Raw genomic sequence first — 71,509 nt, forward strand, 5'->3', positions numbered from 1 at the left:
TTTTATTTCTCAAGACTTTGTTTGAGTGGATAAATGCTTCGAGCTAATTTTCTTTTGCTACATTGCGTGATTTGCTTGATTATTGTACTTTTCATGTTCAATTTCTGTGTACCTGTTGTACACTTCTGTGTTCATGGATGTCACTCTTTTGTTTATTCAATGAAATTCACTTATAAAAAAAAATGTTCTGCTTCCCTTCCTTTTGATTTAGAAATAGTTGCAACTCTCTGATCTTGTATATCTGCTGTTTTCAGATACATATCATGCTCAAGCACATAAGAAATTGCCCTTAGTTTCAAGTTTAAGAACACAACAGAGGATTTCTCCCGAAGCAGGTAAGTTGGGTGTTTCACCAAATGAAGGCACGGTGGAGAATGTGAACGGAGCAGATGTTTTTGGTACAGGGCTGCAGAATGAAGTGGGCGAGTACAATTGCTTTCTGAACGTTATCATACAGGCAATGAGTTATTTTCCAATTCATGATTTTTATCAATGCAGTTTCATTTCTTTGTTTCATTTATGGTGTTTCCTCTGGCCTGAAATGTTGGTTTTTCCCTTTCCCTTTGGCATGAATTCAGTCCTTATGGCATTTAAGACGATTTCGAGATGAGTTTCTAAGGAAAGCAGAATCAGGGCATGTTCATGTGGGTGATCCTTGTGTTGTCTGTGCATTGTATGAAATCTTTACTGCCCTGAGCATTGCATCTACAGATATGCGAAGAGAAGCGGTGGCCCCTTCTTCACTTAGAATAGCTCTGAGCAAACTGTATCCAGAAAGCAATTTCTTCCAGGAGGTAGTTTAATGGAGTTTTGATTGTAGGCTTTGGCTGTTAGCTAATTTTACTTCAGTTAATCTTCGTCATGCTCATTATCATGAATTTAGACATGGTGATGGTTTTTATTTGTAAAGCATGTCTAATATATCTGCAACTGACTGCTTATTATAAAAAAAAATCTGCAACTGACAGGCTCAGATGAATGATGCTTCTGAAGTACTGGCAGTGATATTTGACTGCCTTCACCGATCATTTACTACTGGTGGTTCGACTGTTTCTGATACTGAATCAGTGGAAAGCAATTGCAAGGGGTCCTGGGATTGTGCAAACAATTCCTGTATAGTGCATTCACTTTTTGGAATGGACATTTTTGAGCGAATGAATTGCTACAGTTGTGGTCTAGAGTCCAGACATTTAAAGTATACTTCCTTCTTTCATAATATTAATGCCAATGCCCTCCGAACCATGAAGGTATCTCATAGGAAGATTTTTTGTACAATTACTTATTTTCCTAATGGAGGAGATATAGTTTGAGGGATCTATTTTTCTTTGTTAAGTACGTTTTCTGATTTCTGTCTCCTTTCAGGTTATGTGTCCAGAAAGTTCCTTTGATGAGCTTTTAAATCTCATAGAGATGAATCATCAGTTAGCTTGTGATCCAGATGCTACTGGGTGTGGGAAACTCAACTACATCCATCACATTCTCTCAACTCCACCACTTGTTTTCACAACAGGTGAATTATGAGTTAAGAAAATTTTCACCTGGGTAAAATGCTTTATGTTGAAACACAGAATCACATAGATATGTTTGGTCTTGCAGTTCTAGGTTGGCAGAATACATGTGAGAGTGTTGATGACATAAAAGCAACACTGGCAGCCCTAAGTACAGAGATAGATATCAGTGTACTTTATCGTGGCTTAGATCCAAAGAGCTCACATAGCTTGGTTTCAGTGGTATGCATACTTGAATGAATCTCAAATGCTCTTTTGATACAGATATATTAGAATTTTTTTTTTCTTTGCTGTAAAATAGGAATATACAGGTTTAGAGAAATATGTTTTCAAGGTAAATAGGCTATTTTCTATTGTTTAGCTAGAAGTGAGGAAATTATTTTGGCTGTTTGCCTTGCACCAAAAATATCTTTAGAGAGATAGAAGGTTTGAGAGAGAAGAGGTGGGTTTAGTGTACTTCTTTGTTCTAGTGGTGGTGCTTGGGTGTCAGCATTGACTAGGCGGATCTTGAGAGCCAAGGGGAGAAAGGGGGGGGGGGGGGGTGGGGGAAGAAAGATCAAAGACACACAGAAGAGAGAAATATCTACATTACACAGAGAGAGAGAGAGAGAGAGAGAGAGGCCCACCTTCCTCGACAGCAGATGAGATTGATAACTGAGTATTGACAAAAAAAGCTTATTCTTCAGCTCCAATCACTAGACTAAAATTTTGCAAGAGCAAGTAGGAACGGCCTGGTTTGGAATTGGATCCTTAGAAAAGGGATCAAGGTGTGAATGAACCACCAAATCAGAGACCATGAAGACAACATTGTGTCGTTGTTCAATTTCACGATGTTTCGGGACTCTTGTTGTCTGGCCAAGTCTTATTTGGCTTCACCTCTGTAGGTCTATGATATATGATAAGCTTGTGAACTAGGTTCTTGGTATAGAAGCTTGAGCTGAGGTGAGTCTTCTTAGACAGTGAGGCAGTGGTTGGAGTGGTTACTTCAGAGTACCATTATAGGTTTTTCAACCTTAGATTGAGATGACAGGGAGATAGTGAGCAAGCAGGTGAGATGGCGAAGGGGGAATTGGAAATGACGTCTATACAAGTGGAACTTATAGACAAAAATTTGAGCCCTCAATTCCTAGTTTAAATTCAATTTAGAATTTCATCCCTTGATACATTCTACAAATTCTTTACCATGGTTTTCTGTTCAACAAGGAAAACTGGGTTGATTGGGTTTTTCTGGAAGCACAAAAAGTTGAAAAATATGGAGAACATGTATTTTGGGAAATATTTTACATATTTTGCATCAAAACAAACAGCTCAGTTTGGTTTGTCATGTTCCTGAAAAAGATGACTCCTGTTTTGGGGAAGTGAGAGAAGACAGAGAGAGGGGGGGGGGGGGGGGAAGGGGGTTTGATTGATGACAGATTATTTGAGTGAAACCAGGATTAGTTTTTAAAATCTTTTTTTTTTTTGAAACATAAAATCAGTTACTTCTGTAGGTACAGATTCCATCAAGACCAATACACACAATGATGCAGAGGTTGACATGAAGCCTAGCCTCTGTTATTGATAAAGCTAGCTAGCTTCCCACCACCCATCCTAACGTATCCCCATCTTCCAAAAGAAAAATGTAAATCTGTTGTTTTTTGCCCATGCACGTATTTGTGTATCTGGAACCATGAATTGGAGAAAGTTTCAGAGCAACCATTAATTTGACTTGTGTCTAATTGTATATCTAAGGTGGCTTCCTCATTTTTGCATGTATTTTAATGTGTGATTTTAAGTTGGTTGGCAGGACCTTATTGATGGGGCAATGTTTTTATTTTTTATAATCTCTGACATGTTTTCTGTAACTTTTAGGTTTGCTACTATGGGCAACATTATCATTGCTTCGCCTATAGTCATGACCAATGGATTATGTATGATGATAAAACTGTCAAGGTAAATTCCTTTCTTTCTGTAAATTGTGCCATCTCTTCTGCCCATCCTTGTGTTACAATCTGTATTTTATGATTAGGTAATTGGTGGTTGGACCGATGTTCTTACCATGTGCGAAAGAGGGCACTTGCAACCGCAGGTTCTTTTCTATGAGGCTGTAAACTAGTTTTCTTGTTGGAACTTGTCGCATTAGTTGCCACAATAGAGAGCGTTGAGTTGGAAGTGGCTTGGCATTCAACTGCTGTATATGGTGAGGCGTTGTTTATATTTTGATGCATTGCTGCTCACACCACTGCGGTTCAGACAGTGAAACCTGTGCCGTTTTGTTATAGAAAATGTTCAGAAGTTTTGATATAAAATTGAGTAGTGACAGGAAGCAAAGAGTTATGTCAAATCATCAAGGGTTTTGGAGCAACTGGTCCTTCCAGGGAAAGATAATTGTATTAAAGAGGTTTTTATTTCAACTTAAGGACTTATAGGTAGCCCGGCATGTAGATTTTGGTTCTGTTGCTTCAGAATACTGCTTCAGCATAGTAGGGACATCTAAATCCCTGGAGTTTTCCTTTTCTTGGATCTTTTTAATAAGATGTTTTTGTTGGGGGAAATAGCAGTATCATCATAAAAAGATTACATGGCGATTTATGCAGTGGAGGAGCATATCACACTACAACCGAATCGAGTGCGCCATTTGTTGCCAGAAGCATATATAGCCAGTTGTCAGGGTAAATTTAGTTAATTAGATTCAAAATCTCTTCTAAATATTTTCCCTTTTTCTTATGAAATACTTTCCCCCCCAGTTAAAAGAGTTTTTGTATAGATCACATTTTGGCCGTGTGAGCCTTCATAATGCAGCTTACACAATCACAATTCTTCAGCCTCTGATTACTCATGTCATTTATTGCTTAAAATTTTTGCTTCTCTCTTCTTATTATATCCTTTTTTTAAGGGCTCTTTTTATCATATCTATGCACGCAGGATTTGTGCTGCTGCTGCTGAAATCAATGTCTAGTGTATTTTTAGTTCTTACTATTTTTTTTAAACAAATATTTTCATCAATTTGTACAAGGAAAAATGATTTGTCAATATCTTTAAGTTGAGATTTGAACGATATTTAATACTGTCAGTTGTATCCAATATGGGTCACAAGATCATGCATCTGAGTTTTGTTTCATTATTATGTGGTTCACAAGATCATCTAATTGTATCCTTATGGGTCACAACTCACATGATTAAAAAAAAAGGGTTTATGCATCTGAATTCTGTTTCTTTTACTGAAACTTAAATATTGGCCGTGTGAGAGGGAAAAATATATCATGTATCGGATACATGAGTTCTCCCTTTCACATGAGGACTTGTGGGGTTTATCTCGTGTGAGAGTGATGACTTATGCACCCAATACATGATATACCTAATACCTCTTCGTGTGACAGAGCTTAGACTTAGGTTTGGAGGGAAGGAGGAGAGTGACTGCTACTGGATTTCCTTTTTTTATTTTATTTTTTCCAATTTGACCTTTTAAGTCGAGGCTAACACCATTTTGTAATTGTACCTAAGCCTTGCGGATGAAAAAACTTGTGTTACACTATTTCCGTCCAATAAAATTGAACTGTGACCCAACTTTATGTCCCCAACAAGTGAGTGAAACAACCACTACCTTAGAAACTGAATAAGCAAAACAGCAAAATCTGGTCCTACACAAGAACGGGTCTGTGTGAGCTAGCTATGACCATAAAAGTGGCCCAAAAAGTTAGGAATCTCCCAAAATCTCAACATTTGTCCCCAACGATTAAAAACTTAAAAAGAATCGTTCCCTATAATATTGCCACTCTCGTCCATCACTATAATTCTAGAAGAGTTCTCCTATGCCAAATCTCGGTTTTACTTTAAAAGGAAATGCCAAGAAAATCTTGTCAAATCTTAGATCTCTCTTCAACCTTGAACCCAAGTCTAGGCTAGTCTTTCCTTTGACTAATGGTTGCTTCTATTTCTAACTTTAATTTCGTTATAATTTTAATTTCATTGTGGATAACGTCTTGGGATGCATGGCAATGGAGTGGGGTAGTGTTGGATCATAGATGTTTTGTATGGTTGTACCTGTCTTGTTTCTTTTTTGAAAACGAAGTAGGTTGAGTTTAGATTGGCTTGAAGATGTTTTATTAATGGTTAGTTTGGGAACAGCTTATTTAGTTGGAACTAAATACTTTTTGCTAAAGTGTAGAAAAAAAGTTAAAAGTTAGTTGAATAGTACAATGAGACCTATGAATAATACAAAAAAGTAGATGTGGCAAAATGGGCGGGTCGAATCGGGTCAATTGGGTTTGCAGGTCAAACGGGTTGCGGGTCAAAATGGGTCATTTTTAAACGGGTCGAGTCGGGTCGGGTTTACCCGTATTTTTCAAACAAGTTTTTTATTTTTTATTTTTTATTTTTTTTTACAAAAACAAATCAATGACAAACTATTTAGAGAGAATGAATAAAATCAATTAAGCAAATGAATTGCACTTAATGCTACTTGTTAATATCCTTCCAATTCTGATAGTTTTGAGCATGACAAAAATTATTTACAGTCATAAATTCATGATGGAAAAAGTCTTCAATATTAATAGTTCACTGTCAAAATGCATATAATTACAAGTTTACATCTTCAAAAAAAGATAGATCTTAAAACAAACAAAACAAGTAAGCCAGCAAAGTAGCAAGTTATCGGTCTTCTTAAATGCACATGTTCTTGTTGCATTTAAAATAATAGTAAAGTTAGATTACTTAAAAAGATAAACTAAACAAAAATTTTTTTTAAAATAAACATAATATATTAATTAAAGAAGAATAAGTAAATATTTTATAAGAATTACACCTTAATCTCAATTTACTCAGCGTTGGTAGCAGATTTATCATTGCAAATATTCATACTTGTAAATTATAGCTCAGTTGAATGAGTTTTATTTTATTTTATTATTTTTTTTTTTAATGGTTGTCTGACTCTTGACAGCCTTGGCCCTTGCCTTGTGTAACATGTGTGGTCTAATGGTCTTGTCTCATGGCAATTAGCAATCACTAAACGGCCCTTGCCTTGTGTAAGGTGTGTGGTCTAATGGTGTAACGTGTGAAGGCTGAAGCTAGGCTTTTTTTTCTTATTCAATGGAAAGCAGTGCACTGAAGCTAGGCTAGCTAGCTTTTGACTTTTGATGAATCAAACAGTCAATCTTTATAATATATAATATATTGATTATAAGTTTTGTTACTTTGTGTTTTATGCATTTAGTATCAGTCTTGTAATCTAAATATTTTTTTAGCGAATTTTTTTTAACGGGTCATGTCACGGGTTATTCGGGTTAGGTCAGGTTGACCTGCAAAAAAATCGGATCGGATCACGGGTCAATCCCTTTTTACTTCAGGTCAAAAAAATCGGGTTCGGATCAGGTATTTTTCGGGTCAGGTCGAGTCGGGTCAGAAAATTCTGACCTGTATTGCCATGTCTACAAAAAAGAAGCTAAAAACTCAAATAAGTTGAACTTTTTATCACATCCCAAACAAACTCTAATTATAATAAACGATGAGATAAATATGAAATATAAGGAAAATGGTGATTGTGAGCATATTAAGAGAGAATGAGAGATGCTTTTTGAAAAATGATAATAAAATATGTATATATATATTCAAGACAAGGTGAGGCAAGACAAGATGTGGCAAGCAAAACCTGTCTTTGTCCTGTCACCTCTTCGAGGTAGAGAAAATTCGTGCAAGCAAAATGAGATAGAGTTGGTCAAATAGGGCTGGATAACTTCCAGACTAAGCTTGTGCGTTCAATGTCCAAGCTCCTGTTTACTTCTAGTGACACTCTTTTCCTACCTCATGATAGCCATACCTTACTACATTCAATGCATGCATTTTCCTACCAAAATATGCTAATGCAACACCCTCAAGACCATTTGAATAAACAATTCCTTTAGGGGGCCTTCTTGTGAAATGAAAGAGACTGGTATAGAGCTTGGTCCACTATCACCAAAGCCGAAAGTGAATGGGCCATCTAGCTAAAGTGAATTTGTGCGTCACCTATAGTCCAAACCAATTGTGAGGCCAAATCAGCATCAATAATTATTATTATTATTTTTTTGGGGTGTAAATATGAAATTTGCTAATCATAATAGTTATTAATAAACATTTTTTATAACTGCATTTGTAAATGGAAGCATATATTCTAGTATTAGACATTTGTTATGATTATTTTTGTGTATGGAATTCTATATTCTACCATCTAAGAATATAGAAAAAAACTATCTAAAGAAAATATAATAATGTATTAAGATTTTAATGGGGGTTTAAAACTTTAATAGTTGGGGTTGTGTTAACAGGCACCGTACCATCAAACTTTGTGTCAATATTTTGTTAGTTTTATACATTTTAGGGTCAGTTTTATATACTTTAGAGTCAGCTTTATACAATTTTTCCAATTTATTTTTATTTTTTATTAAGTGAGACTCGTACTATTTTAACCTTAACAAGCATCGGTGTGGTGCTTGACTGCTTGTTAATATTTGCCATACTAGTTTTACACTTATACTAGAAAGTTTTTTTTTTTTTGGTCAATGAAAAACTTTTACTTGAAAGTTGATTTTGGAATATTCTGGCCGATATATATTTTGTACATAAAACATGGACTTATTGGATCTGTCCCAAAAACTAATTTTTTTTTTTTAGCAGAAACAATAGTGGACTTTATTATTTATATAGAATCATGTTGTACAATGAGGAAGAAAAGCATTCTTCTAACCAAATAATGGCTTCTTCTTTCTCTTTTGCAACACTAGGCAGATTCTATCAGTATTCAAAAATTCACCAAGTTCAGCCAAATTACTTCCCACAATGACTTCCAATGTGGAGACAGGGTATTTTTGTTATACCCTTCATGAATCGTTTAGGAATGACCAATACATGGTATGGTTGGAGAATCACAAGAGGTATTATAACGAATCCGGGTATTTGGAGTTACGAAGGTGTGGTTGGGGCACATATTTTGTTTTCTGGCTTATGCTTTTTGGTAGCTATTTGGCATTGGGTGTATTGGGATCTAGAAATATTTTCTGATGAACGTATAGGAAAACCTTCTTTAGATTTACCTAAGATTTTTGGAATTCATTTATTTCTTTCAGGGTTGGCTTGTTTTGGGTTTGTCACATTTCATGTAATAGGGTTGTATGGTCCTAGAATATGGGTGTCCGATCCTTATAGACTAATCGCAAGGGCACAATCTGTAAATCCAGCGTGGGGTGTGGAATGTTTTGATCCTTTTGTTTCGTGAGGAATAGCCTCTCATCAAATTGCAGCAGGGACATTGGGCATACTAGTCGGCCTATTCCATCTTTGTGTCTGTCTCCCCCCCCCCCCCCCCCCCCAACGTCTATATAAAGGATTATGCATGGGAAATATTGAAACTGTGCTTTCTAGCAGTATCACTACTGTCTTTTTTGTTGCTTTTATTGTTGCTGGAACTATGTGGTATGGTTCAGCAACTACCCTGATTGAATTATTTGGTCCCACTCGTTATCAATGGGATCAGGGATACTTCCAGCAAGAAATATATCGAAGAGTTAGCGTTGGGATAGCCGAAAATCAAAGTTTATTAGAGGCTTGGTCTAAAATTCCTGAAAAATTGGCTTTTTATGATTACATTGATAATAATTTGGAAAATAGGGGATTATTCAGAGCGAACTTAATGGAAAATGGGGATGGAATAGTTGTTGGGTGGTTAGGACACCCTATCTTTAGAGATAAGGAAGGGCGTGAACTTTTTGTACATCGTATGCCCACTTTTTTTGAAACATTTCTAGTTGTTTTGGTAGACGGAGACGATATTGTAATCAAGTGTTTTGACCTGGGATGCACGAATGCGGCTCTAGAGCCATTGCACCCGCATCCGATGTGGCGGGACGTGGCGACGCGGGAGGGACGCTGCTGATTGCGTGTCGGTGCGGCGTCGGGCCACATCCTGCCACGTGGATTTTCCAACTCGCTCCAACGCGGCTCAAATCTGGCTGACTCGGGCTGTATTGACCGAAACCGGCGAAAGCGCTGAAATGGCCGGTTCAAAGTCAGGCCGAAATTCAAAAAAAAAAAAAAAGATGCAAAACGCATCATTTGAACTTAACCTAAAACCCTAGGACTCTCTCACACACTCTCACTTTGTCCAAACACTCTCTCTCACTCCGTCCCTCATCTCTCTTCTTTGTGCTCTCTGCGAGTCTGCAGTGTGCTCAGCTTCAGGTGTGCTCTCTCTTCTCTGTGCTCTAGTAACTAAATCTAAATAATTGCTTATTTAACTTTATTCTGTATATTTTTTTTTTGAATTTTTACTCTCTGTTTTTTACGATTTCTCTCTTTCAAATTGCTTAGAAATGAATTTGTGAATCGGAAAATTTGTGTGCTTACTGTGTTTTTTTGCTTGTTTTTTCGGTTCTTGTGGGAGTTAAAGGGTTTTGTTATTAATATGGCTGCTGTGATTTACAAATTTATCAGTTAGGATAAGATTCTTATCCTAACTGATAAAATTTGTGAATTAGTTAGGATAAGATAGGATTCAGAATTGATTTGTGAACCTGTGAATCTGTGATTTGTGAATCTTAGTTTCTTTTCAATCTTAGTTTTATTTAGTTAATAGTTATTACTCATTACTCATTGTGATTTGTGAACTTGGGTCTGATTTATTATTAATTTATTTAGTTAATAGTTATTATTTGTAGGTTAAATTGAATCTATTGAATTTGCAATGGACGAAGTTACTAGCACAGAAACTTCACCTCCATCTAATCAAGAAGTGCAAATGATGAATCTCCTCTTTGGCAGTATGTGACTAAAGTAGAAAAACCACCTAGTGCTTTTGTTAAATCAAGTGGAAACACATACTTTAAGTGCAACTATTGTGGTATAGTTTATATGGGATCCTATTCTAGGGTTAAGGCTCATTTATTACAAATTTCTGGCAAAGGTATTAAAGCATGCTTTAAGGTGACAAAGAGCCATAGGCTGGAAATGCAGCGAATGCATGATCAAGTTGAGAATGATAAGTTAGAGGGAGAACGGAGAAGTCAAATTCCCTTACCCCCACCTCCCCCAGGCCGTGGGATATCTATTTCCCCATTTAGGAGACAGGAAGGGAGTGATAGTACAAATCCGGTTGATGGTAAGAGGAGGAAGGTGACTATGAATTCTACTTTGGAGAAAGCATTCCAGAATAATGCTAGACATGATTTGGATAGCAGAATTGCTAGGATGTTTTACACCGGTGGGCTTCCGTTTAACTTTGCAAGGAACCTACATTATCGTAGTTCTTATGCATATGCTACTACCCATAGCATTTCGGGTTATCTTCCTCCTGGATACAATGCCTTGAAAACAACACTTTTGCAAAAAGAAAGAGCTCATGTTGAAAGAATTTTGAAACCAATTAAGGACTCTTGGCTTGAAAATGGTGTAAGTATAGTTTCTGATGGATGGTCAGATCTACAAAGGAGGCCTCTTATTAATATTATGACTGTATCAGATGGAGGTCCAGTGTTTATAAAGGCAATTGATAGGCCAGGTGAGTTCAAAGACAAACATTATATTGCTGGGGTGTTGAAGGATGCTATAAAAGAGATTGGACATGAAAAAGTTGTCCAAGTCATCACTGATAATACTAGTGTGATGAAATCTGCTGGAGCTCTTATTGAAGGTGAGTATCCTAAAATATTTTGGACACCCTGTGTTGTCCACACTCTCAATCTAGTTTTGAAGAATATTTATGCAGCAAAAAATACTGAAAAGAATGAAGTTACATATGAGGAATGTAGTTGGATTACATGTATTGCTGATGATGCATCCTTCATACATGTTTTTATCATGAACCATTCAATGAGGTTGGCAATGTTTAATGAATTTTGTCTATTAAAATTGCTCCAAGTTGCTAATACTAGATTTGCTTCGGTTGTTGTAATGTTGAAAATGTTGAAGTTGGTAAAAAGATGCATTCAAGCCATGGCTATTAGTGACCAATGGGCTTCTTATAGGGAGGATAATGTTACAAAAGCTCAGAAGGTGAAAGATATGATTCTAAGTGATCTTTGGTGGGATAATATTGATTATATCTTTGAATTCACAGCATCCATTTATGATATGCTACTAATAGCTGACACATATAAGCCTTGTCTTCATCTTGTGTATGAGATGTGAGATTCAATGATAGAGAAGGTGAAGACAGTAATATATCGACATGAAGGCTTGGAAGATGATCAGTATAGCTCATTTTGGGGTGTGGTGTATGATATACTCATTGATCGATGGACTAAAAATTGTACACCACTACATTGCTTAGCTCATTCCTTAAATCCTAAGTACATTTATTTTTTATTTTCCTTAGTTCACCCTTTTAGTAAAACACATGTTTCATCTATATTTGTTTTTTAATCTTTAACTAGGTATTACTGCATTGAATGGCTTTCGGGGAATCCAAAACGCATCCCTCCACATCGAGATCATGAAATTTCTATGGAAAGAAGCAAGTGTTTGGAGCGATACTTTGAAGATGAGAATGAATTAACAGTGGTGAAGTTTGAGTTTGCTACATTTTCAGGAGGGAGGTTTCCTTCACCAGATGCCTTGACAGATAGGTGGGTCTTACAACCTTTGGTTTGGTGGCAATACCATGGCTCCGCATTTCCAACTCTTCAAACCCTTGCCCTTAAATTTTTTGGACAACCTTGTTCATCCTCATGCGTTGAGAGAAATTGGAGCACATACAAATTCATTCATTCCTTAAAAAGAAACAAAATGGCTCCTGCACGTGTTGAGGATTTGGTATATGTGCATTCTAATCTTCGACTCTTGTCAAGGCGCAATGAGGAGTACGTACATACAACAACAAAGATGTGGAATATTGCAGGAGACCCTTGGAATGAGAGCGACATACATGGAGGAGCTGGAATTCTTGAGAATGCAGCCCTTACACTTGATGAGCCAGAGTTGGAGGCCATGGTTATTGGGAATGCTAACACTAGTGCTACTACTAGTGAAAGTGAAGTTTGAAGTGAAGCTATTGATCTTGAGGATGATGATGTTAGTGTTTGATTGTCTTGTTGATTATCTTTTATTTTGTTTTAGTTTCAAACTTGTGAGTTGTATTCTAATTTCCGAACATCATGGAATGTATTAGTTTCAATCTTGTGGGTTGTATTTAATTTATGTACATCATATTTTAGTTATTATCTACTATTGCTCTTAAATTTGGTATATGTTTATATAATGTGAAAAAGTATGCTTAGCAATATATTAAAAATATTTTGTAAAAATATTTTTAATAATTTTTTAATCGCCGAGTCTCACCGTACCCGCACTCACATTTTTCAAAAATTGCTGAGTCTCGCACCCGCACCCACACCCGAGTCCCGAAACGCGCCTATGCTTCATAGGTTTTGACAAAATTGCAAGTTTATCCTCATCATAAAACATGGGTTCAAATTCTTCTTCACCAGTGTATTGAATCCAATAAATGATGCCCATAGAAGTCCGTAAAGCGCCAAACAACAACCTCTTGATTTACCAAAGCATCAATATAATATGGAGACGAATTTTGAACATCAATATCCACGTTGTCCCACAATAGCATGACCAAGCCACCACCCAGACCAATTCTAGAGACTGCAAAACCTTTATTCAAGCCCAATTTCTTCTTTAATCTGACAAAACCATCCATATCCAGCCGGGTTTCAGAGAGAACAAGAACCTCGGGACCTTCTTCATTCGCCAAATAGCGAAGTTTTCCTGTAATACCTCTGGGATCCCAAGCCCTCGGCAGATGAGGCTTAAAATTTTCATGTCGGAGGACGGGGTTGAGAAGCAACCCCAGTTGTTGAAAGATAGTGAATCTGGTTATTTTTGTCAATTGTTTGTTTCTTGAGAACAGGGGAAGGCAGGCAAGGAGAGTGATGGTTTATCTGCATCTGAAGATTGACGTTTAGTTTAGTTGTCACAGGGGTAGGGTAGAGTTTTAAATTTCAAAAACCTTACTGCTGCTGGAGTTGGAGTTGCGTAAGAGGCGTTTCCAGGATCGTAGGGGAGGTTTAGTTTGATCCGAAAAAACCTCAGAGATATTCGGTGTAGTTTCCATATTCTCAATATCAAAAGTTTGATTCCTCCCCATATCAATTGTTTTGATCCGAGTCTGAACTATATTCCAATTCCCCTGAAATTGAGGACACGCTAGCTTAGTAGTGCTAGTTGTTTCATCTAAAAGTGGTTGCTTTGAAATCAAACTATGTGATATATCTTCCTTAGCCGCAACTGCTACCGGTGCATGCATGGGAATTTGAATTTTTTGAGGAGATATCAGCTATACTAGGAGATGTCTAGCTGTCATCAGATTGGTTTTTCCGATCACCGTCGGAGGGGATAACAGTTGATGACGATTCTGAGAAGGCTCCTCTTCCACGGATACATGTGCTTCGTCCACATCTTCCTCTCCTGATCCTTCGAGCCAAGCTCCATATTGAAAGAAAGTCATCATCCTCCGACCAAACGAAAGGCAGCTATTTCTAGTTATTATAGAATCTTCTGCCTGTTACGTGAAAACCGTGAAGGTCAAGCCCACGTGTGGCCCAGGATACAACGGTAAAATTACAAAAAAAAAAAAAAAAAACTAAACTAAAGCAGTGTGACACCAAACCACTACCTTATTAAGAAACTGAAAAAGCAAAACAGCAAAATCTGGTCACACAAAAACGGGTCTGTGTGAGCTAGCTATGACCATAAAAGTGGCCCAAAAATTTAGGAATCTCCCAAAATCTCAACACTTGTATAAAAACTTAAAAAGAATCGTTCCCTATAATCTTGCCACCCTCTTCTTTTACTCAGTCTTTTCCACACCCAGCAAAATCCGCGGCTCATAACAGACCTGTTCAGGTCAAAATGCAAGCTTTTTCAGTTCCAACAATATTGAATATAAAAATTACCTCTCTCTCTCAATATTGAATATTCTCTCTGCCCCCATGTCCCTTTCTTTATTCACTTTCATTATTTATGACCATCATTTCCTTCTTCATCAAACTTTGCTTCTTGGCCTTGCACTAGCAACTTTTATCATATTGAGGTGGTGTTGTGAATATGACCCTTAAGGGTGGCACAAGCCAAGCTTGCGCTGCATGTAAGTACCAAAGGAGAAAATGCTCATCCGAGTGCCCTCTTTCTCTATACTTCCCTCCTGAACAACCAAAAATGTTTCAGAATGCTCACAAGTTGTTTGGTGTCAGCAACATCTTGAAGATACTAAAGAATTTGCAGCCATGTCAAAAGGCTGAGGCAATGAGGTCTATCATTTACCAAGCTAATATCCGCGACAAGTTCCCCGTGTATGGCTGTTGGGGGATCATCTGCCAACTACAATACCAAATTCTACAGGCTGAGGAGGAGCTTCATGCTGTTCATGCGCAACTTGAGATGTACAGGCAACATCAGCATCACATTTCTTCTCTGCCTGATGACATGGCCGCTTCGCAATTAGAATTAGGCATGGCGCCGCCTAGTACTAATGCTCTTTCACTCTTCAATCACACTCCACAGCCTTACAATGCTGTGGATGCTTTGCCTGTAACACAACAGCAGCATTCTTACTGGAATAGCAACAGGGCTGCTTACAACTCTGGTTACATGGATACTAAGGATAACGTGGGAAATCCATTTTGGGTTCAACATTCTTATGCCAATAATGATAACAACAGTAATAATTCTTTGGCAATTCAATCTGAGTTGGTCTCCTCGCAACCACTAGCTATCCAACATGAAGTAGTTCATGATTATGATGAGATTCATCCATTTTTCGATACCATCGATGATAGGCAATCCTACATAGATTCCAAGGAGCCTTATGAGTCAAGGTACATTAAATTATTTGGATATAGCAATGGTTACATGGTTGTCCATTGTGATTATATTCTCATAATTTCAAGTAAAATATAGGGTTAATAGTGTTTTTTTTCTGAGTCCATTTAGTTAGGTGTTTTGGAAGCTTAAAAGAATATTTTTAAAATTCAAAACTCTGTTTCATTAGAGTGACTCTTTATAATTTTTTTACAAACGCTCATTTTAAATTCAAAACATCATCTTACAATAGTTGTACAAATGCACCATAATATAAAGTTGATTCTGCAATTTTAGTTTTATTTTTGTATGAATGATAATTAAATGTGATATGCAGCTCGGAAGAATCATTGAAAGATACAACCCAGTCCGTTGAACAAGTTGCTGAGAATGAATTGAAGAGTGCCGCTGCTTGCTTCAGTCTTACAAGTGTCAACTGATCAAATGAGCTGAAGAGAAGTAGTCTGTTTTCCATTCTTTATCATTTTTTTCCTCCTTTCATAGATTAAATTCCACAATTTTGAACTTAAAAAAAAAGAAAAAACCCTTTTAGTGAAATTTGAATATCTCATGAACTTTATAATGAATTACTTGGTTATTCCAAGTTTCTAAATAAATTTTATTTTATTGTTTGTGATTGTTTCTAAAAGTTTGCAAATCAACGTGATGGAGGCACTAATAGTCACTACATTTTATGTGGATTTTATTTTATTTTTTTCTATATCATTCATTTGTGTATTAATAGGACCGTGCGAGTCTTAAAAAAAAAAAAAAAAAAAAAATTTCTGATAAGTAATGCTATATGACTTCTTAAATATTTGCCATTTTATCTTAGTCATATGCTGAAACCATGTTACAAGATGTGCGATGCATTTATTATTAGTTTCCTCCGAGATTTCAAAATATTGTAATATTTATTCTTCTATTTGATACAAAAAATAAAAAGATAATATAATTATTGTAGTGATTTGATTATACTATGTGTTTACAAATTTAATAATTTCATGATATAGTGATTGGTGTATATATATATATATATAAATAGTCATAATTCTTGCTTACTCAAGACATGCAAAAATCCTTCTCTTTTTTTTGATTGTGTGTCATTAAATATATATATATATATATTTTTTTTTTCTTTTATTAAACTTTGTTTCAACTGCTACAAAAGTAACTAAATTTGAAGAAGAATAATATATTTCAAATTAATTATATATTTCTCATAGAAATCTTAGAAAAATGGCATTAAAATTTTATTATACTAAAATAATTAATGTACCACTTAAAAAAAATTAATATAACAAAATGAATGTATTTATCCCATTAGTAACATTTTACTGTAAATTACATAGAATAAATACTATAATGTTGGTTTTATATATATTACATGTCATTTGAAGAAGTTAGAAAATCTAAATGGTTAAGATTAATTTTAATGAATTCAAAATTATTTAGTTTTTGATGCTTTATATATTATTTGTTGCCAAATAAACTAAACATGAGAAAGATTTTCATAATAATAATAATAATAATAAAATTATTATTATTATTATAAATAAAAATATTTTCTTATATAAAATTTATACAAGTAATCATATACAGGCGTTGAACCACTTAGAAGGGTGGGGGACCACCCCCAACTTCTCAAATATTAGAAAATTATGCCTAAATTTTTCTAAAATTTTCAAAGGATTTATGGTTGCCCCCTAAACTTCTTTAATATTAGATTTTTATCCTTAAATTTTCATAAAAATTTCAAAAGATATATGATTGCCTCCAAACTCTTTATATTTCTTGTATGGCACTTTAAAATTGGTATAATTCTATATTGGTTAATATTAATTTTGATCCCATTCATAAAATTCTCGTTTTTCCCCTTATCATATAATTTTTTAATATAAATAATTAATGCACAACTATAGAACAATTAATATATGCATTTACTCTATTTACAACTTTTTTTTTTTTTTTGACAGTACTCTATTTACAACTTCAATAACTAATACTTTGATATATAAATGAAAAAATTGTTGAGTTGGAATTCTAAACAAAGAAAATTTCAAGAAACGTACCACATGACAAATAATATTTACATTTTCTCACAATATTACTAAGGGTATGTTTGATAACTGTTTTCTCCCCTTATTTTATATTTCTAAAAATAATTTTCTATTTTTGAGACTAAAAAACTTATTTGGCAATCCAAAATGGACAAAATACAAAAAACTGTTCTCAAAACTCAATTTGTGAAGAAAACTAAAAATATGCAAAATGCTGTTTTTAGTTTTTAATTTTCAAAAGTCAATGAAAACACGTATTTAATTTAATGAATCTGTCTCATTTAATGAGTTAGCATTAGAGTTCAAATTCTAGTAACAACATATTTTAGTATTTTCTATTTTTTTTCTTCAAAAAACTATCTTTTTAATTTCAACTAACCAAACATATTTTTGATTTAAAAAATACAAGAAAATTTTTTTTTTTTTTTTTTTTTTTTTTTATATTCCCAAAAACAAGTTTTTGAAAATAGAAAACAAAAACTGTCACCAAATATAACCTAAATATTTTGAAGTTCGATCTTCTTAATTAATATTTTATAATAATTTTTTTGTTCTAGAAATGGTTTTTTTCTTGAATATTGAATAAAATTGCTTTACTAATCTAGATTTATGAGATTAGAAGTTTCTTGTATTTCGACATTTCTAGGAAACTATAACATATTATAATATTTACTATAAAAAGTATACTATATTTTTTAGATTGATTAAATAATTTTGAAATTTATAAATAAGAATTTAAAGCACAAAATACTTTCATATTAAAAAAATGTAGAAATTCAAGCAACCTCTCAAACATTTCCTCAAGCACATTCTCATAACTTAATTCCATGATTCCAAGAAAATTGGATTGCTCAAAAAGTAATAAAGTTCTGTATCTTGGCTTTATCCATAAAAGACAATCTGGATGCAGCCGTCTCGTTATCCTTTATGCTTTGACATAATTTTTTACCATCGGGAAGTGTGCGTGAACTTGACTCCCAACCTTATTGGATCCATGATATCCTTCCTTTGCATTCTACAAGAAGTCTTTAATTGTTTGCCATGACTAATCAAGAGCTCCATGTTTACAGATGTTGTGTTTGTGTGCATGTTTTATTAGAAATATTTCTAAGAATGATATACCATGATTCTTATTTATTTTTATTTTTTATTTCCTTAGAGCATCCGTAGTAGTTGTTGCATAAAAAATGTCATTTTGACATACCAAAAACCTACTTTATTATTTTACCACATCATTTTACAATATCTCATTTATTAGATGTTTTATCATTCAATTCTATACATTAAAATAATATTTACTACACATTAAAATAATATATTATCTCCTCCCCATTATCATCAACAACATCAACGGCACAACCACCAACCACCAATATCCACTGCTGCAACAACACCTCTATTGCAAACCAACCACCACAATTATTCACCAATATGGCAATATCAGATCAACCCAAATTACAGCCAAAAAAAAAAAAAAACCCACAAATTGAACAGATTGCAGCAAAAAAACCCAAATTTCAAGCTCACACCGCCAAGCACCACCTTCAACCACCAAATCCACCAACCATTGGCTGTTGTTAAAACCCATCTACCACCATTGATGAAGCTAAGAGAATCGATGAAACCTTTATAGAATTGGTGAAACTGAGATTGAATAGTGAATTGGCAATATCGATGGTGGCTCAGCGAATCGGTGATATCGGTGGTGGCTTAGTGATGGTGGCCCAGCGATATCGTTGGTGGCTCAATGATGGTGGCTCAGCGAATCGGCAATACCGATGGTGGCTCGGTGAAGGAGATTTTATAGATCAGTGATGATGGAATTTGTGAGATATAAGAGAGGAAATTGGTGGTGGCTCATGATTCATGAATGGGAAGAGAATAGAGTAAAAGGGAAGAGGGAAGAAGAAAGAGTATGAGAGAGTGGAGATGGAGGCGGTGAATCTGTGGCTGAAGGAGAAGATGAAAGAGATATTTTAATTGGGATGAGAGAGAAAGATGAATAAGAAAATAATAAACCATATACCATTTTTTGTCCGTACCGTGCCAAATTGTGAGGGTATTGTTCAATGTTGCAAAAATTTGACACATTTAACACATCTGATAAAGCTTCATTTTTGGTGTTTGGTATGCCAAATGTGCCATATTATAGCATTTAGCACAGATACCACATCTGTTGTGGATGCTCTTATACTCGTTATAATGCCTTCTTCCTTTTGCTATATTGTTGTGAGATAAAATTTCAAACTTTTTAGTCCCCCCCCCCCCCCCCCCTTTTTCTAAATTGTTGCACTAGATCTTTTTTCAAACTTCAGAGTCACTTTTGCATATTTCAAAAGTTCATATAACACATTAGCTTCTATTAAGGTAGAGAGGTGAAACTAGATAAGAATTTTTCAAATAGTTCATATATTGTTGAAGAAATTGAAACTTCTATATAGGCCTAATCTATAAATCTTTCTAAAAACCTTTCCAATATTTCCTTTTAGTATTTATACAAATGGGATATCCTAAACTTATGTTAACATTATTGCATAAGGCAAAATAATACTGTCAAGTACTGCTCTAAATATATTTTTGATATATTTTAATACAATGATAGCCAATATGGACACTTAAGAGATTTTCAGCCCTACAAATGGTATGCATGTAATCAGTTATCAGAATCTTGGAACAACAAAAATTATACTTGGTTTCCCTATTGTCCTCTTGGTTGTAAACTACTTCAGGATGAATTCACAAAAAATAATACTGGTAAGTACGTCTCTTAATATATTTCTGATACATATTAATACAATGATAAAGATGTGGAAAAAGCTTAAGCTGTTAGAGGAGGAAAAAGGTGTTTTGGCAGTGAGCTCCTAGGATGTATCAAACTCTAAACATCACACAAAATTCAGTATTTTATTCAAGTTACAAATCAGCCAGGAGTTCAACAGGGAGGCATTTAAATCTACAATCCATAAACTTTGGCAAGGGTCGCATGGTGTTACATTAAAGAGGTTGGCAATAATCTCTTTCTGGCTATTTTTACAAGTGAAGAAGATATGATGGAGGTCTTAGATAGAAGTCCTTGGTCCTTCGATAGGAGACTGATTTTAATGAAGCAATTCAATGGTGATCTTAGTTTAGGTAATGTTTCCTTCCAATACTCCCCTTTCTGGATCTAGGCTTTCAATATCCCCATTAAAAGTATGAATTCCGTCGTTGGTACTAGGATTGCCAATGAGATTGGTGTGCCAATTTTGATTGATGCTCCAAAAAGTGGTTTAGCTTGGGGTCCTTTTGTCACGCCCCGAACCCCAAAGGGTCCAAAGTATGAGAAAAACATCTCAAAAGTACCTGTAGAGTTTTCCTTTTTGACAATAAAATCCAATTAAATTATATCAAGTACCAGCATCAAGAATTGTCATAATAATTCCATTAAATATACTCTCAAAGTAAGTCAGAGCTCCATGCAACAATTAGAAGGACCATTGGCCACAAAGGAATAGATGTCTGAATAAATAATTACATATTATTAGCTTGTCCCATCAGTAGGAATAAAGTCACAACCACTATAATAAACAAAAGAAATGAGTCAAACCTATTTTAAGATGTACATCATCTAATATCTCCATCACAAAAATTCAGCCTCCATCAGTAATTAGTCTAACTACTGTTAGCCACCAAAAAGCTGTCTCAAAAGATTGTTGCCTACTCTTAAAAGTTTATAAATAATGGGATGAGACAGAGCCCAATAAGTAGCATAATTAATGGGAGTGGGGAAAATGCAAGTTTCATTTTCAATAATAATAATATGATATGACAAGAATGACTGAATAATGAAACATAAAATTTCTTAAAGTAAATACCTTGAAACTATATACTATAATCTGTGAGCATCAACAATATAATTTTCAAGTCATAATATTTAACATAAGGTAAATTATCACAAATATACCACACTACCACATAGACCGGTCTGGGGATCCACTCATTCACAACTGGCATGATATTGTTCTCTCTGGTATGTAGACTCTTGGCCACATGGACAGCAGCCTCACCCATACCCTTAAGGTTTTTCTCTCCCCCCATGGGCAGCAGAGAGAGTGCATCAAATAGGACCTCTCTTGCATGTAGTCTCTTGGCCCTATGGGTAGTAGCCTCACCCACATACAATCAAGGAACCTCTTTCCCCCATGGACAGTAGAGAAGAATGCGTCATCCAAAGTGAAAGGGCACTGACCTAGATTTGATTTCGTTGTCACAAAGACTACGAAAACCAAATTGGGGTGATCACCGGGAAATCACACATGGCATGGTGTTAAAACTACATAAAACTCATATGTTACATTACTTTGAAACACATAGTTTATATTGAGGTAGTTTCAGAAAAACCTTAAATAATCTAACTTCCACAAAGTTCGTAAGGTTTTCGACTTCATTCTTGTCAAGAGATTTTCTATCAATTTCCACATAATAAGACAAGATAAACATCTTTAAATTTTCTAATATACCATAAATTCCATGATTTCCCTATCAAAGATTAAATAAAAGATGCTTATTTTTCCATATCAACAATTCATGCATTTCCCCAAATGCAATACCAAATATGATGCATTTTTATATATATAATCATATATATATATATATATATATATATTAAGGTTACGACACAATAGTTTTTAGGAAAATATAGTTTCCACAGGTAGTTTCCAAAAGTGTGTTTAACCCAAAAACAACATTTATGCAACATGGTTATTTTTAAAAAAATCCTATTCAAAAGCTACTTACCTCACAACCGCAAAAGCCTAATTCTCCAAGCTCCAAGGAGATTAGCTAGAACCTAAACAATATCAAGTAAACCTATCACAATAAGCATAGAGCTTGAAATTGTATCTAGCTACAATTTAGGAATTGCCAAATAAGCACTTAATTAGGCAAGCCTAGTATTTAACCTCATCAATAATAATATATTCCACTTCCAAAGTTTATCAACAAATTGATTCACAAGGCATAAACTCCAATTTATAAAGTTAACCCATTAATATCATCTCCAACATTATGACTAGCTTCCATAAAATTTACACTACATCATTAACAGACCCATGAAAGCAAAATCAAAATATCCTCCAAGACAAGAAATTTAAAACTTCAACTAACTCCAAATAAACCCAATGGCAATGGAAAAATTAGATTTACCAACCATCACATGTTATAACTTAAAACTCCTAAATTTTCCACCATACATAAACCTTAAGTAGTCATCATTAGCACAAACCATAAACCCACTCATCAAATAATTCCACCAATGCAAAACCCATACATAAAAACACATAAATATCACTTTCAATGCTCATAAATTACATGGTTATTATTAAAGCTTAGATAAAAATAATCTCAAGCAAAAGTGTAAAACCCACCAAAAAGATTAGAAATTTTTACCTCATAAAAAGGATGTGAAGGTACTTATAGATTCTCAAGAATTTTCTGGTGATCTTGCCGGAAAAATGATGGTGGAGATGTTGAATTGGAGTGGGTACCGTGGGAGAGGATGAGGGAGTATGAGAGAGATGTTTGTGTTGTGTTGAGAGAAAATGAAAAAAAGAAAAGAAAGGAAGTGAGTGAGCTGGCCAAAGGGATAAAGAGATGAGTGAAAATGAGTGGTGGGGAAGGGTGTTAGGTGGGGCACATGGGAACTTAAAAAAATCTGCTCTCTATTTTTTTTTTTTTTTGGTCTGACTGACTGGGATGTTACACCTTTCCTTAGGATTCGAGTGGATATTGATGTTACCAAACCTCTTATGAGAGGAAAAATGATTCATGTTGAAGGAGTGGAAGCATATTGGGTTTTCTTTAAGTATGAAAGGCTTCCTAGCTTTTGTTATAGATGTGGTATACTTGGTCATCAAGATCAGGAGTGTCGAAAGGTACATAAAGGTTGTCTTTCAATGGATGAGGGTGAACTTCAATACGATCCTTGGATGCGTGTAGTTGCTCCAAAAACTACACAAAGAAAAGGAAGCCCTAGTCCATCCAAATTCAGTAAGGATGATGCTCAAGGTTCTGATGGAAACGAAGTGATTGCTCGACAACCTATCATTCACCTTCAACCTTCAACTGCTCTGATGACCATTAGAGCTGACATGGAAGCTGTTCCAGATTCTTCTTTATTTCCAAAATCAAATCCACCCAACAATTCACGGATAAGTGATTTGGAAATCACCAATCCTTTAAATGAAGCTTTCTCGGTTACACAAGATCTGGCTTGTGGGGATTTTAGGACCCGTTTATTTGATGAGATTCCTTCTTCGAATCCAACTCTAACTCATAAGCAACAACAGGCATCTGCTAAGGAAACCAATGGGATTTTCGTGATTGAGGGGAATATCTTGGCAGATACGGATAGAAAAATATCAAAGGAAGAGAATTTAGGGTTTGTTTGGTAACGTTGTTTGAATAACAGTTTTTGTTGCTTAAATAACACAACAAGTATTTCTACAACACTTTTTCACCTACACGTATTTCCACAATACTTAAACAATGTTACTAGAACAATATTACCAAATGGGCCCTTAATTTTTTAGATGGAGGTGGAGATTTGTTCATTTATTGGGACAAAAAAACCAACTTTGAGATCCTAGAAATGTATGTTACGGAGATATAATATTCAAACATCCCATGAGAATTTGCCAAAGTCTCAACTTCCTGGAAAACAAGTTTCATCAAACTTGGATCCTTCACTTAACAAAAAATAGGCTCTTAGGTCGAACAATCTGAGTGGCTCTTAAAAACCTGTTGGGGGTGGGTATTCTTCTACCCCCTTCTCCACCATGAAGATATTGAGCCTTAATTGTCAAGGGCTTGAGATCCCTGAGGCAATTGAAGAACTCTGTTGTTTGGCGAGAGAAAAAGTTCCCAAAATCTTTTCCTGTTTGAAACTCGTCTAGACATGGATGGTTTTCATAGGTTGCAGAGAAATTGGATTTTTCAGCTGGTTTTGTAGTTCCTAGAATTAGTTTGGGTGGTGGTTTGACTCTTCTTTGGGTAGATTGTGTGGATTTGGACATCCAAACATTTTTCCCACATCACATTGACGCTCTAATTAATCAAGATGGTGTTGTTTGGCGCTTTACTGATTTTTATGGACATCATGAAATTTCAAGAAGAGGAGAATCGTGGGATTTGAATATATACTGAATTTTGCGTGAGAAATGTTTATATTAATGCGAAGGAGAGAAAATGACTTTTTGTTAGAATATCTTTATTTTTTTTTCTTTTCTTTTATTGTTTGTTTCTTTTAAAATGTAATTGTGTTGCTCTAGCTCTTACTAGAGTTGTAACTTGCAAAAGAGAATGTGGAGACCATTGTTTTGACTCTCTTTTATCTTTCCCCATTCTATAGCATAATATTGAATAAATATAGTCTACTATTTTTTCCTCTAAAAAAAAAAAAAAAAAAATACAATGATAGGCAACACTGAAATTTTTGAGATTTTCACCCTCCAAATGGTATGTATGTCATTAGTTATCAAAATCTTGGAACACCATTAATTATAAAAATATTTAGTGAAAAGCGTACTTGGTTTCCTATTGGCCTTTTTTGGTTTTAAACAACTTCAAGATAAATTCACACAAAGCAAGAATTTTGGAAAGAGAGTGAAGGAAATGGACTTATCTATATCTATATAATACTAAAAATTGAAGTGTAGCATTTAATGTTACTATGTTCACGTTGAACCATGTCAGCAGCCATGTCATTTCCATAATCTTTCTTAAATTTTTCTTACAATTTTAAAATGCTAATAAAATTAAAATAAATCCCAACTTATCTCCATCATAAAGCCCACTTCTTAGAAATTTAATTCCACTAGCCCACTTTTTATAAATTTAATTCCACCATAAAGCCCAAATCCAAGCATTTTCAATAGAAAACCCTTTGAAAATCATGGTTACAGGCAGAGGCGGAGCCACGTTGCCCCTTGGGGGGGCCGTGGCCCCTGAAAAAAAAAAAAAAAAAAAAAAAGTCCACCAGCCTATATAAAAAATTTAATTGGGCCCCTCCAATGATGTACATCCGGCCCCCCTCTCATTTCTGTTCAATTCACTCCCAGCCCTAGCATGCTTTAGTTTAAATTATAGGCCTCTTTTATCTTCTAGTAAAACAAAACATGGCCCTCTTATATCTAAATATTCAAAGGCACTACCCAACAAAATAACATTTTATCACCCATTCTCAATCTCAAAATTAGAACCTTTTCTTTTGCTCTTCTTTTTAGAGAGGTGCTACGTCCATAAAATTTTTACAATATTTTTACAAATCATAAGTGGTTAGTTGTTATTGGTTCAAATTTGAACCTAACACTAAGATTACTTTTTTGCTCCAACAATAACAACCAGTAACAACCTGCCACTTATGATTTGTTGTAAAAATGTTGTGAAAATATTGTAGACATATCATTTCTCTTCTTTTTATTCTCTTCTTGTCTTCTGTGTACTTGCCACCGCCCACTCCACTAGTACCAGCAGCTTCCAAACAAAACAAAACCTTAGCTTAGCCCTCCTTTCAAACTCGGTCCTCATGATCCCAAAAAAAAAAAAAAAAACTGACCATTATTTTCTTTCTTCTTGCTTTCTTAAAATAAATCATTCAGAGGGTGAGTTTTCAGTTTTCTTTTCTTTCTTCAGCACTACACCTTCATCTCTTTTTTTAGTGTTTTTTTTTTCTTCTTCTCAACTATATACGCTTAAATATTTACATGCACTTTAATTTTTCATAGATTTTTAGAGAAATATATGATTGAAGGCATGGGGAGGTATAAATAACATCCATATAATTAATAATAGGAATGATGATATGTTGACTGTTTAAATTACAGTGGAAATTTTGTTTTTTTCTTAAGTACGAATAACATCCATATAATTAAGTAAAAATTTTAATTAAGATTTTATTTTTTAAGTTCTTTTCAGGTTAATTTTTGAGTCATATTCTTAAAGCTTAAAGAATTATGAGCAAACGAAAAACAATTGATGCATTTTTTAAGAAAAAAGATGTTAGCAATTCAGAATTTAGGACACCTATGATTGTAGAAACAAATGTGACTGTAGAAATAAATGTTGATACTTCAATGCCTAATGAACACCCTTTCAAATGTTCAAGAATTCAATCTGAACAGATAGATTGTGATCCAGGATCACGTAAACAAATATGTGAATTTCCTATCAAGAAACAAGATGAATCCGACGATGTTATTTCAAAGAAGGTCCATATCAACCTAAAAATATAGACTGTCCATATAACAATGATAATCGTCGTCGTCGAAAATCGGCCCCCCCATGTAAAAAATCCTGGCTACGCCCCTGGTTACAGGTTTTTGTATTTCCTTCCCTTTTGTTGAAAACCATGGTTACCTCAACTTTGTGTATTCATCATGTCAGATTTTGTTCCTTCCCCTTCCCCTTCCCCTTCCCCCCACCTTCTGTTTCTCATGCAAATTTAGTTTTTTCTCCTTCCCCACCTTCTAACGGCAATCTCCCTGTCTTCCTTCCTCCTCTCCTCACAATATATAAATACTGACAGAAGCTGAATGATTCAATTGAGGTATCTCTAAATTCTAGTTTGTTTTGTGCTCTATTCTTTTGCTTGGTATTTTTTTATTCCCTTTTTACATTTTGTTGCTGCCTTTTTTGTGCTATATACCCAAGGTAATTTGATCAGAGTTTTCAATACTATAGCAGCTTTACTTTGTGATTGTGGGATGAGAAATCTGTGTATGTATCAAATTTCTATAGTAGAGAAGCTACTACCTTCATGAAGCATTCTAAATTACTAGAGTAGATCACCCATGCTATCGAAATTTTTATATGATTACCTATGGTGGCAAGTTTTTTACAGATACTGAAACCCAATATGGGTGCAAGATATTCCTAATAGCTTTGAGAGATTGGGGTTTGATTATGGTTGAAATATGTCCTGGCCATGGACATAGTTCTAGATTTGAAAGGTACTTTGATTGCATATTTTAATTAATTGACCAAGCCTTACCTAACAGCAGCTCATCCTTTATGACTAATGAAAATATTTTGGATCTATAAATGCTTTAATTTTGTTTTAGAATATTCTTTGGTGTGGTTTTGAGAAACAAACACTAAAACACACCTGTTGTACTAGGTTGCAAAGTACAGTTAACTCTACAGTGTTAAAGTCTTCAAGTCATGAGCTCATTACGTGATTGCTATTGTAGAAGTGTATTCTGAGATAGTTAATAATTGACTTTTTGTTAGTTTCTTAGCTAGATTAGTTAGTTTGTTGTTTTCCCACCTCTTTGTGTTAGGGTATATAAACAGAGGATTAGTTGAAATTATTCACTCTTTTAAATTCAATTAGTCAATTAGCTTTGAGCTTTGGTACCAGCCTTATCACACTTATTTATCATGTCAAAAATCATTACATCCAAAACTTAAGCCATTACAAAAACAGAGGATTAGTTGTAACTATTCATTCTTTTCAATCCAACAATCTTTAACAAGACAATGCTAATAATATAAATCAAACATATTGTAGACGTGTAAATTTGTTAGTGAAATATCTTTTAATGATGCAAAGTTTAAAAAAAAAAAAAAAGAAAAAAAGAAAAAGAAAAAAATGAATGCAATAGCCATTCATTTAAAGATAAAAGAAAAAGAAAAACTAATAGGATTGAGAAGCTACTACCTTCATGAAGCATTTTGAATTACTACCAGATGTAGTGCAACTTTGGAGAATCCATAAGTATACCATTGTTATTTGTCAATTACAATTGTTGCTTTTGTTATCATTGTTTTGTGTTGAATAGAAGTAATGAACCTATATACTTGGCCTAAATTGAACATGATTGTGCCAAATTTTGAGATGCATATCCTTTTGAGTTATCAAATATGCCTAGACCATATGTGTAACACCCCAAGCCTTTTTCTTAAGCAAATTTTAGATGTGAATAATACCTTAAATGAATTTTATTTTTCTTTAAAGTGGTAAACTATTTTTGCAGAGGTCTTTTGAATATCTAAAGCATATAATGGCATTTTTGTGATTTGTGGTAATGAGCTTGGTGAAAATTAAGGAAGTGAAGAAACCTAAGGGTAGAGTGATAAATGTTTCCTCAAGATATTTGTAGTTAATGGTCCGCAATGATCAGCACAGCCCCTCCTTGGATCCACACGGTTCTCTCCCTCTTCTTGTGTCCTTCTCTAGCTTCTTCTTCTCTTCTCATTTTCTCTACCCCATGGCTGACCCATTGCAAGCTTCCTCTACTCTAAACCACCCATTATCACCACTTAAACAACCTAAACCACAACAGCACCGCTCCATTTTAATGGAGGCAACAAGTGTTCTCTTGGAGTTGCTGAAACAGTGGTGTAAAGGTGAAATTTTCTTGGATTTACTTTCTTATTGTTTTGGTTATGGTCTAAAGCTTGTGTAGAGTCAATCTCTTGGGTGGGGATATTATTTTGATATGGGTATTTCTCCTTGATGATGTTTAAAAAGTGGGTAATGCAAGCTTCAGATATGGGTTGTGTGAGATGTTTCTTTTGGCTTTGTACAGTTTTTGGTTTTGTATGGTTTTTGCTAAACTTTGTTTTGTGGTTGCTTGCTGTGTTAATTTCTTAAAATTCTGGTGTTTATGTTTTATACCAATGATAAAATGGTTTGTTGAGGATGGACACATGATATTTCTCGAAAGGGGATAGGAAGTTTGGTGTTCAAAACGACCATTTGACCGTACTTAATCTGTTTTCTGTTGAAACTCTGCACATATTGTAGTTAAAAGTTCCTAATAACTACCATAGACTGAATCTGGAAGCCTTAGATGGCTATAATGAAAGCTAATACACATATCTTTTACCTGATTCAAGTCTCAAAGCATTTTGGCTAGTATAATAATTATAATGATTTTTCTTTTGGGACTGTAAATCTGTCCTTGACTGATTCGATTAAGTTGAATTACTTGATTTTTAATAAATTATAGAAAAATCATTTTGAGCTGAATTTTTGGTGGTACATACTAGACATATAAAGGCATCTCCCTATTTAATTTCAAGATTTTTGGATAACACTAAGTGGACCAAACGAATTTTATAAAAAGGGCTGACCTGTTGGAAGTTATCTGAAAGTGTGAATAGAATGCTAAGACTTTAAGGAATTTACTCAAAGCATTTGTTGTGTGGTTTAGCTTGTAAGTTAATATGTGCTTTCTTTGACAAATGTTTTTCTATAGCTAATTTTACCATGGATTGGTAATGACATGCTTTGTAATAAGTTGGTAAATGCACATTGTTTGCGGAAGGAAAATTGAAGGCTTTGGTTGTGTTGTAGTCCTATGAGTTTCTTGTATGCTTGTTTGGTTCCCTTTTCGGTAGGGGTACTTGTCTTGGGCTAGTCAAGCTAGGCTTTAGAGCCTTAGGTTTGATTTTTGAGGGAATCCTTTCCGATTTATGGAGACAAATTTGATAGCGTAATTTTGTAGTAGGCCTTGTTATTAATAGGCTCGATACTTGTGTTTCTAGGTTCCAAGGAACTTGGTGATGGAACTGGTAACTTGATTGGTTGAATGCGTTGCTCGGTTGAGGTAAATTTGGAATGGATTGCTGAGGTAAGTAGTTTTTTTAATGGGATTTTGAAAAAATAATCATGTTGTTTTTGGGTTAGACACACTTTTGGAAACTATTTATGGAAACTATGTTTTCCTAAAAACTATTGTGTCATAACCTTAATATATATATATATATATATATATATGAAAATGCATCATATTTGATATTGCATTTGGGGAAATGCATGGATTGTTGATATGGAAAAATGAGCATCTTTTATTTAATCTTTGATAAGGAAATCTTGGATGTTATGGTATATTAGAAAATTTAAAGATGCTTATTTTGTCTTGTTATGTGGGAAATTGTTAGAAAATCTTTTGACAAAAATGAAGTTGAAAACCTTACAAACTTTGTTGAAGTTGTATTATTTAAGGTTTTTTTTGAAACTATCTGGATATGAACTATGTGTTTCAAAATAATGTAACTTGTGAGTTTATGTGGTCTTAGCCCTATGCCATGTGTGATTTCCCAGTGATCACCTGAATTGGTTTCAGTAGTCTTTGTGACAACGGAATCAAATCCAGGTCAGTGCCCTTTCACTTTGGATGACGCGTTCTTCCTTGCTGTCCATGGGGGGAAGAGGTTCCTTGATTGTGTGTGGGTGAGGCTGCTACCCATGGGGCTAAGAGACCACATGCAAGAGATGTCCTATTTGACGTGCTCTCTCTGCTACCCAAGAGGGGAGAGAAAAACCTTGAGGGTATGGGTGAGGCTGCTGTCCATGGGGCCAAGAGTCTGCATACCAGAGAGGACAATATCATGCTAGTTGTGAATGGGTGGATCTCCTGACCGGTCTATGTGGTAGTGTGGTATATTTGTGATAAGTTACCTTATGTTAGATATTATGGCTTTGGAAATTATATTGTTGGTGCTCATAGATTATAGTATATAGTTTCAAAGAATTTACTTTGAGAAACTTTGTATTTCATTATTAAATCATTCTTGTCATATTATTATTATTGAATATGAAACTTGCGTTTCCCCTACCCCCATTAATTATGCTACTTACTGGGCCTTAGCTCATCCCACTCTCCAACAGTTTTACTGATAAATTAGCTACATGTTGGGCATGGAGCTTAATTTATTGGTGGTGATTGGAGTGTTATATTAAATTGGGAGACTTGGGCCATAAATGGTTGATGACTCAATCTTGCAAAGTTCAATGAGATCTTAATTAATTCTATTGGAGGTTGGATACTTGAGGTTTGTTAGCCTTGGGTCTGGTAGGCCTAAATTTTCTGTTGAGGTTGCATACCTTAGAGAGGATCGTGACTTTGCGTTTATTTTATTGGAATGTTGGATTGTTAAGTGTATTTGGAGACACATGATTTGTAGTTTGTATTGCTTGTAAATGTGTCATAGAGCTCTGACTTGTATTGTGGAGAGATCAATATATATATTTACTTTATCAAATGAAAAAAAAAAAAAAAAAAAATCCCATACAGTCTCTCTTGAAGGCTTGGTTTCTCATGCTTTGGACCGTTTTGGGTTTGGGACGTGACAATATGAGTTTCTAAGTTTTCATTTTTTTTCTTTGGTTGAGATTATGAGCTCCTTTCCAAGGTATTATTAGATAATTGTGAATTGAAAAGTTTCATAATTATTTTCCTTATTATATATATATATTTTTAATTTCTTACATCCTATAATGTGGTTGATGCGGTATGGCTAGCCTCATATTACACCATAAAAAAAATGCAAATATATTTTCAGTTATTGAATAATTAACATTTTGTTGTAGGTTATTGAATTATTTCAATCTCATATTATCAACGTAAGTTGTTTTCAAAGCTTACTTTAAATTGATGAATTATTATGTTTTTTTTTTATAATTTTACTTTAGATTGATGTGATTTAGTTTTGTATTTTAATGATGGTATTTTTTTCTTTGATTTAATAGATGTCATCCTATTACATTATAAAGATAGTATGTAAGAATATATCATTATTATATTATATAGCATGACTTGAATAATTTGATGTTTATTACAATATTTTATATTTTTACTCTTTTTGTTCTTATCTTATTTTTTGTAAGTGAGAATTTGAATTTATATAAAAAAATAAAAAGTCTTGGCAATGCATTTGAATGTTTTTATCAATTATTTGAGTAACATTAAGTGCAATTTTGTTATGATATTTTATTATCATAATAATCTTCTTTAAGAGAATGAGGAATTTGAATGATTTATTCAAAACTTAAAAAGTTTAATTGCACAAGGAAAAAAAATTAGAAAAACATAGTGCAAAATAACATAATTTCGAATAATGTGGACCATCTCATAAAGAAATAATATTAATCAAACGCAATCCAAAATAATAGAATGATATATTGGAAGAGTTAGAAAGATGAAATAATTTTGGAAATTGTTGAATTTTTATGGAGAACAAAATTATCTTCAACAAAATTTAGAAAAAAAATTATATTTCATACCACAATTATAAAATAATGATCTATTCCCGTGGTTCAGCGACTAGTTTTTAAATAATAAGAGCACATGTGGCAAAGGGAATTTTATTACTATAATCTCATGGACAATTAGAAGTTTCTCAGAGTACTTTCACCCAATCCCAAGGGGTAAAATCTAGATTATTTATACAAGCTCATCTTTCTACACAAAGTAGCTTGTGGAAAAAATTATTTCCACTAACTCCTAAACAGAATCATAGAAGCCTGGTGTTGTATGAACCACAGTAAGAGCATTTATGGTAAAGCCAATGGAAGGTTGCTTCTCCTCTCTTCTCACAATCATTGCATAGTATGACCTGCAATTCCTTTCATAGTCTATTAAAATATATTTGGAAGCGTTGTATCAGATAGAAGTTTGAGTATGAGAATGAAAGCAGTGATGAACCTGAGTTTTTCCTGCATACTCATCTGGAATTTGCTCTTCAGCCAAAAATGCATCCAACATATTGAAATATACCTGCAAGACATTCAGAATTGAGGAGCGTCAAGACAACACTGATTTCATTGGATCTCGCTAAGATACCTGAATCAAACAAATGGGTCAATTGAATCTTCTACAGCTTGAAAGTGGTTCTCAAATGTAAAACATTGTCATGAATTTAAGTGAAAACTTTGAAGTAATCGAAGTCTGAGATACATGCAAGGCTTTCTGTACACTGTTCTATTTGCCAGCTGATAGCGTGTATGTCTATACAAATGCATATGCACATTGGCTCTTTAGCTACATTGTAGTATGAAAGTCCCAACACTAGGGACATTTTGATATATCAAATAGGAAATTAGCAGGTCTGAGTTAATATTCCTCAAAAAACACATTAGCTTTTGTTTAATCTACTTCTTATGGCTTGATTTCATCCAGAAAAACTTATGGCTTTTGTTTAATCTACTTCTTATGGCCTTAGCTTAAACCAATTTTGTTAAATATATTGATTCCAATGCTAAAAATATAGCTGACGTGTTTTTTAGAAGGAAATTGTTTGTTCTCAAGTCAAGAAGTCATCATGTTACAAATAGTTTGAGTCAACAAAAATAGTTTCAGTCAATGAAAGACAACCCTCAGAAACTGTGGGATTTACTAAATGTAATTTTTCCTGAAAAAATGAGGTTGGAGATATATATTATTATATACCACAGAATAAAAGTAACAGAACTGCTAAGAAAGAACATATTTAGTAACAGACCTGCATGTCACCTAGTGACTTGCTGCAGATTGGGCATGTATAGTGACTATAAGTGTAGTCCTAGCAACAGAAACATCAGCACCTGTAAAGTTGCCTGAATATTTCCAAAGCGAAGATAAAATTGAAGAAGTTTAAAAGCTAATATTACCTTAAAACATGTTGAGTGCATTAAATGGCCACATGGAAGGGCCTTTATTGGAGAACTGGATGTAAAGATGTATTCATGGCATATTGGGCAGTTATCCATAAAACATTTCTCCCTGCATATATGCACTGAAAGAGAACGTGACATGCAAGCATTGCAATTCATGCAGTGAAAGTAGTCGATGCCCAATCCCTTCCCAATTCGGCACAGGTTACAGTAAGGGCAATGATAGATTTCTCTGTTACACAACCTCAACATTAGAAACTTCATAAGATTAAATTGCTGAAATGGACATAAGAAGACAGGTCATGCAGGGTAAAATTAACTTATCCTAAGTCACTGCCAATTATGCAAACCACACACGCGCGCGCACACACACACACAAACAGTCTGTTAGAAATTTTTTTTTTTTTTAAAGCTAGAAAATATGCATTACATCCTTATAGGATCATTTTGGTAGTTAAAGCATTTAACTTAGATATCCTGAATACATCAAGGTAACAAGGTTAACAAGGTTGTGCTACTGTTTGCTTTCAACCAATATTCTGTTATTTCTATAGTTATGAGTAGAATTAAAACCCAATACAGATCCCACTTTTAGCCCCCGGCTGTGAACCATTGTGTACAGAGTCTCAATGATTGAATTTGTTGATTTCTCATCTATATAAGTACTAATTTAACCTAACATGCTGCATTTTGATTAATCATGAGCATGAGGATCAACATAAGACTTGTTGCAAGATGCCAGTTTAAGACACGTGTAATTTGAAATATAGATGCTGGGATAAAATCTGAATCATAACTTCTCAGGTGGTTCATGGTTGCACCATAATATGAGATCTTGAAGTCCTTGATTCTATACAACCATGTTGTTGCTGTTCAAATTATAATTCATCCACGAGGCATCTCACTTTTAATGGTTAAACCATTGATCAACATCTTTATCTTTAAAAGCAGAAAATTTTAGATTTTCAAATAGTCAGACCTACAAAATTGAAAGCTCTATTGCTATGTTATTTTTGGAAACTAAAATCCTGACCAATTATTAAGCAACCAAAAAGAAAAAAGTTCATTGGTCACTTAAAAAAAATTCTGTGTGATTCATTTGGCTCCAACCTGCTGAGAATCGCAGAATTTATTTTATGTCTCTATCATTAAGCCTACAAGGCAAACTGCTTTGTTAGACAAAGATGTCTGGTAACAGAAAAGGAATAATTAATAATCTGCTTGCTGTTCAATACCTTTTTGATTTTAAAATAAAGTGTGCTTTAAGCCTTTAACTGGTATAGTAAGTCCTAAGGCTGCATTAGGCTAATAATTGCAACAAGTCTTGCTTATTTCCACAAATCAACAGTTTTCTTGCAAAACATATTAAAAAAAGAAAGATTTCAGTAAATATTTTTTTAAAGGCAATCAAAGGTCCTTTTTTCTTATTAATATAAAAAATGTGAAGCAACAAAGAAATTAGAATTTCATTGCATAAAATTAGGATACTGAAGGAGGTTAATCATGCTACATCACCTTTGATCTTCAAATATCTTGCAGATCTTGCAATAATATCTTGCCATGGAAAAATTATTGCAGGAAACAGTGGAGCATGTAAGCCCAATTGGCTGAATTTGCAAGCATTTCATGCACATCATTTTTGTAATAGATTTCCTGTATACATATCAGAAGCAGTGGCAAATGTGATGAAGAGGATTGAAAACCTCAAGAATCTATAAGGGGAAAGCAGAATGTAGTTCACACTGTTCATACCTATCCATAGAATGGTCAGCCACCTCATCATGGCAACGTCTGCATGTATATAGCTTGTTGCAACAAGAAGCGAAAAGCTTACAGTTTCTCATGTAGTGATTGCAACCAAAGGTTAGTTTGAGAGGGTCCACATAAGATGGATTCTGACCAGGAATATCTTTTCCATCACTTGAGACTGTGTGAGATATCTGTTGTTTAAGAATCCAACGGCTGACACAGGACGGATGCAATAGTCAAATACCATAAGTATGCAGTGGACATATAAGCAAAATGAAGGAGAATAATTCAGGTCTCTAGACAGAATGCTGTCCGCAAATGGCATATAGGATTATGATTCACAAGATGTAACCGGCGGACCACCACCCATAAGTTTTTTTTTTTTTTTTTTTTTTTCCAAATTCAGAAGAGTCTATGAGTGCCTGATTTTTGCTAGTGGAATATCCTATGTGCCATGAACTAATATAGATATGATGGAATGCCTACCTATTATACTTACAATAGACTATCTTTCCAGTATCCTTATTGATGGCTTTACAGTCTATTCCTAAAATGGAATGAAGAAAGGGTTTGAAAGGTTAAAAAAGCACAATACCAACCTCATTTGCAGAAACTGGATTATATATGATTTTTTCTGGGAATCTAAGGAAGAATCACGATATACTTTTCTTATTGCAGCGTCCAGATCTTCTTGACTCATTGTTAGTAGGCGTTCACAGTGTGCAGAATTCTTTGGTACTTGAAAAAGTTGACCTGATTTATCAATTTGATCTATGACACCTTCTACTTCATTGCATTTCTTCTTGTCTTTGTCCCTGAAAAGTCCCGTAAATTCGGAACATTTATTTTTATCTCTATTGAGGACCTTTTCTTTATCATCTTCATTGAAGTTTCTTAATGGCTCAACATTTGCATCAGCATGATCTTTTTGTGGAAAATCACTGATTTTTTCTGGAACAGTTCTTCCTTTTTCTTCATCAAGGACTTCTTTAGATAGATATGCTGAAATAATCTCTATTCGATCTGCAGTCGACAAGGGGGAGATATTTGATTCCTCTGACATCTTTGTTTTATCACATCCTTCCCACCATTCTCCTAGCCATTCATCAAACATTGTATTTTTTGTAGCCTTGCGCCACAGGTACATCATGGCATGTTGTTCTTCGGCTGTTAAAGATTCCATCAGCCAGGGTATCACATCTTGCAATATTTCTGCCCTTATTCTTCCTAGCATGCGTCCTATGATCTTTTCTTGCTCCTCAAAAGAGAGGCTCTCTCTAAATAAGGACCAAAGTTCAACTTCTTCACGATGAATATGGTTGGCGATTAATTTATGCACTGATCTGCACGTGTCATACAGCTTTCTACACAGTTTATGATGCTTCACCATTTCCTGGTCCTGTATTTTTGAATCAACACCAGAAATTGAAAAATGTAATTCATACATCTTATCTAAAATGAGTGATATTCTACTGAAGTGTTCGATTTCCAGTTTGTGGTCAATGGTATAAGAGTGGCTGATGTTTTGGACTTTCCCCATTGCCTCCAAAGCTGGAAAAGCAACTTTATCCTCTGCATCACTATGGATCTGAAACAGAGAACGTATGAGATGGAATCGCCGGCGGAAATCCATGAGGAGGCCTACATTTTCAGTCAACTGAGCTGAACCAAAGACAAGGTAGTCCAAATCTTTCTTGAGAGCCTTGTGGAAGAAAAAGATGAAATCCGTTGGTTTTGGTTCATCAATAAAGGAACTAGAACAACTCTTATCACCAGGAAACTTAGGAAAAGGATGCACCATCGCTATTCCACCAGGGAAGAATATGTGGATATTAATTCCACTTGAGTATGATATCTCATACTGCTCAGTTGTATGGGAGCTAGAAGATGAAATGGAGAAGTTCCTGTCTTTGTTGGCTGAGTTTAGTTCAGTTGGTCTCGAGCTAGATCCTTCAGGAAGTTGCTTGTTTGAATGCAAGGAAGAAGATCCAGAAGCTTCCTTAATTTTCTCAGCTAGAAAAGAGCATCTGCTCTTGAAAATATTTTGAAAATCCTCTTGGAGTTTTTCCGCAGGGGTCTTTCCTGAATAACCTATTTGAAACCACTTACATAAGACGGATTCATAAGATTTATTTACAAAAGAATATCCCTGCTTTATTTTGTGAAGAGTGGACCTGGATTCATCCTCAGATAAGTGAGCTGAAAACCAAGTAATCACGCACTTTAGCAACCCAAGTGGCATCATAATAAGGCTCATGTACAGAAGTCGCTGTTGCATTTCGTGGCTGCAGTTCTTTCTAATAATGGGAATTACCTGTTAAAAACTTGAAAAGGGTCAGATGACGACCATATGGAAAAACATTTCATAAATAACTTATTGATAACAGGGATTGAGAGGGGACTTCTATAAGTTATCAATGGAATTGGATTCAGCATCTCATTGCAAATGGAACATAGTAATCCCTAAATGCTCTATATTAATACTAAAAGTTGAATTTCTCCCATTCTCTTTCTCTAAAACAATGTCAAAGCTATAAGCAGTTTACCTTGGTTTCTTGAAAGGCAAACTGTTTGCTAACTCCTAGCATGAAAGATTCGAGTTCCCTGCATAGCTTATCCAGAAACTTGCACAAAGGAATACCATTTTGAACATTGTGATGTAGAAGCAGCTGTAGACCTTCAATATAACTTCCATTGGGGAATTGTTCATCAGAGGGAGACAGGCAGCCATTGGCAAGTTGATTTAACGTGGGGAAAAAGAATTTCTTCTGGGCATTGCTGAAAATCAGGAAGCTTTCATTCAGAATTACAACACATGAGCAAGAATATGCTATGCAAGGAATAAAGAAAAGAAATATTATACTTGGAAGCTTGATCAACTATATTGTGTCTATCAAAAGGAAGTTCTTCCGCAACCATATTAATTACCTGTAGAAGCTAAGGACATCAACAAGGAAAGTTAGTCGGATGACTATTGAATCAAGATTTGAAAAACTGCTTGAGCTTCTTATTTGATATAGCTCTTCCAGAATTTCTTTCAAATCTTTCCCGATGGCGCCATGCCAAAGATTAAGGCAATCAATTGGATTGTGTCCAACATCTGTTTGGATACAAGCTTTTATCCAATTCCAGTTTTCACCAAGCAACATTTTAAATGCATCAGGACATTGAGCAGCTTCTCCAATCCTAGTGTAAGCCTTAGATGAGGGTTGATTATTGTTACCAAGCCAAGAAATCACCACCTTCACAAATATATTTGAACCAGTCACAATTAAGAAGTTGATCCAAATTGGGTTGAAAGTTTAGCTGAGAGTCTTACCTCTTGCAATGATTTTTCCCTGGGTACAATATCTTTTATACAAAGAGTAACTTCTACTTGTTCCTCTGGAGAAAGAAAGGAGATCATCCATGGCAAAAATTCCTCTATCAGCATCAGTGGAACACTACATATGAACTGCCACACAAGTGAACCCTGCTCTTTGGAAGAGAATTGCTGCATCAGCAGTGGAAAAACCTGTACCATGCACAACACCATTCAATTAATATATTGCAATGTTAAGTGTTAAGGACACAAAATGAATCTATATAAAACAACAAGATTTGGTGTTACTTGAAGTAAATGCTGGAAAAAGGCAATATTGAATAATGATTAAACTGATGGAGTTTCAAATTTGTGAATGCTAAGAACATCAGCAATTGAAGTTAGTTGTAACATTAGGATTTCTGCTTTAACAATGATCTGGAGGGCCCTGATGGCATTGGCTTTGGCAGCCAGTTACCTCAGGCAACAGTTAATGAGGCTAATCAGTCTCAATTGGCAAGATACATTCAATGGTCCTTCTTTTGGCCCAACTATGACATAATTCTATGCTGCATGAAAACATTTTATGCCACTTTACGCAAAGTGTAGCACAAGTGGCTGGAGACCACACCTCATAAAACGCACATCATTGGTTTGACTCTTCCCATCCTCCTTTCTCTTAGGACCACCCACTTATCCAAAATAAAAAGAGAAAGAAAGAAAGAAAATTCATTTTCAATTGCTTTACTTGTCTGAAAGTCGATGGGACACAGTGTGTCCAATCTGTGCTGTAATCCATATGCAGAATGGAGCAAAAGGTAGACAGTCAACAAAATCACTTTAAACTAATTGATCAGGATACAGATAAATGAAACATGTGCTTTTCAACATAAGCTATGTAAAAGCATTTTGATAGTAAAACAAAGCAGCCACAGAACAGTAACTGACTGTTAGTAGTAACTGAATGATTATCAAAGCCTATCCCTTTTTCCCCCTAAAGCCAAGGAGGAACCAAAACTGTTTGTGACCAAGTGAGGAACAAAAGATTTCTCATGCCCAAGATTGCATCAAAATTATAAATAACCCCAACTAAGAGATACAGACAAAGCAACAAAGTAATCTTATGGAGCAGCATTAACAATGATAAAGTAAATTGCTACCTGCTCTTCTTCTTTCAGCATATGCTGGCAAGTTGAGGTCTGAATGGTGCAGATGCAACATACAAGCTCTTGAAATTGGTTGGAAATGTTATTATTGTCCTCCAGTAGTAAATCCAAGCAATGAAAAATAGAATCAAAGAGGCCATCAACGCTTTCATGCTCAAGAGAATATGTACATGCCACATTTTTAACATGAACGTCTAGTGCAAGAAAGATAATCTGTCAAGAAAAAATAAGTTCAACTCATGGAACCATAGACGTGACAAGGAGTACAAAAAAGAAAACTGATTAAAAGTTGAAGTGGATATTATAAAGTGACTATATATATAATCTTAAACTTAACATTTATTGTTGCTATACTTCTGTTGAGCCACGTCAGCGACTATATCACACACACCTATTTCCAACCATCTCTCTTTTATTTTTAACCGTGTTTCTTCTTATTAATTCTTTAACTTAATGTTACACTTTTTCTAACATTACCCCCCTCCCATTTACCCTTTCACTTCTCTATTATTATCTTCATCAATATCACTCATCCTCTATCCCTTTATCTTCCTTTATTTCTGGCTTTTCTTATTTCCATCATCTTACTATAAATTTGCAATTCTCTATTACATTTTATGCATGGTTTTTCCACACAAAAAACGTTCTCTCTCTCTCAAATTTTTTTTTTTTTTTTTCATTTTTGGGTGTATTTATATTTTTATTTTTCTTGCATTTCTACTTTAGATCTTTAGATTGATGAATTATTATGTTATTTAGAACTCTTCTTTGGCTTGACATGATTTAGTTTGTGCTTTTAATGTTGTTATTTGTTTTTTTTTTTCTTTGATTTCATAGATTTTATCTTATTACAATATAAAGATGGTATATAAGAATGTAATGTTATTCTATTATATCTTGCATAATTTGGTGTTTATTAATATATATTTTATTTTTTCTATTTTTCTCATTTTATTTTCTATAATTTTGTTATTCTCTCTCATATTCTTTCCTAAAAAAGTGATTATATTCTCTCTTGAATTTTTATTCTTTCTTGCAAATTTACTTTAGGTTGATGAATCATTGTGTTTTTTTTATATTTCTATTTTTGGGTACTTTGTTTTGGTGTTGTATTTTTTTAGTTCTCCATCACAAGTACTTTTTTTTTCCCCTCTTATAGTTTTGGTTTGATTTTTGTTTGAGTTAATACTTAGTTATTTTAGAAGTGAGAACTTGAATTTATATCGAAACACAATCTTGGCTATGCATTTCAATGTATCTATCAATTATTTGAGCAATATTAAGTATAATTTTGTTATAAGTTTTGGTTATCATGATAATCTCTTTTAAGTGAATGAGGAATTTAAATAATTTATTTGAAATTTAAAAAATTTAGTTATATAGAAAAAATTAGAAAAACATAATGCATTATAACATAATTTCAAAGAATATGGACCATTTCATAAAAGAATATAATCGATCAAACACATCCAAAATATTAGAATGATATATTGGTAGAAATAGAAATATGAAAAATCATTTGATAAATTCTTTAATTTTTTGAGAGAACAAATTATCTTTAACAAATTTAAGAAAACAAATTATATATTATATTATAATTACAAAATAATAATCTATTCTCCCGAATCGCATGAGTTTGTGACTAGTTTATATAAAGATCAACATCAATCTTCCAACTTAAATGTTTGTCCCTTTCTCTCTGTTTAGTATCCGTTATATATTTTCAACAACTATGGGATATATTAATTTTTTTTTTCTGAGATAGGATATATTAATTAAATTTAACAAATAGCAAGCTCCAATAATTTGGATGCGTAAGCTTGATTTTTTTTTTTTGATAAACCATAAACGCATATGTTTGAAATATTAATTGGGTTCATAGTTGAGATTATTTAACATCCTACAAATTCCATATAAAGTGCTAAGGTAACATCCTTACTTTTTTATGTCATCTATCTAATTGGTGGAGATACTATTGAAACTTGACAGCTTAAGATGTATCTTCTCCAATTTAAGTGCAAATGCATGTTCCTTTACTAATCTACGTGCCTTCAAGATGCGACCTTTTATTACTATTAGAATTTTTTATGAGATTGAGAAGGTGGGAGAGAGAAGAGAGAAATATAGAGCAAAATTAAAATAAACGTGGTTTGTTTTTAGAAAATTACATTCACAGTAAAAATTCTTTAAGAGGCTACATCTTTACTATTGGGAGAGACCAACCCTAAACTATCCACAGACTAATCCTAGGGTCTAGTAAAGGTTAGGCTTGCAGTACATGTACTATAGGACTAGTATAATAAACCTAGAAAAACGTGTCTATACCATCTCCCTCAAACTCAAATTGGAATCTTGAGTACACCTTAAGTTTGGAAATAAAGTATTTTTATGTAGAAGAGTAGGTAGGATCAGATCAAATATAGAATGTATTGGGCTTGATGTGAAATGAAATGCAGGAGCTAGATAGATGTTGGCAATAGTGAATGACGATTGTCGATAATAGATAAGGGCTTGAAGATGGCCAATGTAGTTGGAGAATGGTTGCACTAGCAACCAGAGGACGGTTACCAGGGTTGAAAGATGTGGTTGCATCAGTGATTGGAGGACATCATAGAAAAATGGTGACCAGAGGATAGCATACTCGAGACAAATGCTGGTGGTAGTGATAGTTGACAGCGAATAGTGGCTGAAGGATGGAGACACCAATGACCATAGAAGAGCAACACTGTTGGCAAGAAGAAATTGGTAAAGGAAAGCATCGAGCTATAAGACATTGGACATGATCGTTTCTACGTAAGGTGCAAGGAGAGAGAGAGAGAGAGGTAGAATTACCATAGTTTGATCTCAAATGCTCACTTCTATAGCATAAACCTCCTAAGAGAATCCACAACAGTGGAGCTATTTTTTTAGATATTTAGCATCACAAAAAGTTGCTTTATCTATTTTACTTATACATTTTACAAAACATCATACAGCAGTGGATCTATTTTAACTTTCAACACAATAAAATAATATAATCATCACAATAAAATATTCATCATATACAGCATCATCATCTCTATCTTTTTCTCTCTCTTCCTCTTCGTCTCTCTCTTCTCTAATACAGAGTAAGCAAACCACCACACCACAGCAACAATCACACTACGACAATCACACCAACACACCACAACAACCCACCACCATCGACCCACATGCCACAATCCACCGTCCCACACCCACGAAACCCACTGATCCACAGGCCACAATCCAATCAGACCACACCTATGGCACAAACACAAACCTAACACAAACACAAACACAAACTTAGCACACATACACAAATCTAGCACAAACTTGGCGGCGATGGGGCTCGGGTAACAGATCGGCGATGGGGCTTGGGGAGATGGGGTCTCGGCCTGCCAGAACCGCTCAATCCGCGCTTGCCAAAACCGCTCGACCTGCGGCCACCAGAACTGAAGGCCGATTGACCTAAGCACAACCGTGGCGCTAGAGGAAAAAAATGAGAAGGAAAAAACAGAAGAACGAAGAGAAGCCGGAGAGAGAGAGAGAGAAAATTAACGAGAGAAGAGAGAGAAATTTAATAATTTTTTTTTTTTTTTTTTTAGTTTCTTGCTACAATGCACATCTATTTATGGATGTGCACTGTAGCAAGAAGCTAAAAGAATTTAGGTACGGCTCCACTGCTGCAGCATGTATTTTTGTGTTTTGATGAAGCTAAAATAGAAGCTAAAATAGCTATATAGCTATTTAGCTTCATTGCTGTAAATGCTTTAAGGGGCTAGATTTTTACTATTGATATACCTATTATAAAATGAGTTATTTGGGTGTATGTATAGCGAGACTAACCTTAGGCTATTAAAATAAGTACAAGTTATAGATACAACATAAGTACTATATTGGTAATAATACTACTATGTATACACGTATCTGGAGGGTGGGGGCAAAAGAAAATGGCGGAATTTTGTTGTGTCCCCGATAAGAGGGGACAAGGCCATGCAATGGGCGCAAGCTAGACTTTGAATTGAAGCAAAAATCCAAGATTTCATAATGGAATAATTACAATAAACTCATCTGTGGTTTGGCCTATTTGCACTTTGCCTATCCGTGATAACTTAACATTTTGCCCACCTGTGCTGTATTCTGTTCGCTCCCCATTACCCACCTCACTCTTAGACATTAGAAAAACACATTTTTATTTGAAATTACAACATAAAATGAATCAAAACTTCTTCCCCTCAAGAAATTTCTCACGAGACCTGTGGGGGTAAAATCCGTCAGTCGACGTTGGGCCATAGTACATATACTAAGCCCAACCACGACAAGAAGAAAGGGCATGGGCATAGGATGGTTGGGCCGGGCCTGCTTAGGGGCGTTCGAGGAGGAGTACCTCCTCGGACTCGCCAAGTGTGTGTCCGATTCACACCCTATGCATGGCGAAAAGTCATCCAATACGAAGGAACAGTGCATGACGTTCTGGGAGGGGGGCAACCACGATTGCCGCATTAAATGCCAAGGAGCTACTTTTCCAGCCGCATTAATGTGGAAAGGACAGGAGCACAGAATTATCTTGGCCAGTGCAACTCACAGAAAAGAGGGAGGATGTCCTATGGGACAGGCACTCAAGTAGAGGCCCAGATGATTAACAAGTGTAGGGTCGTGATCTTAGGAAGGATGCTATATAAGAGAAGGAGATCCCCATGGCCAAGGGATCGCAAGCAGGAAGAAGAAAAAGATAGAAAATCGAGAAAGGAGTTAGAGACAAAAAGCAGAAGATACAGCCCCAGGGACTGTTATTCCAAAAGCTTGGAGGAATATCCCTACGTTCAACTGGTTGCATGGCTTGTTCATAACTACGTTTCTTCTGTCAAAGACCTAGTTCTGTAACCTACTCTCTACAAATTCATTGTTGAGGGACTTTTGGGCCAGAACCACCCGCCTGTTGGGCCTGAGCCCCAAAAACTGCCCCCTACAATTGGCGCCGTCTGTGGGGAGAACTTGTGTCTCGACAAGTGAAACAGTAAGGGATGGAAGGATCAGGTCCGCGCCAAACCGGACGTGCAGAATCTCAACGACAGGACAACTTTGTAAACCTGGAACGAGCGAAGGACCAAGATAATCAACGAGAGGGCAGTGTGAACATCTCTCACACGAGTAGAAGTCGCTCGAAAGGGAAAGATCACGCGTCCCACCAGCACAATGAGCGGAAGGCTCTACAGCAAGAGATTGATGATTTGAAGAAGAAGCTGCGTCGAGCCTAGCAAAAACATCCTTCGCCCATTTCGGATACTAGCAGTGGTGAGGATGATGAATACAGACGAAGGACGAGAACCACTCCGAGCGAGACGTTCTCCTATGAGGAAGAGCGGCCTCACAAACGCGGTCGCAAAAACCCACCTTACCAAGGCTTGGTCAATGACGCCATGAGCAAGGCCCTGGATCGAATCTCCCAGTCGCCATTTACCCGTAGAATAGAGAGGGCGGTGCTTCCTCGGCGGTTTAATCAGCCAACGTTTACCCTATACAATGGTCGAACTGACCCAGTGGAGCACGTGAGCCAATTCAACCAAAGGATGGCCGTCCACTCCAGGGACGAGGCATTAATGTGTAAGGTGTTTCCATTCAGCCTGGGACCCCTGGCCATGAGATGGTTTGACGCTCTCCCACCGAATTCCATAGACTCCTTTAAACAGTTGACGCAGGCTTTTGGTTCCCGCTTCATCACTAGCACTAGAGTCCCTCGGCCCCTCGATTCCCTCTTATCCTTATCCATGCGAGAAGGAGAAACGCTGAAGGCCTACTCGGACAGATATTGGGAGACGTACAACGAGGTAGAAGGAAACCACGATGACGTCGCCATCAGTACCTTTAAAAAGGGCCTGCCGACAGAGCATGACTTGAGAAAGTCTTTCACTGGGAAACCAGTCACCAGCGTGCGACAACTCATGGACAGGATAGACAAGTATAAAAGGGTCGAAGAGGACTAGCAGACTGGGAAGGGAAAGGCGAAGTTTGTCCCTCAGGAGAGGAGGGACTTCAGGTCGGACCGCTTCAGTGGCAGTAATAAGCCGAGAAGAGATTATACGGAACAATCGGGATCCACAGGGGCTCAGGTAGTCCACGCTGTGTTCCGAGAACCATTGCACGAGATCCTGGAGAAGATAAAGTGCGAACCCTTCTTTCAATGGCCGAATAGGATGGCAGGCGACCCCTCAAAACGCAATCAGAATCTATATTGTGCGTATCACCAAGAGCCTGGTCACGTCACTGACGAATGTAGGAACCTGAAAAACTATTTGGATCGACTTGTCCGAGAAGGAAAGCTAAGGCATCTGTTGCACTACCCTGAGCAGTCAAATGTCGATACCAGGCAAAGCGCCTTGAGGCCACCCATAGGCACGATAAATGTCATTCTTGCCGCACCTGGGAGAACCGGTTCCGGCCCGCTCAGAGTAATGTCAGTGGGTAGGTTTCCGACAGAGCCAGGCAAAAGGGGATCCAAGAGAGCCAGAGGGAGGGCCCTGCCATTAATTGGGTTCACGGAGGAGGACAATGAGGGAACTATTCAACCCCATGAGGATGCCCTAGTCGTGACGCTCAGAATATGAGGTTATGACGTGAAGAGGGTGTTAGTTGATCAGGGTAGCGCCGTGGAGGTGATGTACCCAGACTTGTATAAGGGGCTGAATTTGAAGCAGGAAGACCTGTCGCCATACGATTCACCCCTGCTTAGCTTTGAGGGAAAAATCGTCATCCCGAAAGGCATGATTAGGTTGCCTGTGCAAACAGACACAGAAGTAGTGGAAGTGGACTTCATCGTGGTGGACGCATACTCACCTTACACAGCTATTGTGGCACGGCCCTGGCTTCATGCACTAGGGGCTGTGTCGTCTACCCTGCACCAGAAAGTGAAATATCCGTCAGAGGGCCGAATCAAAGAGATAGTAGGGGACCAAGGAATGGCCAGGCAATGCATGGTATCGGCAATTGCTCGACAATTAAGCAGCGGACCCTCCACTTCAGCCGGGAATAGCTTATAGTAATCAAGGACCCCGGTCCTGGCTACAGGTAATGAAGGACCGGCCATGGAGGTGAGCTGTGAAGAGCTGGAGAAAGTGCTCGTCGGATCAGACCCCGAGAGATTTTTCCAGATTGACTCGGAATTACCAGCACAGGAGAAGTCGGCGCTAATTAATTTTCTATGACGAAATGAGGACGTATTCGCCTGGGATCCTTACGAAGCCCCTGGGGTTGACTTAGACCTAATACGCCATCACCTTAACGTTAATCTGGCTATTACCCCAAAGAAGCAGCTTCCCCGGCGCCTGTCAAAGGAGCATGCGGACGCTGTGAGAGAGGAAGTCGTAAAATTGAAGAGAGTTGGGGCTATCAAGGAAGTATTCTACCCCGAATGGTTGGCGAACACAGTCGTGGTGAAGAAGAAGAGCGGGAAATGGCGGGTCTGCGTGGACTTCACGGACTTAAACAAGGCCTGCCCGAAGGATCCTTTCCCGATGCCGCGGATAGACCGACTGGTTGACGCAACTGTCGGGCATCCCCGAATGAGTTTTTGGGACGCTTTCCAGGGCTACCATCAGATATCCTTGGCCACCGAAGACCAGGAAAAAACTGCTTTTGTCACCCCAATTGGCAACTATCATTACAAGGTGATGCCTTTTGGCCTGAAGAATGCCGGGTCGACCTATCAAAGGATGATGACTAGGATGTTTGAGCAACAGATGGGAAAAACTGTCGAGGTGTATATAGACGATATGGTAGTAAAGAGTAAATTGGTGACCAACCACATCAGGGACCTCGACGAAGTGTTTCAAATCCTGAGAAGGTACAAGCTGCGACTGAACGCATCCAAGTGCTCATTTGGAGTGGGATCGGGGAAATTCCTTGGCTACATGGTAACCCACCAGGGAATCGAGGTCAACCCTGACCAAATAAGGGCCATTCATAGTATGCAGCCTCCTCGGAATCCCAAAGATGTCCAGAAGCTTACCGACATGATAGCAGCTTTGAACCGTTTCATCTCCCGCTCAGCGGACAGATGCAGACCTTTTTTCCTCCTATTGCACAAGTGGAAGGGTTTCGAGTGGACTGAAGAGTGTGATTTAGCATTCCAACAGCTCAAGGAATACCTCGCCCGACCTCCGATCATGTCTAGTCCCGAGGCCGATGAGGTGCTGTATGCATACATCGCAGTCGTCGATCATGCGGTGAGCCTAGTACTGATCCGAGAGGACAACGGCACGCAGCGGCCCGTGTATTACGTAAGCAAGTCGCTACAGGATGCAGAGACCCGGTACCTCCCCCTCGAAAAGGCACTATTATCTGTCGTGCAAGCTACAAAGAAGCTTCCCCACTATTTTCAGGCACATACAGTGGTTGTGCTAACCTAACTTCCATTGAAATCAGTCCTCCGTAGCGCCGACTACACGGGGAGAATAGCCAAATGGGGAACTATCTTGAGCGCCTTCGACATTAGATACATGCCACGCACCGCCATAAAAGGTCAAGTCCTCGCCGATCTGGTAGCTGAATTTGCGGAGCCTACCTTGGAAGGGGTGGAAGTGTCGGGATCACCGAGTGATGATAGGAGATTGGTCAGCACGATTTCTCTGCAAGAACACGATAAGTGGAGAGCATACATCGATGGTGCAGCAAACCAAAAGGGCTCCGGAGTGGGGCTCGTTCTAATCTCTCCCGAAGGTATAATCTTGGAAAAGTCGTTGAGACTGGGATTCCCAGCAACGAATAACGAAACTGAGTATGAGGCACTGCTGGAGGGGATGTCCATGATCCAGAGGTTGGGTGGGAAATGCGTGAGCATATTCTCGGATTCGAGACTCATAGTGGGGCAAGTAAGCGGGGAATTGGAGGTGAAAGATGAAAGAATGCAACGGTACCTTGCCCGAGCTAAACGCCTACAAGCCCACTTCGACGACTTCCGTTTAACGCATATACCCAGAAGCGGGAATACCCACGCCGATTCTCTGGCAACACTGGCCACCTCCTCGGCTCAGCCCCTTCCGCGGGTTATTTTGGTCGAGGACCTCTGCCGCCCCACGGAAGAGAAGGCTAACGGTATTCGGGTACACAACGTCGGTGAGGGACCAAGCTGGATGGACCCTCTTGTCCGGTTCTTGAAGTACGACTTCTTACCGGACGACAAAGTCGAGGCTGACAAAATCAGGAGGAGAGCTTCTCGATTCTGGTTGTCCGAGGACTCCAAGCTTTACAGACTTTCATTCTCAGGGCCATACTTGCTGTGTGTGCACCCAGGGGCTACTGAACTCATTCTGGAGGAGTTGCACGAGGGGATTTGCGGAAGCCATACGGGGGGCCGGTCCCTCTCCCACAGGGCTATGACGCTGGGTTACTGGTGGCCGAGCATGCATAAGGAGGCTCTGGAATATGTGAAGAAGTGTGACCAATGCCAAAGGTTTGCTCCGAATATACATCAGCCGGGTGGGGTACTTAACCCATTGTCCAGCCCTTGGCCATTCGCACAATGGGGCCTAGACATATTAAGTCCGTTCCCCAAAGCTGCCGGGAACAAGAAGTTTCTTCTCGTCGGCACCGATTACTTCACGAAATGGGTCGAGGCTGAAGCTCTAGCAAACATTAGGGATGTCGATGTCAAGAAGTTTATCTGGAAAAATATCGTCACCTGGTTCGGTACCCCACACACCCTAATCTCGGACAATGGCCTCCAATTTGATAGTAAGGCCTTTAGGGAATATTGCAGTGAACTGGGGATTGTCAACAGGTACTCTACACCAGCCTACCCGCAGAGTAACGGACAAGCAGAAGCCATCAACAAAACCATAGTGAATGGGCTGAAGAGGAGGTTGGACGACGTGAAAGGGAGGTGGGTTGAAGAACTCGCCCATGTCTTGTGGACGTACCGCACCACGCCCCGCCGATCCACGGGAGAAACCCCCTTTTCGTTGACCTACGGGGCCGAGGCCGTCATCCCATTAGAGATAAACTTTCCCTCCTAGAGGACTGCTACATTCGACCCCATTGCTAACAACGGGCTTCTAGAAAAAAGCTTGGACCTCCTCGAAGAGAGAAGGGAATGCGCGATGGTGCATCTAGCTCAGTATCAACAAAAGCTCAAGCAGGGCTATGACGCCAAGGTGAAGTCGAGACCCTTGACGCCCGGGGACCTAGTGCTGAGGAAAGTTCTGGGCAATGCGAGGAACCCTGCATGGGGAAAGCTTGGACCAAACTGGGAGGGCCCATACCGTATCACATCAGTGGCTGGCATTGGAGCGTACTTTTTGGAAGACTTGGACGAACGTGTAGTGCCACCTCCGTGGAATGTAAATAACCTGAAAAGGTACTTTTATTAATGAAGAACACTATACTTGATACCGTTTTACTGTACAATTATTTGCAATAAGCGTTAAACAGAACCCAAGTCCCGCATGGCTCCTCGAACCACAGACTTGGGGGAAATTAACCACGCAACGATTCTCAATAAGTGTTAAACAGAACCCAAGTCCTGCATGACTCTTCGGACCACAGACTTGAGGGAAATTAACCACGCAACGATTCTCAATAAGTGTTAAACAGAACCCAAGTCCTGCATGGCTCTTCGGACCACAGACTTGGGGGAAATTAACCACGCAACGAATCTCATTAAGTGTTAAACAGAACCCAAGTCCTGCATGGCTCCTCGGACCACAAACTTGGGGGAAATTAACCACGCAACGAATCTCAATAAGTGTTAAACAGAACCCAAGTCCTGCATGGCTCCTCGGACCACAGACTTGGGGGAAATTAACCACGCAACGATTCTCAATAAGTGTTAAACAGAACCCAAGTCCTGCATGGCTCCTCGGACCACAGACTTGGGGGAAATTAACCACGCAACGAATCTCATTAAGTGTTAAACAGAACTCAAGTCCTGCATGGCTCCTCGGACCACAGACTTGGGGGAAATTAACCACGCAACGATTCTCAATAAGTGTTAAACAGAACCCAAGTCCTGCATGGCTCCTCGGACCACAGACTTGGGGGAAATTAACCACACAACGATTCTCATTAAGTGTTAAACAGAACCCAAGTCCTGCATGGCTCCTCGGACCACAGACTTGGGGGAAATTAACCACGCAACGAATCTCATTAAGTGTTAAACAGAACCCAGGTCCTGCATGGCTCCTCGGACCACAGACTTGGGGGAAATTAACCATACAACGATTCTCATTAAGTGTTAAACAGAACCCAAGTCCTGCATGGTTCCTCGGACCAGACTTGGGGGAAATTAACCATTGTGCGATTCTCAATAAGCGTTAAAGGGAGCCCAAGTCCTGCGCGGATTCTTAGTCACGGACTTGGGAGAAGTCAGCATTGTAATCGTTTTTGCCCAATTATAAAGTATCGACCATTCTAACGTATTCATTCATTATTGCTTGACATTCAGCAGTAAAATGGCAAAACCAATATCCATTCATGATGAAAACAAAATAGAATAAAGCAGCGATATATGAAATGAAATAACTTTTGTCATATAATGTTCAAAGTAACTCAGTTCAGAAACATTAGCAAGGATCAAACAAAACGAGGTACAAAAAAGCAAAACAGATGAATTCCTATACTACGTCCCTAAGGGCCCTGAGTCGGGGCAGGCTGATCATTCGCTGCTGGGTTCTCCGGGGCGATCTCCTGGGCCTGGGCAAGGATCTCGCTGATGCGAAGACTGTCCTCGGGTGACTGGCCCTGCGTAGCTTGCTTCGTGCCCCTAGTCTCGGGAACGGAGGAATTTGCTGGAAGAGGCTCAGTGGAGGCGACCTCGCCAGGAATCTCACGTATTTCCGCAGGGAAAAAGATGTTCTCAGCTTTCCTGAGATCAGAATCTGCGGGGACGGCTGCCCGATCTATGGCCACTCCCCAGGTCGAGGTGACGTATTCCCTGCAAACGGTGGCGACTTCCTCGGCCAGTCTCTCCTCAGTATCGTGAACTCCACGTTCATACGAAACCGCCACAGCCTTCTCGGCAACCTCCCTGGACAAGCGAGTTTCCTCCTTGGTCCTTGCAAGCTCAGCTTTAAGCTCCGAAACTGCCTGTTGCTCCGCTGCCAGTCTCTCCTCAGAGTGACGGAGCTGCTTGCGCAGCTCGTCAGCTTGCTTTTCAGCATTTTTCAGGCCAGCCTCTGCACTCGCATTGGCCTTCTTCACCTCCTTTAGCTCATTACCCTGACGATCAAAATCTCGTTTGAGATCGCCAGCGGCCCTCTCAGCTGCAGAACGGGACTGAGCCTCCTTATGCATATCCTCACGGGCCTTCTTGGCCCACTCCTCAGCAATATAAATTTGTTGAGTGACCTGCGCTCGGATGAAAATGAAGACGATATCAAAACAAGACGATAAGAGGGTACTCAGTACAAAGACAAGATAGAAGATTCCACTTACCACGGCCATATCCCTCTTCAGTGACATGAAAAGTTCTGGCTGACGAATCTTCCTGAGACCCTCCATGTCACGGGGCAGGAGAAGAGGCTGCTGCAGCGCCTCAGCCAAGAACGAAGCCTGCTCTCGCTGGGATTCCCATAGGGTCGCATCCCAGAGGACTGGAGCGCCGTCTAACTCGATTCGAGGAGACCACGTTCGTGGTACCCTCGGTATGGCCGCCTCGTCTCGGCTCTCAGTGGACCTGGTCCTTTTCTCTCGGGGCTCTTTCGTTTCCTTGCCCTTCTTTTTAGGCCCGGCCTTCTCACGGGAAACTTCTCCCTCCTCCGTCTCTTCTACAGGCCTTTTTCGCCTTAAGTTAGGCACAGGCTGCAGCGCCGTATCCGATGAGGGAGGGGGAGGAGGAACGGGAGCTTTGGGGACTGTCTGTCCTTTCGAGACTTCTTTGGAGGTTTGCCCCTTGGACCTGTTAGATAGAAGACCCCTAAGGCCAGTCCTCGGCTGGAGATCCATTCCTTCTTCTTATTCTGTGTCTTCGCTGATATCAGGTTGTGCGATGACCAAACCAGTACCAGGAGCCGCTGAGGCGCGGTCTAAATCAGCGTCAGAGTCGGAGAGCTCTACTACCCTGACTGAAGCTTCCCCTTCCTCAGTAAATTGAAACTGGTCTATCTGATCCTCTAAGGATGAATGTGAAGAGCCAGCCTCCTCCTCTGGGATAAATACTGGGGGAAAGGCACGTTGGGGAGGTAACTGAATAGGAGGCAAGTCTGTGGCAGCGAGAAACCCTGGTATGGAAACGTCAATGCGTGCCAACCTCGGACTGTCAGCCCTTATAGCTTGTCCGGCTTCCACCTGGGCTCGAGTGAGTGGAGTGAAGTCCAAAATCAAAGGAGCCGACCGTAGTTGTCCGTCCTCGCTAACGAAGATCTCGGACCTCAGGAGGTAATTTAGGGCCGGGATATTGACCAAGCTCAGCCGAGGGGACGTTCGCTCCTTGTCTGCGAAGGCCGTTAAAAGGTTTATGTTAGTCCGAGGAGACATGCAACTAAACCAACAAGTTTAAAATAAAAGAAAAAGGAGGGGGAGGAGCTTGAAACTAAAATCCTCCCCACGGAATCTAGTACTACGACACCCCACCTGGCGTTCCCGCCCTAGTCGGACAGTGAGGGCCGTCATACCATGGTCCGGAGACGATCAAATGGTCGTCCTTCAAGCCTTTGTTGGACTTTGGAAGGTAGGATATCAACCTCACTTCGTCAGTCCTGGACTTTAGATAGTACGAGTCGCCGAGCCTATGTCATTCATAAAGATGAACCACGTCATGCCATGAGAGGCCGAGATTCATCTGATTGTTCTGGGTTTCGACACACCCCAGGATCCGGAATAGATTAGCGGTGCATTGATGGGGGGCCAATCTATGACCACGTAGGTAATCCCTAGTTATTCTCCCCATTGGAATAGTCATTCCTCCTTCCACGAAGGCTATCATTGGAATTGCGACTTCCCCTGTACTCCGCTTGAACAAAATGTTCTCCAGATGACAGTACTCTAAACCTACCTCCGGTGGGATACGATATTTCGCCCTGAAGCCCGCCATACCGGCCGGAGAATCTACCATTTTCTGAAGCCTACCCATCCCCTCTAATCCTAAAAACAACTTGAAGGCAGTATGATTAATGAAGAATAACGGAGAAGAAGCGCGCACTTACGGGTAAGAAGCTCGAAGGAGTCTTCAAGAAAATGGCAGCGGAAGTGAGAGCGGATTGAAGGAGAAAGCTCTGAGACGTTCTGAATATTGAAATGCTCGTCAAAAGTGAGGGACAACCGCCCTCAAAACCTATTATACTTGGAAGAAGTTGAACAGACGCACTTACGTTTAAGGCGAGTGAAACGCTGTCCACCGTAGATCCGGCCTTCAACCGTTGGATTGGACGAGTGTAAAACCTCGAAAGCTGCGGTTACTTTCCCCTGGGTCATTAAATGCCCTCAACATTAATGAGGCACGTGAAGGCATGCTTCCCCCCCCTACACGTGTGAAGCAGTGATTCACCACGAACTGTCTAGTGATTATCAAAATCCCGCCTTTTCTCCTCGGACCCAGAAAAAAGGCAGGAATTTTGAGGGGCTATTGTGGGGGTAAAATCCGTCAGTCGACGTTGGGCCATAGTACATATACTAAGCCCAACCACGACAAGAAGAAAGGGCATGGGCATAGGATACCCCGGCCCAACCATGTTGGGCCGGGCCTGCTTAGGGGCGTCCAAGGAGGAGTACCTCCTCGGACTCGCCAAGTGTGTGTCCGATTCACACCCTATGCATGGCGAAAAGTCATCCAATACGAAAGAACAGTGCATGACGTTCTGGGAGGGGGGCAACCACGATTGCCGCATTAAATGCCAATGAGCTACTTTTCCAGCCGCATTAATGTGGAAAGGACAGGAGCACAGAATTATCTTGGTCAGTGCAACTCACAGAAAAGAGGGAGGATGTCCTATGGGACAGGCACTCAAGTAGAGGCCCAGATGATTAACAAGTGTAGGGTCGTGATCTTAGGAAGGATGCTATATAAGAGAAGGAGATCCCCATGGCCAAGGGATCGCAAGCAGGAAGAAGAAAAAGATAGAAAAAAGAGAAAGGAGTTAGAGACAAAAAGCAGAAGATACAGCCCCAGGGACTGTTATTCCAAAAGCTTGGAGGAATATCCCTACGTCCAACTGGTTGCATGGCTTGTTCATAACTACATTTCCTCTGTCAAAGACCTAGTTCTGTAACCTACTCTCTACAAATTCATTGTTGAGGGACTTTTGGGCCAGAACCACCCGCCTGTTGGGCCTGAGCCCCAAAAACCGCCCCCTACAAGACCTATTTTCATATGAAATAAATATTATGCCTCCAAAGGTCTATTGAGACAGGAAAATGCTTCTACTTACAATGCAAGACAAAACCTGCATGTTGACTATATACAAAAGCCATGAAACAGAAGGGTTCTTCAAGAAAATTCCATTTACGCAAGACATCATGATTCATAAACTCCTCCAGGTTGTACAGAGACATATAAGGAGCTTCTATGTAGAAGTGCAACCACAATGTTTGAACTTCGAATTATGTCTTTGTTTAAGTGACCCAATATGTATACGAGATCTTAACCATAAGTCCTCAACCAAGCATGTTTGTCTCAGTTAACAAACCATTTTACAACAACTTATGAATCATTTCTTAAGAATCAACTTGATTTGCAACTCTTTTAAGATAATAACTCCTTTACATTCAAACCCCCTACTCACCCTTGATTCACCATAAACCTCTGCAAGAATAGTTGCCATTTTTGAAATGGTGAAAGCCCACAGATTTCAGCTATACCAATGTACCAATTTATCAAAAGATGAAAACCCAACCCAAAAAATTTCAAAATTTCATACCTGGTTTGTTGTAGCTTCAAATCAGAAAAGCCTCGCAACAACCATAAATCAAAATTGCTGGAAACTCGAAAATACTCTTGAAACACATGCAGAAAATCACAAACCCAGCTCAATGCAGAGAAACTTCGAAGTTCAAAGGTTTCGTGAGAAATTTCCTGAGGGGAAGAAGTTTTGATTCGTTCTATGTTATAATTTCAAATAAAAATGTGTTTTTCTAATGTTTAATGATGAGGTGGGGAATGGAGAGCAAACTGAATGAAGTATGGATAAAGTATTAAGTTTTAAACAAATAGGCTATTATTCCTTTCATAATAGAAAGAAAAATCAGCATGAATAGAGGATATTAAAAACTCGCTCCCTCGTCACGCTCATGCTCAATATGCCGGGCTGAAAAAGTGTTCGATTTTCAGCATCTTTCTATCATCACAAAAATTAATGAAGAAAATGAACCAAAACAAATATCTTTAACAATTACTATTACTCATTTTGTCCTTATGAACACTTTTTCTTATCCCCGTGAATCGTACAACACTATGTTATGGCAGAATGAATTATATATATATATATATATATATTTTTTTTTTTTTTAAATTGCCACCACTTTGAATTTCCACCTCTGACTGAAAAAGAATATTTCCAGCTTCTCATTTATGACTATGATTATTTTATACTAATCCATGCCACTTATTATATGCAAAAAAGTTAAATTTCTGGTTGTTAGCCTACATAATCATTCATAAAAAAAAAAGTTGGTAGCCTACACAATCATTAAAGCACGCATGCGACTTCTGGCTTCCTAAAATTACACAATTGATTCTTGAAATTATTAAACTTTAACAGCTAAAAAAAAACCCACAGTAAAGAATGAACAAATTCGATGGCCCCATTTAAATATTGCAGAGAAATGAAGTATCAGATATAAAAAAATCTAAAAAATTTGGAAGCCCGAGAAAAACTAATCGAACTGACCCTATGACTTTTATTAAATCCCAAACTTTGTTTTTGATAAACTATTAAACCCCAAACTAATGCTTCAATAAATGAGAAATTAATAATATTCTTTAATCTCCTCATTTTCTTTTCATTTTCTCCTTCACCCAAACCAAAACAAAGTCAAATACCTTGTCTAAACCAAACTTAATACTACCTTTTTGGCTTTGATTGTACAACAAAGTTACTTCAACTTCTAATACGCAAATTATCATCTATAAATTGTACATTACTAGGTACATAGCATGCAGAACCAGCAATAACCTAAGAAACACGGACACAAATACAGTTATGAGTACAAATACAAGTACAACATGATAATACGAACAATTTTGTAAAAAATTATAACAAGACAAGCTATGTATAACAAAGAGGAAAGTTACACAGTTTGTATGAATTGCTCTCTCGTACGTAAGACTTTAAAATTACCTCATCTTCCGCAGCACTGTGGTACTTACAAACAAGCTTCAGAAACTCAAACCTCCGTCGAAGCTCGACCACGACGTCACACCGGTGTGACGACTCGCTCTCCGACTCAGACTCCGCCACCGCCAAGTGGTGGAGCTGGGAAAGTTCTGCACGCAAGGCCTTGTGGAAGCAAACGAAGAAGAGAATGGGCGCGTGGGAGAGAGAGACCCCGGCCAAAGACTCTGCCAGGGGGAAAATAGCAGCGTCGTCATCGTCACCGTCACCGGCCATCGAAGAACAGAGCAGTGGCACAAAAAGCAACCACCACCATGAAAGGTGAGAGAAGAAGAAGAAGAAGAAGAAGAAGAAGAAGTAAGGTTTTGCATAGGGAAGGGGTCGAGGGATTTAATTAGCAAGAGAAGTCTAATGCTGTTGTCTCTTTGATGGTTTGGTCTCTTTGGAGAGCTCGTTGTTTTTTTTAAGATTAAAAATTTGATTATTATTTTGTTGTATTAGTGTATTTGGCCGTGTCGAAGTGTGATTGAGACGTTGTACCGAACAGTTAGGGGAGGAGGGTTCGTTGGTTTTTGACAGTTGAGAATCGTGGCGCCAGCGCTGTGGTTCTCTGCGTGGATGGAACGCGCGCTCCCCCAAGTCCTAAAAGTCCTAACCCAAATTAGTGCACAAAAATTTATGTACGTGGATATGGCAATACGAGGATAGAATACAACTCATAATTCAATACAAATTCTCCATATTACTTTTTGTATATCATTTTATATTTCACAAATTACAAATAAAATAACTGAAATTTAAAATGAAAAAAAAAATATATACATAGCAAGTTGTAATTGATGGAATATAAAGTGGTACAGAAGATTTGTATTCCTTATAATCCATGTTAATACTACGTATTTACGTTAATTATTATTTCACATGTTGAGTTATATATTGATCTACACATGTTAACTTTCAAAACATGGTTTTAGTTTTATCTCATACGCACAATGTGTAACTATTACCACTCTTAATTGTTTTAGTTTTATCTTATACGCATAGTGTGTAACTATCACCACTTTTAATATTATTTCAGTCATTTTAGGACCACAATTTTTATCACACTATTTCTTACAAATATCTTATTTGACATATTGTGATTAGATGTTTATACTTTCATATGGATTTACTACTTTTTTTTTTCATTACTCATAATTAGTTGCATAAGAATATGATATGGGGAAAATTGTGATAAATTTGTAGTCATAAATTTTTTGATATAATTTTACTTCTTCTATTGTGGGAAATTTTAAGCAAAGGAAGAAATGGTATTGGTAAAAAGGGTCATAGGTAGATGTTTGTTTTTATGAGTTTACAATTTAATTAATTTATTATACAAAAGTACAGTGTGGGGGCCAGTTGGCCAAAATGTACTATTAAAACTGTAAGAATTGGGCCTATGGCCCAATCCGAGGATATTAACTAATCCGATGATGATCAAATAAGGTTATTATGGGAATGTTATAAGAAGAATAAATAAAGATTGTATATGATAGTCTAAAATATGTCCGAGAAGAAAAGTCATCTCGGAAACAGAGATCCGAGGTTAGTAAGAATGCCTTATTATCCTGGACATCCTTCAAGGTTGCATCACGATTAGAAGTCGGACATTGGATAAGGGAGGAGTAAAGGGAGGCAACAAATATATTCAAAAACTACTACATCCACATTAAATGCATCCCAGCTAACTCTTTGGCCGCATTAATGTGAATGTGATACCTGAACAGTGGTTAAGCAGCCTTACAACTACTAGTTAAAGGTTTTGGGAGGTGTTGGATGGGACAAGAAGGAGTTCCTAGAAACTAACCTACACGTGTATGGTAGGGATGATACCAAAATTATAGTATATAGCATGGAAAGGTGGCCTAAAGGAGGGAGATCGAGAAGTCAAGAAATCTTTATAACAATCCTTTGAACTATTGTAACATTGATCATCAACTGGATATTATAATATAGCTCATCGGACTGTGCCTAGAACAAATTTTCTCATTTCACTTGTGTTTGATTCTCTTAAATAAACAACTATTATTGTCTTTTTTGCCAAATAGAACTAGTTCTTTTATCCACGCTCTATAAATTCATTGTTTGGGCTTATTGGACCAAAACTCAATCCTATATTGGGTCCAATCTAAATTCAGTCCTTACATATAGTCACATCTTAAAAAAAAAACAATACTTAAAAAGTTATAAAATTAAGCTTAGAAGAAAAAGTTAATGGCAGAAATTCTTGCCAAATTTCCGGTTTCTATCAAAACATCATACACGGTACTTTTATATTTGGCATTGATAATATCTTTTTTAAGTCTCACAATTTTGTTCATACAAAGTCATCAATTGTGAGAATTACGCGTCAAAAAAAAAAAAAATTGTGAGAATTACGCGCCAAATAAGAGTGTGTGTTGGGAAGTCTATGCTCCCATTGTTTAATGTTCCCGCTCTGGAACCCAGTACATTAATCCGATTATCTTAATGACTTCGTAGATTTTGCGAATTTCAAATACCATTTTAGTATTTAGTATTTCCCTACTATTATATATTTTACTTTCAAAAAATCAATTGGGTTTGGTTCAACACTGTTAGATTGGCTCAGTTCATGCCGTCCGTACCTTGTCTCAAGTGCCCACGTGTCCACCACAAGCACCACACGTACCCTCCTCATCTTGGCACGTGGAGCCACCCCTAGGTGTGACTCAGCTTTTATATATATATATATTTTGGACAAAGTAACTCTAGGACTGGGATACACTCAACCAAGTTTTTCATTTGTTTATTTGGCATAACCATGATCTAATAGTTTAGAAGACTATTATACTATCATTGGCATATAAGCGACAAGGTCCATGTTGTTAGATACCAGTTCGAGTTTGAAGCCTTTGGAAGATTATAGTTTATGATACTACTTTAGGAATTAGGAACTTCTGTGACCCGCGTCTAAGTTAATTAATTATTAGCCAAAAAGATAATTGTTCAAGTCCTTTTTAATTGATTGTGGATTATAGTTAACTTAATTAGTAAAGTATTTTATGATCGAATCAGATTTTCAAGATTTGATCACTGCCTACACTTGATAAAAAACAATTATAAAAAACGCATAAGTTAATACTCCTAAAAATAAGAAGTCATTTTTCATTTTTTTGGGTGGTCTCATTGAAGTCCATTGTAAAGTGTAAAAAAAATCATTAAGCCATGTGCGGCATTAAACCATTAACCAAGCCCACGGCTTAAGGTTGGGCTTGCACCTAGGTTGAAACTTAATAACTTGGGTCCAACATCTTTAAAAAAGGGTGGTAATGGTCCTCATCCCAATTCACGTGATCCAAGCGAAAGAGTATAACAATTAGAATACACGGTTGATTAAATTCAAGTTTATTTTACTATAATAAATTATCATTTGTTCTAAAATTTTAATTATTAATAAAATATAAAATTTACAATTCAATCTTTGTAATAAAAACAATTATATGAGGTAAAAAACTAAATAATTCCCAATTTTGATAGATAAAATTGCCATGAATTTATAACTAATATTGTAAAAGCCAAAAGCTCCTATCATCATATATTTGACAATAGTGAGTTATTTATGAATAGTTTGAGATTAACTCAGAAATATGCTTGCTTAGTTGTGCATTTGGATCCAAGTTTGCGCGTCTGCGTTTTTTTATTTGCACGTTTTCCTCTTCTTTTTTTTTCCCAGCCGTAGTTGTTGACCATTCTGGATCCAACAGTGCGCATCAGTGGCATTGTTCATGTACTATTTGTGCATTGTTCACTACTGTTTGTGCACTGTTCATCAGAAAAAAAAATTAAAAATGGGTCCCACAGTATTATTCACACATTTAAAAATTATTTTGCTACAGTATTTTCAGTTTTCAGTTTCAACAAAAATAAGTTATATACAAACAGACCCTAGATTCATTTGGTTGGCAAATAAGTCAAGTTCAAATTCAAGTTTAGGCTTAACTATTTAACAAGCCAAATTAAAAACATGATAATATGTTCATGACCAAGCTTATGAACATGAGACAGATTTAAGTATTTACATAATATTATATATTTATATGTATATTATATTTGTCTAAAAATATACTTATATAGTTTTGTTAGGAACCCGGTGATTCCTAATGGGGATGAGTTTATAAGGGAATTGATGGGAATTGTAGGAAAATTGACTTAATTTGAGGTAGTCACCATCCATAGAGAGAGAGAGAGAGAGATGCACTAATACATTAAGAGATTAGTTTATTATTCCATTCATATCTAATGTTGAATTACAATAATGTATTTATGGGAGACTAGCTCTAATGTCATTGGCCCACATGGCTCAAGATAATTGGCTAGTTAAATCAACATGTGCTCAATGAATTAAGCCATGTGTTAAATGAGTTGCATGTGCTAAAATCTTAACCAACTAGCTAACTAACTAACTAAAGGGATTACACTAATTAATTCATATTTCTAACATTTCCCTCCCCTTGAAAACACCTTGCCCACAAGATGTTGTTGTGAAATGAAACTTTCATAAGGGGAAACCGGCCACTAACCCAATACTCCAAAGCATCTTGAAGATTGAACACATCAACTACTTCCAAGCACTTTGCCACAAACTTTTCTTTTTGGAACACATTCTGGCAATACCTAAAGTACCAAGTATCATGAGGAATTCTTGGCAAAAGGCCGCACTCTATATGCAAGGCATGCAAGCATCCATCACAGCACAAAAGATCCCTTACATCAAATGCTACATGATTACGCACATTGGTTGGATCATGTATTGGAGCAATCTTGAAAGATGGACTAAAGAATTCATCAATATGGAAAGTTGAATTAACATTCATTCCATATATAATCACTGACTCATGCATTGGACCAATCATGATGTTGAAAATGTTGCCATCAAAATGCAAAGTTGTAACTAACCCATATTCATTCATTATAAGTCTAATACCACTCTTGGAAAGAATATCAAGATACATTTGATCACACTTGATACAACAAATATGATCCATATCTATTGTGCCTCCATACGCAATAAATTCAAAGGGCTCAAAGTTGTATTGTGCCAATGGATGCACTACCCCCATACCATGCACGACTGGGCTTTCCATGGCCGTGTCAGATTGATTTCCCTGTACACAAAGGGACTACACAAGAACAATGTGTTCTTCATCCACACCAACAACAACAGGTTCTTGCATTGTAGATTCTTGGATCATCATCACCTTCTTCGTTGGTTCTTTGGACTGAACTTCAAGGGTAGTGTGTACATGGATATCATCATCCATTTTGACACAAAAATTAACATCCCGGCTTGCAACAACAACAGTAGATTCTTGGAAATTAATTTGTTTTTCGAGTTCCATTGAATCAAGAGAATGTAACTCCTCTTCTGTCATATTCTCAAGATCCTCTTGCAATCTTGAGAGATCTTCTTTCATGGCCTTTTTAGATTCAGCCAAGGCCTTGACCATCTTTGAAATATCCTTGACATCCTTTGAGGCTTTGTTCAACATTTGCTGTATTTCTTTCAAAAGTTTTCTTTGATCACAATTGCTCGTCTCAAGATCGACGGCTCTGATACCAAATATTAGGAACTCGGTAGTTCCTAATAGGGATGAATAAGAATTATAGGGGAATTGATGAGAATTGTAGGAAAATTGATTTAATTCGAGGGAGTCACCCTCCATATATATATATATATATATATAGAGAGAGAGAGAGAGAGAGAGAGAGAGAGAGAGAGATGCACTAAGAAATTGGTTTATTCTTCCATTTATATCTAATGTTGAATTACAATTATGTATTTATAGGAGACTAGCTCTAATGTCATTGGTCCACATGGCTCAAGATAATTGGCTAGTTAATTCAACATGTGCTCTATGAATTAAGTTATGTGTTAAATGAGCTACATGTGCTCAAATCCTAACTAACTCATCCTAATCTCAACCAACTAGCTAACTAGCTAACTACCTAACTAATGGGATTACAACAATTATTTCATATTCATAACAAGTTTTGATATTGAATTGTATAAATTTATAAATAAGTTCATATGTTATCAAATTGATTATTATTTGTAATTTATTGATAATATAAACAATTTATTCATAGTAAAAAAATTATATGATCTTTACCAATAAAAGATTGGTGAATATAATTGTTATAAACTTAAAATCGAAAATTATTCTATCTAATTAACTTAGATAACAGAACTTCAAACTATAATTTAGTTATTAATTATTAATATAGATTTGTGAAAGGATAACAAATTTTAGTTATAGTTGTACTACATATGGGGAAAAAAAAGGTAATTAAGTAGCTCATGGCTCAAACTTGTTTGATAAGAAAATGAATTAAGCTTGACATGTAATCTTGTTTAGTGATGATCTCAAGTTTAAATTGTGTACAAAATAAAACTAAATGAAAAACCATGAACACTTCAATACACGACTTTTCTCATTTACAACCTTATTTGACTATACAAAGGAGTCTTTTGCAAATCACAAAATTATTTTAGTTTGGCTTTAAATCAATCATAAGATAAGAGCGAGCTACTTTAACTTTGAATTAGTTTTGATTTCTACAAAGTTTGTTAAAATCATTCATGATTAATTTTTTTTGGGGGAAAAATTTAATACTGATTTTGGATGTTGAAATGAACATTATTTGAAAAAATTTGAAAAATACAAAAGATTAAAGCTTGTTACATTATTAATAGTTGACGTAATTTTGTGGATTGTCAAACACTCTTAAACCTATTAAGAATGACGTCCCTAATATGAGGTATGAACATGATTCATAGATATAGAAATCTCATTAAAGAAGATAAAAATAGAGGCACTCATATTTTATGCGTGATGAAATTTCTTAGAGAAACAGTAAGTTTGGTTATAATTAGCTGGCAAGAATCACATAATATCCATTTTACAATAAAAATGCATTAGTAATTTAGGTGTGATTAGTCAGGGCCACCGTGATTATAAGTATTCTATTAGACCACAAGCATAGTATTAGGATTAAAATAATCACGTCTCACATCACAATTAAGTATCATCTACATCAACACATCACAAGTATCATGACTTATTAACTCGTATCAGGCCCACCGTGGTGTATTCTATTAGATAATCATAATAAGTATAGTATTAGGATTAAAATAATCACATTTCACATCACAAGTATCGTGACAATCTCTTTGTTAAAACCATGAATCATGATGCTTTTAACTATTGTTTCTAAAATAAATATATATAAAATTTTTTAACTACTCTCTCTCTCTCTCTCTCTCTCTAAAACTTCGAAACAAGAAATACAGGTAAGTTTCCTACTTTCTCTCTATACAATGGTTTTATGATTGGCTTATTGTAAATATATTTGATGAAGTCTGATATAATATTGATTAAGGAATATAGGGTTTACTATTTATATATTTTTAAATACATTTAGTAAGAGCATATTTTCCTAGGGATTAGATTATAGTTACAATAGAGTTTTAATCTATAGCGTTCGCTTCATGATGACGTCTCTTTATTATTAAGTTAAGATATCAATTAGTTTTTTGTGTAAACATGGTTTGAATTCTAAATATCTTATTTAACAATAAAAAAACTTTAGTAGCTGAGTTAATTGAAACCTACTTGATTATATTAGAGTTATTGCAATAATATAAATTATTTCTTGATATTTATGAAAAAATGGGAAGTTCAGCGTGTTTGAGGTTCAATTATGATTAAATTCTCTTAAGGGAGAACATGCGGTTATGATTAAGCTCCATTTGGTTCCTTAAGAGCACTCACATAAGTGAGTGCAAAATGGAAAAAGTGCAAAAATTTACACAATATAGCCTATAGCTCACACACATCAGACAATGTATTATTGTGTAAATATCTAAACTTGCTACAATAATCGTGCATATTTACATGGTTATTGTAATTTTGCAAATCATTATTTTATTATATTTTAATTTATTTTCTCACAGTTAGGCCCTTTCTCACTTCTTCTATCCTTTTCTTCTCCATCTCACACTCTCTTTCTCTTTGTTTGCACAGTCAATCAACCATTTGCCCACCACCACTCAACCAACCACCACCCAACCACTGCAACCCACTACCACCATTGTACAACACATAAAAATATAACCACCAATTCAATAGAAAATCAAAGCCAAAATCAACTAAAAATCAAACCCAAAACCAACAAAAAATCAAACCAAAAATCAATGGAAATAAAAATTGAAATTAATGGAAAATCATCCCCAACATATCAAACAGAAAACCCAAATAAACCATCAACTTAAACCCAAATCATCACAGTCCTGTGTATGCTATCATTGACAAATAAGGACTAGCCTCCATAGCCAGCACCATGAGAGAAATCTAGGAGAGAGATGAGGGGTCTAAGACAAGCGGCTAAGAAGATTGTGATGATAGAGAGGCGGAGAGTTTGAGAGAAGGGTTTTACCGTTTGGGATGAGAGAGTGAGAGAAGAAATGTGAGTTTGAGAGATATTTTAATAAAATAATAATACAAAAATATTTTTAAAAAATATTATTTAAATAAAAGAGGGTATATTATAGATAATCTGATGTAGATGTTTTGTAAAAATGACTATGTAAAAAAAAAAAAAAAAAGTAGGTTGTTATGCTAAAATAGAAGAAAAATTTTAAACGGACTGGTGCGATTGCTCTAATGAGTAAGAAGCTAGCTAGTATGTTCATGTTCCGGTATAATTTGTCACAGTTGTTGGTCACCTCGACCTTATCATTTTTCTCTCAAGGGGAAAAAATACTCATCACTTTTTAAGGTCAGTGTGAAGACTATGACCTAAAATAATGTATTGGGACTTGGGTTTTGTCTGAGGACACTAACAAGTCCGAGGAGAGAAACACGACTTAGATTATCTACGTTACAAGTTTCATTAGTGGGAGACAAAGAGAAGAAGGTTCGAGGAGGAACTCCTCCTCGGACACGACAGACCCAGGCCAAGTGTATACTCAAGCAGTTGAAGTACGTCCCTTGAACACGTGAAAGGGAAGAAAACTCAAAATATCTAAGGAAAAGCTGCCATCATCACATTAAATGCACTGCAGCTACTTTTCTGGCCGCATTAATGTGGAGAAGACCCCTGAACAGTGTTGCCTTGGCTACCGCAACTCATAGAAGACTGAAAGGGGTGTCTGATGGGATGAGTGCTCAAGTGGAGGTCTAGGTGATCAATAAGTGTAAGGTCCAGATGATCAGGAAGAGTCTATATAATGTGGAAAAATCCCCATGAAGAGGGGAGAGCAAAAAAAAAAAAAAAAAAAAAAAAAAAGAGGAGAATACTGTAGCATGTAAAAGAACCCTAATGTGGTGATCTGTATTTCTAAGTAAAACTCTAGTCTCCTCGGACGGAAGGTCCTTTGATCATAATAGCTTTTATTCTTGTCTGATTGTTTCTTAACCCCATGCAAGCCGTTGCTCAACTCATCTAAACCTAGTTCTTTGACCCATACTCTACAAAATTCATTGTAATGGGCCTTTTGGACTAGGATTTCATACAGTTGGGGCTTGGGCTCCAAACTTTGTCCCTACAGTCAAAATATTGCATGTTGGAAAAACTAAGATGAATGCCATTTTGGTAAAATATTTGTTTTTTTTTTTTAATACAAACCTGACACATTATCAAATTTGCACTTTTTTCTTATAAAAAATTTCCATTAAATTAGGAGTATTAATTAATGTAAATTAACGAAACCTTAGGGCATCGGGTCTAACACTTGGCATAAAAAAGCAAATTAATTAGGGCATACAGATTACAACATGGATGCCACGGCCTTCTACCGAAGAAAAGAATGCTGAATGGAGAAACTAGTAAAGATCTCGGCGTTGGTGTGTGACCAAGAGGACTAACGTGAGTCAAGGCACAAAGTTAGTTAAAGGACTCACAGTTGCCAAACCAAATAAGGTCAAGGAAGAAAAGAAAAGGGCCCAATCGAGGTAGGAAGACACGAGACTAGCAAATACTCTATAAGTGGAAGAAGAAAACAGTACTTTGTTCAAACCAAGGAAGGGAAGATGGAATATATAATAATAGTAACAATAAATCAAAGAAGAAAGATAAACAAAGAGTTTTATCAAGGTAAAAAAAAAAAGGTATTTTAAAATAAAAGAAGAAAGAAAAGGATATAACTTCGTGATTACAAAACTCAACAATCTCGTAGTAGCTTTTTATTTTTATTTTAAGATAGTTGTGAATACAGAGGAAAGTAAATGGATTTTCGACATTGATTTAAGAAATGTTTTTAAAAAATTTTAATGAAAAAATAAAAGTAGCTAATTTTTTTGACAAATTTTTATATTTTGCATCAAAGTGATATAAAAATATTCTTAATACAGTTTATTAATAATTATTTTAAGAACACCCGTTAATATTACTATGCAATTGATTCTACAACTTGAATTCTTCTATTTAAACCCCTAAACATTTTGTGTCATTGAGACATACTAATGTACCACCCCAACACGGCTAGCCGATCAAGGGTATCTTATCTTAGCTACCTTTCAATATATAATGAAGTTTTTGTGGTGCTTTTTCTTTTTACTCCATCCATCCCTACCTACCTTTCCAAACCCAAAAAAAAAAAAAAAAAAAAAAAAACCATAGTCTCTTTTTGTTGTTGTTGTTGCTAAGTATACTCCATAATTTTTTAAAAAGAAAAAGTGTGCACTAGCTCCATAATATTTGGAATATTGGACAGAGTAAGAGAGAGATGGAGAAGCTGAGGCCTCAGCTGAGCACGAGATGGATAGCCACAGTGGCGAGCATATGGATCCAGTGCAGCGTCGGCGCATCCTACACCTTCTCCATCTACTCCGCCGTGCTCAAATCGAGCCAAGGCTACAGCCAATCAACGCTTGACACCGTTTCGGTCTTCAAGGACATTGGTGCCAATGCTGGGGTCGTATCGGGCCTCCTCTACTCCTTCGTCACACGCAAGACTTCCCTTCCGCTGTGCGTGGTTCACGTTGTTGGTGCGATACAGTACTTCCTAGGCTATTTTCTCATGTGGGCCTCCGTCGTTGGATTGATCGACAAGCCTCCTGTGGCGTTGATGTGCCTCTTCATGTTTCTTGCAGCTCATGCTCAGACCTTTTTCAACACCGCCGATGTTGTCAGTGGCTTAGAAAACTTTCCTCATTATGGTGGCACCATCGTGGGTATTATGAAGGTATGTGTGACTTTTGTTCTCTTATTTACTTTTCATTCATTCATTGGATAAAAAATGGTGACTTTATAGCAAAGTGTACGTGTTACTACTCTATTTGCAGGGGACCCAGGTTTCTTTAGCTTCTTTGTGTCTTGTTGGTCAGGAATGCGGCTTACTAGTGTTTTATGTCAATCTATGTTTCGATTATATATAGGTGTAGGTGAAAACATTTAGAACTTTCCTCTGATTTTTATTTGACTTATTTCTTTATGAGAAAGGGAAGTAAGGGAATCTTGGAAAAGTTTACCCATTGGCTCACTGCATTACCTAATGTACAATTTGATGGCTTTTAATAGATCTATATATATTATATAGTTTAGATGGAAAATTCTTAAGTATTTTTGGAATAAAGTGAAATTGTGACTCTTGTAATAACTTTATAGTTTTGATTGCTGGTTAGCTTGTATTTTATGATATTCCTTATTATATATATATATATATATATATATAAACCAATCTCATTGAAAATAGGGGAATGTTTGGGACACGAAATTTCACAATTTTTTTTTTCATAGTTATTAACATGGCAAGTTGTGACAATGAAACATGACCATAACATTACTCTGCCTCTAACAACACTCTTATTAATGATACCATGACCTTATTATAAGATTTGAGAATAATTCTGTGTCACTATATTTAATAAAAAATAAGACTACTGCTGTTAGTCTTCTTCTTTAAGTTGGGTACAGGTTTTGAGTATTAGATTGCGTGCTGCGTATACTTTGTTGGGGCTTGTTTCTATGCAAAGCCAAACTTAAATAACCAAAATTTCTCTTATTTTTCCTTTTGCTTTTGAACCCACTTGAGTCTGCAAATTGGATAATATGTTAAAATATGACATGTTTGAGTTCAGCTCCACTCACATATGCATGTAGCCATTCACTAATTTTACTAGCCTGTCAGCCATTTGGCAGTATTTGGTATAACTGAGTTTCATAGGATCCCAAGAGAATATCATACTTTTCTTCTTGCTTAGATGCTTTGTTCGGACTGTCATTGACTCAAATTTGTCCGTGACAATTCTGAATCTAAAAGATAAAATTTTCTCAGCGGACTCATTGATGAACCAAATGGCCCGGTACTGGCTTCATGGCTCATGCCTTCATGGAACTTCTAAAGCTTTCCAAATGAATGGTTAAATGGACAAAGATTCAGTCTCCACGAGTCCCTTAAGCTAGTTATGATATATCTTTGTGTCAATGCTCATGTTTTATTAATGATACAAAATCATGAAAATATATCATACTATCTTCTTTCTTGGACAGGGCTTTCTTGGGCTTAGTGGAGCAATACTAATTCAAGTGTATGACACATTTTTCAAGGGCGAGGCAAGCACATACCTTCTGATGCTTGCTCTGTTGCCTACATGTGTCTCCCTTGTGCTTATGTTTTTGGTGAGAATTTATGAAAAAACCACAAGTGATCACAAGAAGCACTTAAATGGTTTCTCTGCAGTTGCTTTGATCATTGCTGGTTATCTCATGATTATCATAATTTTGGAAAACATCTTCACTTTGCCATTGTGGGCACGCATTTCTACATTCATTCTTCTTCTGATTCTACTTTTATTGCCTCTTGGAATTGCAATCAATGCCCTGAGGGAGGAGTCAAATAGATCATTACAAACAGATTCAATTGAGAGTAATCTTTTAACTGACAATGGTGAGCAAATCACATCCCCGAAATTTTCTACAGCAGAGGATACTATAGAGTATCAACAATTGCCAAGTAGTGACCTCGAAGTGAAGGCCACTTCTGATGACAAAATGCTTTTGGATGAAGAACCCTTGAATCCCTTGCAGTTTATGTGTACTGTAAACTTCTGGTTGTTGTTTGTTGCCATGATATGTGGAATGGGTTCTGGGCTGGCTACGATTAATAACATGAGCCAAATAGGGGCGTCTCTCAGTTACACAACTGTGGAGGTAAACAACTTAGTTTCTTTATGGAGTATATGGAATTTTCTCGGCCGATTTGGAGCTGGATATGTATCAGATTATTTTCTGCACACAAGAGGTTGGGCAAGGCCAGTGTTGATGGCTGTTACTCTAGCCACAATGGCTGTTGGCCACATAGTTATAGCTTCTGGTTTTCCTGGAAATTTGTATGTCGGTTCAGTCCTAGTGGGGATTTGTTATGGTTCACAGTGGTCATTAATGCCCACCATCACTTCGGAGCTATTTGGTGTTCGGCACATGGGCACTATTTTCAACACTATTGCCATAGCAAACCCTGTGGGATCTTATGTGTTATCTGTAAAAGTAATTGGTTATATCTATGACAAGGAAGCGTCTGGCGATGATGACACATGTTATGGTACTCGCTGCTTTATGTTGTCTTTTCTGATCATGGCAGCTGTGGCATTTTTGGGGTGCCTTGTTGCTGTTGCATTGTTCTTTCGGACTAAGAGATTTTATCAGCTAGCTGTGATTAGAAGGTTGTTAAGGCATTCTTTTAAATGATTATAAGTAAATATGAGAACTTTGTGAGGGAATGTTAGCCGAGGCCATACCTTTGTGATTTATTCTGGATGTTATACGGTTGCTTATTTGTTTTTGGGTGAATGACTGAATGGTATCTGATTTGAAGAGAAAATAAAAGTTTAAGGAAAACACTTGCAGAGCTGTAGTCTATCATCAGTACAGGCTTGAGCAGAGAGACAGTCAGAAGTTAGTGTGCTAGAAATACAAGAAAAATAAAAAACACTAGTTCTTTCTCCAAAAAAATAAAAAATAAAAAACACTAGTAGAAATTATCAATGACCAATTGCGTTAAAATTGGTGACCTGAAAGGAAATGGTGCTAGGAGCCAAATTCAGTGCCTTTGGCCGTTATTGAAGCTGCTTATTAGGCAAATTTCTTTGTTAGGCCCTAAAATCTACATTTTTGCACTAATTTTGTGCTTTACGTGAATTAAGGTTTTTAGGGCATTTTCTTAACAGTGTGAAG

The 71,509-nt window shown here is 36.9% G+C and overlaps 5 protein-coding genes and 2 long non-coding RNA genes across 11 annotated transcripts in view; 4 read left to right on the forward strand and 3 right to left on the reverse strand.

Annotated features, from left to right (window-relative positions):
• The window catches only part of LOC126702425 (uncharacterized), an 11,705-nt gene extending 7,394 nt beyond the window's left edge, over positions 1-4,311 (forward strand). The window contains exons 9-15 of the mRNA XM_050401122.1: positions 255-457; positions 579-794; positions 969-1,247; positions 1,363-1,510; positions 1,597-1,730; positions 3,360-3,440; positions 3,517-4,311. Coding sequence (XP_050257079.1) covers positions 255-457; positions 579-794; positions 969-1,247; positions 1,363-1,510; positions 1,597-1,730; positions 3,360-3,440; positions 3,517-3,603 — 1,148 coding nt within the window. The 3' untranslated portion in view covers positions 3,604-4,311. The remainder of the gene's footprint in view (positions 1-254; positions 458-578; positions 795-968; positions 1,248-1,362; positions 1,511-1,596; positions 1,731-3,359; positions 3,441-3,516) is intronic.
• Positions 4,312-14,564: 10,253 nt separating this feature from the next.
• LOC126703665 (LOB domain-containing protein 27) lies at positions 14,565-15,760 on the forward strand. The gene is made up of 2 exons (XM_050402708.1): positions 14,565-15,337; positions 15,658-15,760. Exons 1-2 carry the CDS (start codon positions 14,568-14,570, stop codon positions 15,758-15,760), a joined length of 873 nt encoding a protein of 290 aa, XP_050258665.1. The 5' UTR covers positions 14,565-14,567.
• A 4,388-nt stretch (positions 15,761-20,148) lies between these two features.
• Positions 20,149-22,964, reverse strand: LOC126703488 (uncharacterized). Of its 2 annotated transcripts, none has more exons than XR_007648098.1 (3): positions 22,808-22,964; positions 22,157-22,208; positions 20,149-20,735 (listed from the first exon to the last, which is right to left on the reverse strand). It is a non-coding gene; the product is annotated as an uncharacterized LOC126703488 (long non-coding RNA). The 2 variants fall into 2 exon arrangements; XR_007648099.1 differs by lacking the exon at positions 20,149-20,735 and adding an exon at positions 20,746-21,898.
• A 5,569-nt stretch (positions 22,965-28,533) lies between these two features.
• Positions 28,534-30,959, forward strand: LOC126703224 (uncharacterized). Its single transcript, XR_007647975.1, has 3 exons — positions 28,534-28,765; positions 29,909-29,994; positions 30,468-30,959. It is a non-coding gene; the product is annotated as an uncharacterized LOC126703224 (long non-coding RNA).
• Positions 30,960-32,496: 1,537 nt separating this feature from the next.
• Positions 32,497-57,695, reverse strand: LOC126703222 (zinc finger protein BRUTUS-like At1g74770). Of its 4 annotated transcripts, XM_050402179.1 has the most exons (13): positions 57,278-57,424; positions 55,859-56,013; positions 40,008-40,226; positions 38,866-39,060; positions 38,475-38,788; positions 38,093-38,324; positions 36,146-37,860; positions 35,550-35,759; positions 35,313-35,450; positions 33,795-34,029; positions 33,647-33,706; positions 32,851-32,922; positions 32,497-32,761 (listed from the first exon to the last, which is right to left on the reverse strand). In XM_050402179.1, the coding sequence occupies exons 3-13, from the start codon at positions 40,026-40,028 to the stop codon at positions 32,660-32,662; spliced, it is 3,294 nt and encodes a 1,097-aa protein (XP_050258136.1). In that variant the 5' UTR covers positions 40,029-40,226; positions 55,859-56,013; positions 57,278-57,424; the 3' UTR covers positions 32,497-32,659. The 4 variants fall into 4 exon arrangements, with proteins under 4 accessions (XP_050258136.1, XP_050258134.1, XP_050258135.1 ...); XM_050402177.1 differs by lacking the exon at positions 55,859-56,013 and having other exon boundaries at positions 57,278-57,694; XM_050402178.1 differs by lacking the exons at positions 33,647-33,706; positions 55,859-56,013 and having other exon boundaries at positions 57,278-57,695.
• LOC126703223 (uncharacterized) lies at positions 43,488-55,852 on the reverse strand. The gene is made up of 2 exons (XM_050402181.1): positions 52,440-55,852; positions 43,488-52,352 (listed from the first exon to the last, which is right to left on the reverse strand). Exons 1-2 carry the CDS (start codon positions 52,947-52,949, stop codon positions 51,633-51,635), a joined length of 1,230 nt encoding a protein of 409 aa, XP_050258138.1. The 5' UTR covers positions 52,950-55,852; the 3' UTR covers positions 43,488-51,632.
• A 10,288-nt stretch (positions 57,696-67,983) lies between the features above and the next one.
• Positions 67,984-71,085, forward strand: LOC126703507 (protein NUCLEAR FUSION DEFECTIVE 4-like). The gene is made up of 2 exons (XM_050402464.1): positions 67,984-68,519; positions 69,827-71,085. Exons 1-2 carry the CDS (start codon positions 68,061-68,063, stop codon positions 71,021-71,023), a joined length of 1,656 nt encoding a protein of 551 aa, XP_050258421.1. The 5' UTR covers positions 67,984-68,060; the 3' UTR covers positions 71,024-71,085.
• The last annotated feature ends 424 nt before the right edge of the window (positions 71,086-71,509 follow it).

The sequence above is a fragment of the Quercus robur genome, chromosome 10 (assembly GCF_932294415.1).
Source record: "Quercus robur chromosome 10, dhQueRobu3.1, whole genome shotgun sequence".
In the NCBI taxonomy this organism is placed as follows: domain Eukaryota; kingdom Viridiplantae; phylum Streptophyta; class Magnoliopsida; order Fagales; family Fagaceae; genus Quercus; species Quercus robur.

Excerpts from the sequence above, each read along its gene's own strand:
- LOC126703665 (XM_050402708.1), top strand. The coding sequence starts at position 14,568 with ATGACCCTTAAGGGTGGCACAAGCCAAGCTTGCGCTGCATGTAAGTAC. Across the intron at positions 15,338-15,657 it reads AAGGAGCCTTATGAGTCAAG|CTCGGAAGAATCATTGAAAG; the intron begins GTACATTAAATT and ends TGTGATATGCAG.
- LOC126703223 (XM_050402181.1), bottom strand. The coding sequence starts at position 52,949 with ATGGATCTCCAGCCGAGGACTGGCCTTAGGGGTCTTCTATCTAACAGG. Across the intron at positions 52,353-52,439 it reads TGAAGAGGGATATGGCCGTG|GTCACTCAACAAATTTATAT; the intron begins GTAAGTGGAATC and ends ATCCGAGCGCAG.
- LOC126703222 (XM_050402177.1), bottom strand. The coding sequence starts at position 57,547 with ATGGCCGGTGACGGTGACGATGACGACGCTGCTATTTTCCCCCTGGCA. Across the intron at positions 38,325-38,474 it reads GATGTCCTTAGCTTCTACAG|CAATGCCCAGAAGAAATTCT; the intron begins GTAATTAATATG and ends CCTGATTTTCAG. Across the intron at positions 35,451-35,549 it reads GCTGACCATTCTATGGATAG|GAAATCTATTACAAAAATGA; the intron begins GTATGAACAGTG and ends ATATGTATACAG.
- LOC126703507 (XM_050402464.1), top strand. The coding sequence starts at position 68,061 with ATGGAGAAGCTGAGGCCTCAGCTGAGCACGAGATGGATAGCCACAGTG. Across the intron at positions 68,520-69,826 it reads CCATCGTGGGTATTATGAAG|GGCTTTCTTGGGCTTAGTGG; the intron begins GTATGTGTGACT and ends TTTCTTGGACAG.